At 39.2% G+C, this 72,089-nt stretch overlaps 1 protein-coding gene across 1 annotated transcript; it reads left to right on the forward strand.

The window, feature by feature from the left end:
• The first annotated feature begins 16,610 nt into the window (after nucleotides 1–16,610).
• Nucleotides 16,611–45,377, forward strand: LOC143684152 (vomeronasal type-2 receptor 1-like). The gene is made up of 6 exons (XM_077160852.1): nucleotides 16,611–16,858; nucleotides 30,934–31,225; nucleotides 33,414–34,286; nucleotides 38,354–38,581; nucleotides 42,281–42,404; nucleotides 43,992–45,377. Exons 1-6 carry the CDS (start codon nucleotides 16,611–16,613, stop codon nucleotides 44,975–44,977), a joined length of 2,751 nt encoding a protein of 916 aa, XP_077016967.1. The 3' UTR covers nucleotides 44,978–45,377.
• Nucleotides 45,378–72,089: the final 26,712 nt, after the last annotated feature.

A 72,089-nucleotide genomic window follows, 5' to 3' on the forward strand; every position in this document is an offset into this window, starting at 1 on the left:
TTTTCCCTCTTTCTCTTTGTATTCTTTAAATTACCCTTAGTGGTACTCTTCAATTCTGTGCCCTCTTCCAGACCTCTCTCTCCTGTCTTCTTTTTTCAGCTGCAGAACTCTTTTTAATATTTCTTGTAGGGCCATTTTATTGTTGACAAATTCTCTCAGGACTTCTTTGTCTGTGAAAACTTTAACCTCCCCCTCAGTTTTGAAGGACAATTTGTCTGGGTACAGAATTCTTGGCTGGAAGTCTTTCTCTTTCAGGATCTTGAATATGTCATACCACTGCCTTCTTACCTCCAGCATGCTGGTTGAGTAGTCTGAACTCAGTCTTATTTGGTTTCTTCTTGTATGTAGTAGAGTGTTTTTCTCTTGCCACTTTCAGGATTTTCTGCTTCTCTTTAACATTTGACGGATGATTAGTATGTGCCTTGGGGAAGGCCTATTTGAATTTATTCTGTTTGGAGTTCATTGGGCTTCTTTAACTTGTATATTTATGTCCTTTATGAATGTTGGGAAGTTTTCCCTCATTATATCCTCAACTACTCTCCCTAGCCCTTTACTCCTCTCTTCTCCTTCTGGGACACCAGTAATTCTTATATTTCTGTGCAAGTCAGCACTTTCTCAGAGCTGGGAAGTGTAGCTGAGGGCCACACACATGCACAGTTCTAAGACTGCTGTAAACTGAGGTTCCAAGAGCTGAATGCTGTGATCGAGGGCCTGTGCCCATGCGTGGGTCTAGGAGTGGGGTGGGGTGAGGCTGTGTGACACTATGGGCAGGGGAGAGGGGTTAGCCTAGGTGTGGAGGTTAGTGCCCACAGCCTTTATATGCTGGCAACAGCCTGTCGGGAACAGGGAGGGGGTGGTAGTGCTCAGGAGGGGTGCAAGAGAGGTGGGTTGGGCTGCACTTGGAGTGGGAGTGTGGAGCAGATATGTGCACTGAGGGCTGGTGCGGTCATGGTGCCTGGAGTGCAGGGAATGGAAGCGGGTGATGGGGTTTGGGTGCGTGGAGTGTGGGGTGATTCACTGGTCTCAGGGCTGTGCTGGTGAGAGTAGTGTGCCCAAGGAACATGGCCTGGCTCACTTCCTAATCCCCAGCTCCTGTTCGTGCTCTCCCACAGGCTCTGCACCTTGGCACCAAGCTCCAGTTTTCTGCCCCTCAGTTCTTCAGCCTCTGCAACCAGGGCTACCTTGCGTGGTGGAGAAGGCTCTCCCAGGTCAGATGCACTTCTGAATCGTGGCCTCAATCACCCTCCTGTCCCTTCTCTAACTTTTCCATGGATCAGGACTAATGTGATGAATAAGTGGTGAAAACCAAGTTGTCAGTCTCTCTTCAACTTGTCACAGGGCTTTTCAAGTTGTTCAATTGGGAGTTAATGTTTTGGGGGTTGATGTTTTTGGAAACAAAGGGAAGAAATATGGGCTCCTTGTGACTCTAACCTCAGCTCTTACTCTGCAATAAGCTGAACTGTTAGGTTTTGGTAAGTAGTGCTTGCTTTTCATGCCATGCTGGGGAGAGGCAGGGTATGGTACAGCGGGTGGGTCTTAGGTTGTCATAAAAGCTCAAGTATGAACTTCACCATTATGTAGCTATGTGATCTTAGATAAGTGTTCAAATTTCTGGGCCTGGTTTTCTTAAAATTATATGGATGTTTGTGCTTAGACTTGTTAAAAAAATTGAATGTGGTATTGTAGTGCTTAGCATATGTCAGAGGCTCATTAAGTATTGTCCTCTCCTGGGCACCTAAGAGAAACATAACAGAAGTAGAATACCTAGACCCAGTCCTCAGATGCTAAGAGTCTAGTTGGGGAGATGAGACACAGGCTATGTAAAACCATTAGAGAATGTATCTGAGAAAGACTTAGTGTGACCTAACTTATTCTGTCCCCTCATCACCACCAGTTCTGGAAGTGAAAACCTGACATTTCTTTAAAAACACATCCAAACTTATACTTGTGGTCCAGAAGCCTTTCTGTAAAATGACAACTCTTCTCCTTGAGGGAGTCAAATGCTTACATTTTAAATTAAGCTTAAGCACGTGCATGCACACACATACACACAAATATTACGCGACTTTCCATCAGGACATTCAGCTGAAAGTTGTGCAAATGTTTGATCCATCTGGTGACAGCTCATAGAACATGTTATTTTCAGTGTTTGCAAATAACTATCTAAACAGAAATCTGCTTGAAGAGATTCTACTTAATATGTATGCACTAAAAGAGCAATTTCCCTTGCCATATTAATATTTTAAAAATTGAAGATCTTTCTATGTTCACAATCTTATTTACTCCCTTTGAGGTGCAGGTCACAGCAGTAGAGCTTGAATGTGTCATTTGATAGTGCTGAGACAATACAAGTACTATCTCTGGTAGGGGACTCTTTCTTTTTATTAATAAAACCAATCAACATGCAATATGAAAATTCTTTTTTTATCACATAGTTGTATACTCATCATCATCATGATCATTTCTTAGATCATTTGCATCAATTCAGAAAAATAAATAAAAAGAAAACAGAAAAAAAATTCATACATATCATATTCCTTACCCCTCTCATTTATTGATCACTAGCATTTCAATCTACTAAATTTATTTTGACATTTGTTTCCTCTATTATTTATTTATTTTTAATCCATATGTTTTACTTGTCTGTCAATAAGGTAGATGAAAGGGGCATCAGATACAAGGTATTCACAATCACACAGTCACATTGTGAAAGATAAATCATTATACAATCATCTTCAAGAAACATGGCTACTGGAACACAGCTCTACATTTTTAGGCAGTTCCCTCCAGCCTCTCTGTTATGCCTTAACTAAAAAGGTGATATCTATTTAATATGTAAGAATAAACTACAGGATAACCTCTTGATTCTGTTTGGAATCTCTCAGCTATTGATGCTTTATTTTGTCTCATTTCTCTCTTCCCCCTTTTGGTCAAGGTTTTCTCAATCCCTTGGTGCTGAGTCCCAGCTCATTCTAGGAATCCCACATTGCCAGGAAAGTCCACATCCCTGGGAGTCATGTCACATGTAGAGAGGAGGAGTGCAGTGAGTTTGCTTGTTGTATGGCTGAGAGAGAGAGAGACCACATCTGAGCAACAGAAGAGGTTCTCTTGGGGGTGACTCTTAGGCCTAATTTTAAGTAGGCTTAGCCTATTCTTTGTGGGGTTAAGTTTCATATGGACAAACCCCAAGATTGGGGGGCTCAGCCTATTGTTTTGGTGGTCCCCACTGCTTGTGAGAATCTCAAGAATTCTCCACTTGGGGAAGTTCAATTTTCCCCCTTTCTCACTATTCCCCCAAGGGGATTTTGCAAATACTTTTTTATTCACTGTTCAAATCCTTCTGGGATTTATTGAGGCATCACTCTGGACAAACTTACAAAATCTCATGCCCTACTCAAGGTTCCATGTACTTATGGTGTTCAATTAAGCTGTCCACATAAGTTATAATAGGAAATGCACTAGTCAAAATATAAATTTTGTACCAAATAAACATTTTTCGCTTTAGTCTCACACATAAGTTAAAGTTTTAAAATATTAATTATCATTTGTTTTCAACACCCTGCATTATTGACATTGTTCTTCCTTATGCAAAATATTTTTAAATTTGTACATTTGTACATTTAGTCACTATCATTATATACTCTAGGTATTCCTAGATTATACCATCTCAGTCTTTATTGTCTACCTTTCCTTCTGATTTCATTTGTGCCCCCAGGCCTCCTCCCTCTATCATTCTCACATTCAGCTTCATTCAGTGTTCTAACATTATTGAGGTAGAGTTAGGTAGTATTGTGCTATCCATTTCTGAATTTTTACAATCAGTCCTGTTGTACAATCTGTATCCCTTCAGTTCCAATTACCCAATGCCTACCCTATTTCTATCCCCTGATGACCTCTGTTCTTAACTGAAATTATCCAAGTTCATTCATTAATGTTAGTTCATATCATTGAGACCATATGGTATTTGTCCTTTTGTTTCTGGCTAATCTCACTCAGCATAATGTCCTTAAGGTTCATCCATGTTGTTATATACTTCATAATTTTATTCTGTCTTACAGTTGCGTAATATTCCATCATATGTATATACCACAGCTAGTTTAGCCACTCATCTGTTGGTGGACATTTGGGCTGTTTCTATCTCTTGGCAATTGTAAATAATGCTGCTATAAATATTGATTTACAAATGTCCACTTATGTCTTTGCCCTCATGTCCTCTGAGTAGATACCTAGCAATGGTATTGTCGGGCCATATGGCAATTCTATACTTAGCTTCCTGAGGAACCGCCAAACTGCCTTCCACAGCGGTTGTACCATTTGACAGTCCCATCAACAGTGGATAAGTGTTCCTCTTTCTCCACATCCTCTCCAGCACTTGTTGTTTTCTGTTTTATTGATAATGGCTATTCTGGTGGGTATGAGATGATATCTCATTGTGGTTTTGATTTGCATTTCCCTAATAGCCAGGGAAGTTGAGCATCTTTTCATGTGCCTTTTGGCTATTTGTATTTCCTCTTTTGAGAATTATCTCTTCAAGTCTTTTGCCCATTTTGTGATTGGGTTGTCTATCTTTTTGTTGTTGAGTTGAACAATCTCTTTATATATTCTGGATACTAGATCTTTATCTGATATATTGTTTCCAAATATCATCTCCCATTGTATAGGCTATCTTTTTACTTTCTTGATGAAGTTCTTCGATGCACAGAAGTGTTTAATTTTGAGGAGTTCATTTCTTTCTTTCTTTCTTCAGTGCTGGCACTTTGGGTGCAAGGTCTAGGAAACTGCCTCCTATTATAAGATTTATGAGATATTTCCCTGCATTTTCTTCTAATGGCTTTATGGTCTTAGATCAAATGTTTAGGTCTTTGATCCATTTTGAGTTAATTTTTTGTATAGGGAGTAAGACATGGATTCTCTTTCATTCTTTTGTGTGTGGATATCCAGTTCTCTAGGCATCATTTATTGAAGAGACTGTTCTCTCCCAGGTGAGTTGGCTTGACTGCCTTATCAAAGATCAAATGTCCATAGACGAGAAGGTCTATATCTGAACAGTCTATTCTATTCTATTGGTCAGTATATCTATCTTTATGCCAGTACCATGCTATTTTGACCACTGTAGCTTTGTAATACACCCTAAAGTCAGGTAGCGTGAGACCTCCATTTTTCTTTCTCAGGATATTTTTAGCTATTTGAAGCTCTCTGCCCTTCCAGATAAATTTGGTTATTGGCTTTCTATTTCTGAAAAGTAAGTTTTTGGGATTTTAATTGGTATTGCATTGAATCTGTAAATCAATTTAGGTAGAATTGACATCTTAACTATATTTGGTCTTCCAATCCATGAACATAGTATGCCCTTCCATTTATTTAGGTCTTCTGTGATTTCGTTTAACAATTTCTAGTAGCTTTCTTTGTACAGGTCTTTTGTCTCTTTAGTTAAATTCATTCCTAAATATTTTATTCTTTTGGTTGCAATTGTAAATGGAATTTTTTTCATGATTTCCCCCTCAGATTTTTCATTACTAGTGTATAGAAACACCACGGATTTTTTAGTGTTGATCTTGTAACCTGCCACTTTGCTGTACTCATTCATTAGCACTTGTAGGTTTGCTGTGGTGTTTTCAGGGTTTTCAACATATAGTATCATATCATCTGCAAACAGTGAGAGTTTTACTTCTTGCTTTCCAAATTTGATGCCTTGTATTTCTTTTTCTTGTCTAATTGCTCTGGCTAAAGCTTCCAACACAGTGTTGAATAACAATGGTGGTAGTGGACATCCTTGTCTTGTTCCTGATCTTAGGGGGAAAGTTTTCAGCTTTTCCCCATTGAGGATGATGTTAGCTGTGAGTTTTTCATATATTCCCTTTATCATGTTGAGGAAGTTCCCTTCTAGTCCCATCCTTTGAAGTGCTTTCAACAAGGAAGGATGTTGAATTTTGTCAAATGCCTTTTCTGCATCAATTGAGATGATCATGTAGTTTTTCTGCTTTGATTTGTTGATATGGTGTATTACATTAATTAATTTTTGTATGTTGAACCATCCTTGTATACCTGTGATGAATCCTACTTGGTCATGGTGTATAATTCTTTTAATATGCTGCTGGATTCGATTTTCAAGAATTTTGTTGAGGATTTTTGCATCTATATTCATAAGAGAAATTGGTCTGTAGTTTTCTTTTTTTGTAATATCTTTGTCTGGCTTTGGTATGAGGGGGATGTTGGCTTCATAGAATGAGTTAGGTAGCTTTCCCTCCTCTTCAATATTTTTGAAGAGTTTGAGCAGGATTGGTACTAATTCTTTCTTGAATGTTTGGTAAAATTCTCATGTGAAAACATCTGGTCCTGGACTTTTCTTTTTAGGGAGCTTCTTAATGACTGATTCAATTTCTTTACTTTTGATTGGTTTGTTGAGGTTGTCTATTTCTTCTCGAGTCAATGTTGGTTGTTCATGCCTTTCTAGGAAGTTGTTCATTTCATCTACATTGTCGAGTTTATTGGCATAAAGTTGTTCATAGTACCCTCTCATTACTTTCTTTATTTCTGTGGGGTCAGTGGTTATGTCTCCTCTTCCATTTCTGATTTTATTTATTTGCATCCTCTCTCTTTTTTAATCCGTACCTCTTGGAATGTGGTGCTTGAAATGTGCTGAGATGGTGGCAGTCACATTTGGAGGACAAAGAACCTTTTGGAAGACAAGGTTTGACACGTTTTTCTTGTTAACTGCTATTAGTCCCAGGATAGAAATTGTCCCAAATGGAGAGAAATGTAAGAAAGACCACTCAGCACCTCCCCAGAGGGGACTTACTAGGGAAGTCAGTTTTTATAGGTCCAGAGCCTCAAGGAGGTGCGAGTGAGCCTCCAACATTAGTGACATGTGTGTAAAAGATTTTCACCTAAGGTCTTATCAGGTGTTCTAGTTTGCTAGCTGCCGGAATGCAATATACCAGAAATGAACGGCTTTTCAAAAGGGGAATTTAATAAGTTGCAAGTTAACAATTTTTAGGCCATGGAAATGTCCCAATTAAAGTAAGTCTATAGAAATGTCCAATCTGAGGCATCCAGGGAAAGATACCTTGGTTCAAGAAGGCCGATGAAGGCTAGCTTTCTCTTCTGGCTTCCTGTTTCATGAAGCTCCCTGGGAGGCAGTTTCCTTCTTCATCTCCAAAGGTCACTGGTTGGTGGATGCTCTGCTTCTCATGGCTATGTCATTCTTCTCTGCTCTCTCTAAATCTCTCTCATTCTCCAAAATGTTTCCTGTTTTATAAGATTCCAGTAAACTAATCAAGACCCACCCGAATGGGTGGAGACAGGTCTCCACCTAATCCAGTTTAACAACTACTCTTGATTGAGTCACATCTCCAGGGAGATGATCTAATTATAGTTTCAAATATACGTACTGAATAGGGGTTAGAAGAAATGGCTGCCTTTACAAAATGGGATTATGATTTAAAAACATGGCTTTTCTAGGGTACATACATCCTTTCAAAGCTGGATCAGGTTAGGTTAATCTATGCTCTTTTACAGAAAACCAGAATCTCACTTTCCAAGGGTCTTATTGTATTCTATCTGATGCAACATTGCCACCCAGTGTTGGGCAGCTTAGCACTGAACTCCTGCAAGGAGATCTAAGTAACGAGAGGTAGAATTTTATGGTTGTTGGAGGGAAAGAAAATAATGGGTAGCCTTTGTTTATTTAGTGATCATTTTTGCATATGAATTTAAATAACCTGACTGTCTGTTAATGGCTAAGGGACAAAGAAACACTTTATTTTCCCATATTAGCTTTGCACATCATGTACTCCAGCAACTATATCTTATTTAATATTCAAAACAAGCCTAGTATTGTCTCTGTTTTTTTACATATGAGGAAACTGAAGTAGAATAGTAAAATAACTTGCCCAAGGCCACACAGATAGTGAGTGGTAGAGCCAAACATCAAACCTTAGAGACAGAGCTTCATGCTTAACCACTGGAATTGTAAAGGAACGATATGTTTGAAATAATAATACACTTGCCTCTTGAAAATTAAAAAAATTCTTCTGCAGCTCTTCTATTATTAGAGCCAGATCAGAGCATTTTTGCCCCAAGGACAAAGAGAAATCCACCTGGAGCACAGAAGTTCACAGAGTTGGTAAGAAGGAGGCTATAGCATAGGAAGGGCTGCTTAAAGAAGGGAAAGGAAGGAGAATGTACTTCTGGTGCTGGGGGAAGGGGAGTTGAGAAAGAGAGGGGGCCAAATAAAAGCCAGCTGAAAGTGTTCTGGTTTTCCATGCCCGCAAGGTTGAATATGGGATGGAGGTGGTTAAACATCCAAAAAGGTTTTTTAGAGAGCATCCAGGCTGGGAAGAATGCAAGCCTTTAAGAGAATCCTTGCATTTGTTACAGCACTTTGTTCAGCATGGTGTCATTGAATTGGCTCAGTTCAAAAGTGGTGCTGGAGACAGATATTTCCATGAATGAGGCTAAAATAGTGTCCTTATTTCCCGTTGTCTGTATCATGAAACATTGGAGAATCACATGTACTTTCAGGCTGGATGGGGGTGGTGGAAAACATGGAAGCTGAGAAGACTGATAGACCAGAAGAAACCTGGAGTCATGGTAAGGAGATCACAGAGTGAAGGGACCTTCCGAATGGAGGCAGGACTAGAGATCTTCCGTCTTGTTAGTGGGTACCAACATGATGGCATCAACAATGATCAAATGAGGTGAGGCCAGCAAGGACCCAAAAATATGGCACATCTTCTCCAGAGATGCTTTCTCACCTTGTCATGGGAGTGGGTATATGCATTTGCCCTTGGTCTCAGAGTCTAAATCTAAAATACATTGAGCCTTTACTTTCAGAGAGTATTGAAAGTAGAAAGAGATTCTGTTGCCTTTATTTGGCAGAGGTGTTCCTTCCCAGAGCCCTCCCTACTCCTCCCCAATGGCCATCAGCAGATATGGGGCTAGAGAAAGCTGGAGAATGAGGAGGACAGTTATCCAAAATAAAGTTATATTTAATGCACTTTGAATCAGTATAAAATCTGATTCTGCCTCATAATGTTCTTGTATGACATTAATATTGGAAATCGTTTCTTGTAAGTTGAGCAGGAACCTACTCTAAGAATGAACTGGCCAGCATGACTCCTAGGTGATAGAAATCTTTTTGAGTAGTGAGTAGATGTGAGTCAACAATTTCTGTCCTCCTCACTGGAAATCCTGCATGGAGTGGGGAGCTACTGGTTATGCATTCCCCATTTTGTAATTTTTCTAAAAATATTTTTATTGTGGAATCTTCACACACATACATTCCATACATGGTGTACAATCAATGGCTCACAAGATCATCATATATTGTGTATTCATCACCATGATCATTTTTAGAACATTTGCATCACTCCAGAAAAAGAAATAAAAAGAAAAACTCATATATCCCATACACCTTACTGTTCCCTCTCACTGACCACTAGTATTTCCATCTACCCAATTTATTGTACCCATTATCCCCCTTATTATTTATTTATTTATCCATATTTTTTACACATCTGTCCATATCCTGGATAAAAGGAATATTGACACAAGGTTTTCACAATCACACAGTCACATTGCAAACGTTATATTTTTATACAAACTTCTTCAAGAATCAAGGCTACTGGAACACAGTTCAACAGTTTCAGGTACTCCCCTCCAGCCACCCCATTACACCATCAACTAAAAAGGGATATCTATATAATGTATAAGAATAACCTCCAGAATAACCTCTCGACTCTGTTTGAAATCTCTCAGCCACTGAGACTTTATTTGTCTCATTTCTCTCTTCACCCTTTTGGTTAAGAAGGCTTTCTCAATCCCTTGATGCTGGGTCCTGGCTCATCCTGGGAATTCTGTCCCTTGTTGCCAGGGAGAGTTACACCCTTGGGAGTCATGTTCCATGGAGGGGGGAAGGGCAGTGAGTTCACCTGCCAAGTTGGCTTAGAGAGAGAGGCCACATCTGAGCAACAAAAGAGATTCTCTAGGGGTGACTCTTAGGCCTAATTTTAAGTAAGTTTAGCCTATCCTTTGCAGAAATAAGTTTCATAGGGGCAAACCCCAAGATCGAGGGCTTGGCCTATTGATTTGATTGTCTCCACTGCTTGTGAGACTATCAGAAATTCTCCAAATGGGGAATATGAATATTTCCTCCTTTCTCCTCATTCCCCCAAGGGGACTTTGCAAATACTTCTTTATTCACAGCCCAAATTACTCTGGGATTTATCAGGGCATCACACTAACCTGGACAAACCAACAAAACCTCACATCCTATTCAAGATTTCAAGATGTACTTATGGTGTTCAACTAAACTGTCCATACAAGTTAAATTAGGAGCTGCACTACCCAAAATACAAATTTTGCACCAAATAATTATCTTTTCCTTTAGTCTCACACAGAAGTTGAAGTTTTAAAATATGGACCTTATCATCCTTTACCCTGTATTCTGATCTACCTTAGTCCTATCTGCATCAGCTTCATTCATATGTCTAGTCAAAGTCTGACCACTTTTTCAATAGTTCCTGTATGGAGTAGCGCTGACTTTCATAGCTTCAGAGCTCTACTTCTGAGTCTCAGGTGTCACATAAATACCTGAAGTTCCACATTTTTTTTCTTAAAGACAGCTGGGCAGCAAGATATCTGTACCTCCCATGAGCAGGCCACTGAATAGAAGTGTCACTCAAGCCACTACGGAGCTGTGTGACCTTGAGAGTATTGTTTAACTTTTAAGAGCCCGAGATTCTTCATCTAGGAAGTGAAGATAATAGTAAAATGATTTCTACTGCACATAATTTTTATCAGGATTAATGAGCAATGAGATAAGTATGCTATAGAAATAGAAGACACTGTTACTGTTATTTTTATCATTGCTGTTATTGTTATTAGTTTGTATATTTTGAACTCAGTTGAGGATGCTAAAGTGGATAAATAATCTAAGAATATGCAAAACCGTGCATGTGATTTTATGAACTACTGCATCATCATTCTCTTAAATCTAAGCTGTTTAATTCAATATTTTATTGCATGCTGTCTAATTTTATAATTGTTTCATGTAGTATTGAGTATTGTCAACTCTCACTATTCAAATGATCATTTGTAGGCAGGAATTGGGCTTTATATTCCATAAAATACCCTTTCTATAGTGGAGGTACTTATATGACATATATCGTATATACAAAAACTATAAAAACGGAAACTGGAGATTAGAAATACTGCTTTTCAACTGATTTACAAGAGTAAAAAGTTCTTGAAAACACTGCAGAACAAATAGTACAGGAAAGGTTGGATGCATATAAATTAGAAATTAAGAAAACAAACAATTCACTCAAGCTTCAAAAAATTCCAAATCCTTTTCCTTTATTATTTTATTGTTCTTTTCAGTGCTACACTTCTTTTATTGCTTTTTCCCCCTTGTTATTCTAAAAAAATGCAGTCTTAGGATCATTGCTGATAAAAATAATAAAACACAAGTCGAAAGAATAGTATAAAGAATAGCTATTATTCTGTCCACTTTGATAATGGTAGATAGCTTTTCCAGATCATTTTCTATGCATTTTTAAAAATAAAAATTTGATCAACCACCACTATTCTTTTGAAACCTGTCGGAAGTTATGTGACCAAGTCTATCCTGTGGACATTTAGATTGTTTCCAACTAACCACTGTTATTGGATATCGAGTTTTTTTTTTCCAACTAGCCCCTTTTCTTGATATTAGGTAATTTTCAACTCATAACTATTACATTAGATTCCTACTGTTGCTGTAATGAATGAGCTACCAACTTAGCTTAAAACAACACAAATTTATTCTCCTACAGTTCTGGAGGTCAGAAGTACCAAATCAGTTTCATCGAGCTTAAGTCAAAGTGTCACTAGAGTTGATTCTTCCTGGAAGCTCAGAGTGGAGAATCTGTTTCCTTGCTTTTTCCAGCTTCTACAGGTGTCAGGCATTCCAATCTCTGCTCCCATGGTCACGTTGTCTTCTCCTCTCCCGATAGTATCATCCCCTACCTCCCTCTTATAAGGACTCCTGTGATTCTATCACTGGGCCCACCCAAGAGAACATTTCCAAAGAATATTTCCAGCTCAAGATCCTTAACATGATTACATCTGCAAAATGCTTTTGCCTTCTAATATAACAAATTCCCAGATTCTGAAGATTAAGATATGGGGGGAGGGGCATTGTTCAGCCCATAACAACCATTTTAGACAGTATGAGCAGATAGAATAGTCTAGGGACAATGAAGGAAAATAACCTCTCTAAATCTAGAAAATTTTATGAAAAGTGATAAAAATGTTCAGTGACACATGAATTGTTGTAAAATTGCCCAAATTTCTAATACTGCCTAAAAGAGAGACCAGTGGTACTCATTTTCAACCCAAACATTATTTCTATTAGAAGTCTTGACCACTTTGTTTCCCATCAAATAACCTAAAGTCCATCATAGGAGTTCAAAGAGAGGCATGTAAGGTATTTGTGGAGGGCTCTGTATTTCAGGAAAAAGTGCATCTCAGAGGAAGTGAAAAGTGAGCTAAGATATGACAGAATGGAAGTGAAGCAGGTGACGGGGCATAAGGGGAAAAGCTCCAGACAGGGCGTGTGGTGTTTAAGTGAGTGAGAGAAACCTGGAGATAAGAGACAACACAGTGTGTTTGTAGGCAGGTTTATGTGGCTTGTATTTTTAATCTTCTTTTCTTTTCATGTAACAGATACAGGAAAGCCATAATGTCATTCTTACAAAATTCAAATCACAGGCAATAATTTTTAAATTATCAGAGATATACATTTACAAAAACTTGCATGTATTTTGTAAAGTAAAAGCAGCAATTTTAACACTTATATAATTAGGTGTATTGTGTTCATTTTTCAACTGTTTTGAGAAGGACAGCTCCACATAAAGAAAATGAAGTTGATTAATGTATGCATCCATCTGATGGCATGGCATGAGGATTACCTAGGATTCCAAATGATTATAAACCCAAGGTAATGGCCGAGAAGGATATACAAGCCAAGGAATATCTGACAAACTGTGCCCAACCACATAACTAATCCAGCCAATGAGTCTACCGTTATCCTTCAAATGCTCAGGCTTCTCAGAAGCATGAAGCAGGTTTCATCTGCAGTTGTTAAGAAGCAAAGCTTTCCCTGGAAACCATGTAAGAGCCTTTAAATACTTTGTTAGTCTTTGCTAATAAGATGGCTTTCAGAGCCTTTAGGGGCTCAGGCTCAGGTGTTTTCATTTGCTTGAAGGCAGCAGCAAGTCTGGACAGAATGTGTTATTATTATATGAAGGAAGGGAGCCTACCCTTCAACAGGTCCTTAGAGACCAGTAAGGATAAAACAAGTGTAGGGGAGAGTGGTGAAGACAGACAACTCCCGAACATATAGCTAGGAGTCTTGGTGTAGACACATGGATTAAAAACCCAAGGGTTGGTACTGGCATTCATCTAATATCTTTCACCTTCATTAGATGTTCTTGAAGTCAGAGCCCTGTGGAAACTAGACTGAAAGTATTATTGAAGAAGTAATTTTACCTTGATAGTTAATAATTTTCAACAGCAAATTATTAAGCTTTCACTGAAATTGACCCTGACAAGGCTCACTCAGAATCAGAATGTTACCAACTCAGAATGTTTCCAGACTTTTAGAGTCTGGAAAGGGCCATTTAGTCCCAAGATCCTTATTCTCTGGTGAGGAACTGGAGACCCAAAGAGAGGAAGAGATGGTCAGACAGTGAAGAAGCTATACCTGGGATCCAGCCTATTGGACTGTGTCCCTGTCCCTTCCCTGGTTCCTGTCCCTTCCCTCTATACACAAGGCATCAGAGGGGACCTGGGCTTTTAGCCTCTGTCTCCAGCACTCAGCCACATGAACTCACGTTTCTTCATTTGTAAAGTGACCAATCACAAAACTAGTCATGTAGGGTGGAATGAGGGTGAAAGGAGATGTTGAGCCTCAACCCCCATTCATTTAGTAAACACCCTCTGCATAAGAGCAATGATGTTGTTTTTCCTATTCTCTGTCTCATCACTGATAAATTTTATTGCAATTGGAGGATGAAGTCCCTGCAGCCTTGTAAAAGGTACTATAATTCTGGGTTACCACTAGATACCAGATCCTGCTCCCCAAATCAAAAGCCTCATCAATACTGAATCTAGTTTGCAACCTGGAGGAAGCATAATGAATGCAGAAACAATTTGTCAATTGGAAATGTTGTGAAAATGCTAGTTTTTGTTAACATTAATTTAATTTTAAAAATCTGTTTTAATGATTTCATGTGAGCCTTAGCAGAGTTCTTGCCCAAGGGATTAAGACAGATCAGCGTTGGTGATAAACACACCTTTGTGCAAGAGTAGCCCTTGGCAACCAAAGGGCAATTGCTTAGAAACATCTGCCTTCTGGTAAGAAAGGGAGAGCAAAAAATGAGTGAGCCATAGTTCCAAATAGTTCCTGAAAAATCTGTGGATTAAACCATTGCAGCTCCAGAGAAAGTTCCTCAGGTTGTTGATGAAGTGTGATTTGTCCCCTAGAAGTGCCATTTTCTTTGAATGAAGTCAAACTCTGACGCATATCTGGTGAGAGATTCCTCTGGGATTCAGTATTTTTTCTTTAAGTCTTGTCAGCTCTCCCTGAAAGCGTGAGAGTGGAACCAGCCACACTTCAGAAAAGGAAGGCTACTTGGACCCTTGAAAGGCTGAGGAATCTCAGTCAGAGGCCCGGGGTGTGCCATCTGCTGGGTCACCTGTGAAGCTGTGGCCCACTGTGGGAAGGTGGGAGGCGTGAACCTGTGGTTTCACCAGTGAAATAGTAATGGGAGAAAGACTCTCTGGTGGAATTCCTCTGGCAAGTGGAGATTACACTAACCAACAAGTGGGTGGTTCTCCTTCAATGGGGATGAGGTGAAGGAAATGAACTTTGTGTGAAAGGGGAGATGCAGACCTAGTGCCTGATCATGTCAGTGACATCTGGGGAAGTGGGAAAGGGGAGGTGTGTTACAGGTGAAAGAGTTTGTGAAAGGGGCTGTAAAAAAGAAGGGGGATTTTTTTTTTACAGTAATATTTTTTCTGTTCATTAAAGAATTGCAAGACTATTGTAGAACATGTAGGCAAATATCGAAAAGAAGAAAATTAAAATCGTACATCATCCACCACCAAAAAGTCACTAGAAGTTCTGTGTGTGTGTGTGGCTCTAGACTGCAAATAAACATGGAGACATGAAAATAGATTATAAAATGGTTGGAGAAGTAATTCTTTCTCCACCCTACCCCCGACCCAATCCCTTTGATTTCCAGTTTACAGTGATTTCTTGTAATCCTTTTAATGCAAATATATGGATAAAAGTGAACTATAATATATTCATACATTTTATAAATTTTGAATGCAATTGCATATGCTGCTTTCTTACCTGTTATCTTCACTTAAAGCATATTTGAGCTTTCCTCTTTCAGCTGTTTTCTAAAACACAAATGGCTCCCTAGTATTCTATCATATGCATAGACCACAATTGATTGGATAAATTGCCTATTGCATGCATTTAGTTTAGTCTATTTTTTTACTATTATGAATAAAACTGTACACAATATCCTCATACATCAAGTTTGTATGAATCCCTATTGCTTCCTTGGGATAAATACCTAGAAGTAAAATCAAAGGCTGCATACATTTTTCACACTTCTGATTCATACTGCTGGATTGTGTTCTGAAAAAAATCTATAAATCTATGCTCCAGTGGAAGATGTTTGAGGAAGGGCAAAGATAGCGACAAGTAGACTGGGGACCGACTTGGAGAAAGAGATTAGGGGATACCTCCAAGCAGAATCTTCCAAGAAAGGCAGGAGAGAGGGGATACTCAGGGGAGAGAAGCCTGAGCTGGTGACAAAGTTGGCAAAGTGAGCTGAGGCTGACATCTCAACTTGAGGTGGAGGTTAAAGAAAATGCTATATACAAAAGTGTTTGTCAACTCTTAATGGGCATTACAACACTCTCTAAGGCAGCTTATTGTCCTCCTGGTCACTGATGGGGAAACTGAAGTGCAGAGATTGAATTGACTTGCCCATGCACACACTAATAAAAATGGCAGGACACGATTCAAAGACACCTACTTCAAACCCCATGATTTTCCACTACACTTTTCTTAAATCCTTAAGAAAAGAGCTTGGCTTGATGTCACCTTTTTTATACATTGTGATGAAGTGGACTGTCCTTCTTCACCTTTGGGACAAATGCAGCTCCTGCAGGATGGCTGAAGTGAGAGTGAACAAAGCTAATGTATAATAAACATGACAGGGCCAATATCTACAAAATGAAATGAAAATTGTTTTAAACCCCAAACCCAGTATTATGTCACTATATATTATTGCTGAGCACAAAAGAGATTTTAATGAGATTCTTTTCAAAAGGATTGCTCAGCTCCTAGTCCAGATCCATAAACTGTAAGTGGGTGTGAGGCTCTGTGATTGATTGAGGCATGACAATTATGTAAGCAAGTAGCAGCAAGCTGGGTCCGCTGGGACGGGACTTCCAGAAACTCACTGTAACGCCGTATTAAGGTGCATCGTAAAGGCTTGTAGAATTTTAATTCTGGTCATTCACCTCAAACTCACCTTATTAAAATGGCCAGGAGGAAGAAATGCTTGGTTCTAGGCTTGCTTGCATTTTTACTGGCTGACCTGGGCATTGAAAGCCAAAAAGAGAAAGAGGAAGAAGAACAGACCTGTCGGTTGCTGGGCAAGTTTGATTTGAATGGATATGTAGATGCTACAAACCATTCACTTGTTATTGGAGGGATGTTTCCTATCCACACCAGGATCATCCCAGCAAATGAGTCTATTTTGGAGCCAGTATCAGCGAAATGTGAAGGGTAAGGCATTCTCTTTTGTCTTCTTTTTACTGCAAAGGCTGGTAGTCCGAGTTGGGGGTGGAAGGTTGGAGAGAGGCGTGCTGGGGTGGGGGGCAGGGTGGGGGTCTGGGCCTGGAGCATGAGACTGACCTTGACAACAACACTATTTGACCCCAGGATAGGTACTTCCTGTTTCTGAGCCTCAGTCTCTTCATGGTTGGCATTATAGGAGTGCTTAGAAGGAGGAAAGGTCTAGCTCCAAGCAGGTCGCTGCCCACCACTGTGTCTCCGAAAGAAGAGAAGTGGATATTGTATGACATAGAACGTTGCTCCTCGGATGTGGTCTGTGCACCAAGAAACATCAGGACAGCAACAGCGTCCCCCGAGAGCGTATCAGAAAGGTAGAGCCTAGGGCTTCACCTCAGACCCAGAGAATCAGAATCTGCATTTTGATAAGACCCCTGGGCACATTATGGTTTGCAGAGCACTGGGTCAGAATTATTCAGTGTTGCAGCTTTCTTGTGGATTGTCTACTGAAATGAAAACCTGTGTATGTTTATTTCTGAGCAAATATTCATGGCAAGATCCCTTCAGCTGCTGGAAAGTTTCTCTCTCTCCAAACCTCCCACCCTCAGATTGTCATAGGATATTCTGAATTTGCTCACAATTCATTGTAAGACTGGCAAACATGGGTTAGATTTCTGGGCATGGAACTCATGCACACATGCACACACACTCACTTTAGATGGAAAAGAATACTAGAAAACAACTCTCCATTATTCTATTACCATAACATAGCAGTCTTTTCATTTTCTTATATTTCTTCTATAATTTTTGAATACTTGTGACCATAGCAGGGGCACAATTTTATTTTGGACAGCTTTGCTCCACATTATATAGTAAGCATTTCCAAGATGCTGCATGGTGATTGTAATTATAAACACATGTCATAAAAATTTCAACAACTTCTTATATAATTCAATCTTTTCTTAAAGTCCTTTCCTTTGGTCCTATTTCATGTTACACATTTGAAATGTTAAGGGGATGGATAATCTGTAATGTATTTGGTGAATGGAAAGGATTATACTCAGCCCTTGCTCATTCTTTCCTGGACTTCCAACTCTTTCCTGTTCTAGCAGTGAAGCAAAGGGAAGTGGAGTGAAAAGAATTTTCTCTAAGCTGCATTACTGTAGAATCAGTTCACAGAAGTTTTCACATTTTTAGAGTCTTTAATAACAGAAAATGAAAACTTAGAGTTTGTCATAATATAGTGCACTGGTATTTCCTGTTGAATCACTTTAATTTGTCAATTCATTCTTCACCCTTTGTCGGAACTGTCATGGCTATTTTGCTAACAAGATTGAATAGAAAAGCCAATACACATATTTTATTTGATAGAAATCCATCCTTCCCATTAAAAAAATAATTTGGCGTATCTGCCGTGGCTGGAACAGTCGTGAGAAGTAAGTACCTTCCATTCTTAAGGTAATTTACCGTGTCATTGATATTTGGGATTTGTGTAGTCAGTGCAATCAGGATTGGCGTAACTAAGGCTTGGGTTGACATTATTTGACCTCTATATACATGAAAGAAAAGACAGTGTGCCTTTTTGAAAAGAAGTTAATAAGGGATACAGGACAGAGTTAACCAAAACACATATGAAAAATATGTAGTAGTTAAAAGAACTGCAGACTTGGAAAACAGGCACACTCCCCTATTTCTGAGCTGTGGCTTATTAATAAGTTCATAATTTTGTAATGAATAAAATTTGCCTAAGTGATCAAATACTTCCCCATATTAGCAGGCACACATGTTTGAGTATAAATCTAGGCATATTTTTCTTGCATCATCAAAACGTCAAGGCAGGGCTTCCATGCCAATTCTACTGGCTACAAGAATATGTCTCCTAGTTTTTGCCTAGGAGAATTTTCTCCATCAGCTAACCTGTTCCAAGAGGTTAGCTGGAACCTCTCAAAGCAAAGTGATTAAGCATTTCCCATTCCAGTTCTGAGAACAACTTAGCCTTTGGACGGACGGTGGTGTGGATGTGACAGGATCGGACTATAAAGTCCAGAGCCCTCTAACTCCTGGGTGGGATAGAGCAGTCTGCCCTGCGGGGGGGCGGAACATGCGTCTCCCCTCACAGCCCTTCATCTTCCTCCAGAACGAAGCACATGCTGGAGGATGGCGGCCTTCCCTGATGGCAGAGGACAGCCTTGGGGTGGAGGGTAGAATGACTGGTCTGCTAAAAGATACATCCATGTCCTAACTCCTTGAACCTGCGAAGGTCGCTTTATTTGAAAAAGGGGTCTGTGAAGACATACTGAAGTTAAGGATCTCTAGAAGAAATGATCCTCAATTACCATGGGGGTCCTAAATCCAATGACTGGTGTCCTTTTAAGAGAAAGGCAGGAGATTTGAGACACACAAGAGAAGGTGCTGTGAAGATGGAGGCAGAGATTAGAGTTAGGCAGCCGCAAACCAAGGAGAATGCGGAGCCACTAGAGGCTGAAAAGGCAGGGAAGGATTCTTCCTTAAGGCCTTTAGAGCAGAGCAGCCCTGCTGGCACCCTGAGTTCAGGCCTCTGGTCTCTAGAGCTATGAGAAAATAAATTAAATGCAAGAAATATTTTAAATTAAAATATTTAAATCAAACACTTCATTTAAATATAATAATTAAAATAAATTATATTTAATAATTAAATGAATTTTAAATAATCAAATATATAAATTTAAATACGTACATTTAAATAAATTCAAAGAAAAAAATAAATATTTAAAACAAAATTCCGTTGTTTTAACTCATCCGTTTGTGGTTATTTGTTTTGGCAGGACCTGGAAATGAATGTGCTTGGGAGAAAGGGATGCAAGGGGGAGCTCTTGCCTTTTCTTCTATGGATGGGAAATTTGGGTTTTAAAACATTGCAATTGTAGTCACTGTCCAGACAGAATTTTGATAAAACTGGGATTTTAAAGTATTTGTAATTCAATTATAGACAGCACACTGAACAATTATAACTTATAAGATACAATAAATGCACAGCATTGTTCTTTGTCTCCTTCTGTCTTTAATTAATTAAGCATTAATTTAGTGAGGAATTTTTTTTTCTCTGTCCTGAGGTGAAGACACCAGCAGGCAGACTTTTTGGCTTTAACGCTCACCTTTGTGTAACAGACTAGCCTAGCTCACAAGGTCACCCCCACTTCCCCCCTCCCCAGTCCTGTCAGAGGATCCCTGGTCCTTGGTAATAATCAAAATTATGAATTTATAATGAAATCTTCTCCCCACTCCTGGTCCCAGGCCTCTTGCAGGTGGCCACCTTTTGCCAAAAGAGGGGGGTGTGGGCTGATTCATCTCTGCTTTTCTTCCCCTCCTCTCCCAGCCTGCTCATGGCCCTTTTCGCCCCGCCTGGATTGGGGTGTCAAGAGGGAGGAGCAGAAGAGGGTGGAGGAAGCTCTCACTTGGCTGGTGCTGTCGGGAGAGACTTCATGTTCCCTGCACTGACAGGTGTTGAAGCTGCCTGTTTCTTGGGGGAAGTTCCATTAAGTTCTTCAGAGCCTTCCCTGTGGGTCCCTTCAATCTGAACTCTCGTGGCAAAGCAAGGCTCTCCTTTGACCACCTGTGCTGCCTCTCCACCCAACTTCTCATTTTCCTGCAGTCTACCCCACCTCCCAACCGCTCTGTTGGGTGTTCTTAATGTCTGTTTGATGCAAATCCATGACTGAGTTTTCTGCCACGGGATCTATCTTTAGACTTCGGGTTCACAGATTTGTTTTTCATTTTCTTTTTTGAAGTACAGGTATACCTTGTTTTATTGTGCTTTGCAGATATTGTGCTTTTTTACAGATGGAAGGTTTGTGGCAACCCTGCAGTGAGCAAGTTTATCAGTTCCATTTTCCCAGCAACACGTGCTCACTTTGTGTCTCTGTGTCATATTTCCTTAAGGTGCATATATTGTTTATAGACATAATGCTATTGCACATTTAATAGACTACAAAATAGTGTAAACATAGCCTTTCAATACATCAGGAAACCAAAATGTTTGTGGCTTGCTTTATTGCAATATTCGCTTTATTGCAGTGGTCTGGAACTGAACCAGCAATGTCTCTGAAAGAAACAGGAGGGTGCCAGGAGGGAGAGGAACCAAGCGGGAGGTGCTGCTTAAACAAGGGAAGTCCTTCCTCCCCACCGCCCTGCAGTAGTGTTCTCGACAGGGCAATGATTAGACTGAGACTGAAGGGTAGAAAGGACTGGGTCAGGTGTGTACCAGGAGGAGGGAACAGTGGGGGCAAAAGCCCAGATGTGGGACAGAGCTTGGAACAGTGAAGAGCAGCAGGAAGTCCATTGTGGACGGAGGGTAGTGAGGGCGCAAAGGGACAGGAGGTGAGGTTAGAGAGGTCGGCAGGGGCCAGTGTAGAGTCTCGAAGGCTGTGGGTATACAGGTTTGGGGAATTAAAAAAATGCTTTTTATTGTAAAATATAACACATATACAAAGCAAAGAAAGAAAAAAGCAATAGTTTTTAAAGCACTCTTTAACAAGTAGTTACAGTATAGATGCTAGAGTTTGTCATGTGCTACTATTCCACCATCTCAGATTTTTCCTTCTAGCTGCTCCTAAACATTGGAGGCTAGAAGGAATATTGATAGAGTGATTCAGCAGCCATACTCATTTGCCAAATCCTATTCTCTCTGTTACACCTCCTCCTTTGTCTTTGATCCTTCTCCCAATCTATAGGGATCTGTAGGCAATGCCTGTTCTGATTCTTTCATGTTGAGAAGGGGTGCCAACACTAAAGGATAAGGGGATGTAATTAACTGATAATCTTGGAAGGACTGGTCCCTCTGGGTTTCAGGACTCAACTGACTTTGGAAACCTCCTGGAATTATAGGTTCTGGGAAAGCAAACTTAGTGCACCAAACCTTTATAGAGTGTCAGTTGGAGTCCTAGATGTTCTCAAGCGTTAACAGGAGTGATTCTGGTTGGGGTTTAGCAAAGCATGGCCATTAGCACTATCTAAGTGAAGCCTGCATAAGAGTCACCTCCAGAATAGCTTCTCAACTCCACTTGATCTCTCTTAGCCACTGATGTCTTATTTTATTACACTTCTTTTCCTCCTCTTGGCCTGGAAGGCATTGTCGATACCACAGTGCCAGGACTTGACTCATCCTCGGAAGCCATGCCCCATGACTCCAGAGACACCTTCACCCTTGAATTCCATGTTCCATGCAGTGGGGGGAGGGCAATGACTTGCAGAGTCGGGCAGAGAGAGAGAGAGAGAGAGAGGCTACAGCTAGGTAACAAAGAGGCTTCCTGGAAGCAACTCCCAGGCCTCTCTATGGGCAGTCCTAGCTTCTCCCCTACAAAAACAAGTTTCCTCAGGGCAAGCCTCAAAATCAAGGGCCTGGCCCATTTTCCTTGGAGTCTCCAGTGGTTGAGAGGGTATCCGGTGCTTCCCTGATGGGAAAGTTCAATAGTTCCATATAAACATGTAGATATATATATTTTCCCTTTGGACCCTCAAGGGACTTCATGTACACCTCCCAACTATCAGTCTACCATGGTCTGAGACGTGTCCTGGCATTCACACTAGCTACACAGAACTACAAGGTCTCGTTCCCAATGGGTGCACAGATTTTGAACTACCAAAGGAGGTTTTTCTGTTCCTTTCAAATTTTGCTATGAGTCCCTCTCTCTTTCCTGCTCCCTTACCCAAAACCACAGCCACTTGCCTCTAGATTCCTCAGGTCAGGCACTGACTAGTCACATGTCCCTATAACTGCAGGATAACCCTGCGGCTAGCCCCAAAATAATTCCTCCGTGTGAATTATTCGAAGCACTCTCTTTCTCAAGATACTTTACTGTCATCTTCCAGAAAATGATCATAGTTATCAATTTAGTTTCATTAAAATATGAATTCTGTTCATTAGCTCATTCTAGTGCACAACCTGCATGATTGTAGTTTTAGGTCTCCAAGAGACAACTGCCACCTCTCCAAATGGTCTCCTGGGAGCTTCTCCCACTAAGTTAGTGAACAGAAAGCAGCATCCTACAACCTTCCTTTGGGAGCGTAGTGGGACGTACAAAACAGGGGCAATTATCTTCAAAGAAATTTGTTCACAAATGGTCCCATATCTCCAGTCTCTTGTGCCTTTTAAGAATCCTTTGTATAGGGTAGAGTCATCTAACCAATCCTTGGTAACCTTCTTTGACATTTCTGCATTTTGCTATGGATTCTAAATTAGGAGTTTCTTGTCTATTGCACTTAGTGCCTCAGTGGAAATATCTAATTTGATGTCTGATTTGACCTGCCCACAATTCCATAGTTTCTACCTCACCCCACTAAAGTTCTTCCCTTACCAAATTGTGGGGAAATGTTTTTGAGATTGAATAGGGGACAGCAATGATTAAAATTCCTCTAAAAGAAAGTGCCAATGATGAATACCAGTTTCTTCTTTACTAAACTTAAAGGTCGACATAGATGGGGTCTGTATTAATCAGGGTGAGTAGAAAACTGTTGCTCCAATAGACATGCCCCCAAACCTGAGAAGCTTAGCATAGAAAATGTTTATTTCTCACTTGTGCCAGGTCAGTGTGCATCTGTAAGGGTTATTCTTCCTTTATTAACTCAGGAATCCTGCATCTTTCCCTTGTATGATGTTGCCATCTCAGCATGTAACTTCTATCACTGTAGCAGGGGAAGGGAATGTGTGGAGGGGCACTCAAATTTAATTTTTCTACAAGTGCAAGTTCCCCCCTAACTCTATGAGGTTGGGAAAGGCAGTTCTCTTGGGTATTGAGGAAGGAGTGGTGAGTAAGGTACAGGTGATCACTAACAGCATCGGAGCCTCTCAGTTGCCTTTTTGGCGGGGGCGGGGGGTGCATGGTCCAGGAGTCCAAACTGGGTCTCCTGCATGAAGGTGAGAATTCTATCACCAAACATCTGTGCACCCTATCTAAATTGCCTTTTATCCTAAAAATTTAACAGTTCATTTGCAAGTGAGAGGGGCAGTCATACCTCAGGATAAATTATTTTTCACCTATTTTACTCTCTCTGAGGGAATGGAAATCTGGTGAAGGTGGATGATGAAAGGAAGAAGAGGAAACGTTGAAGTAAGAGACATTAGAAGGGGAGCTTGTGTGAATGAACTGCTGTAATGAAAGGCTGATGAGCCCGGAGGATGGTATAAGGCGCTGAGGCATTTGGGATGACAGAAGGGAGTGGTGAGTGTAAAGATCTGGGAAAGACAATGATAAAACTTCATTAGATGAAACCAAAGACAAGCTTTACCTTCTTCAGAAATTTGTTGAGTTGACTTTGTTTTCTATTATGTTTTGAGAGACAACATATGAAAATGTTCTCTTGAAAAATGTAATGAGGAAGGAAGTGGAAGACTACCAGTTTTTTTCCATAGGATGGTGGGAGAGGAATGAGTACAGCTTCAGTACCTGCCCAGGAAGGGGTATCTGAGGGCACATTTATAAAACAGAGAAAAGGTCAACAGGGAGGCCAGAATGAGGAGGGATCCTACTGGAAAGGGCATGAGCTCCAGAGCCTGCCACAGAAGCACAGATTATCTGATTTTAACATTTCCATAACATCTTGTGAAAAATACAAATTTATTTATTTCCTGTATTTGTTGTCTGTGGTTTTTTTTGGGGGGGGGGGGCTCTGGTCATTAAAGGAAAAAAGCAAAATTTGGGCTTGAAAATTTTCTTTGAGTGAAGGTCTTGGGAAGAGAGTTAATGTTTCTTGAGTGCTAATGTATAGAAGACATCTCTTTATTTAATCCTAACGACAGCTAATTGAAGATGTTATGTACATATTTCAGATGAGGAAACTGAGTCTCAGAGAGGTTAAGTGGCTTGCACTAGGTCACATGGTAAGCATAAGGCAGATTTAAGGTTTTACTTCAGGTCTCTGAATTAGCCAAGGGGATCCCCCCTCCCCGATTTTATGAATATTTTACAAACCGAAAAAATGGTCCTTGAAAACATAAATTTACATAAACAATAAGGCATTGCAGAACCTTTAATATACTATAGGCATTGTGAATATCTAAGAAGGGAGAAAATATGTGGCAATTTCCAACTTTATTTGTCAACAGAACTTTATTTCTTTTCATGTCTATCTATAATACCTCATGGAACTAGTTTTCCGAGGAATAGAGTTGGAGAATTCTGCACTGCCCCACACTGCCTCAGGCATGGGATGTTGGTATAAGCTTGGCTACACCATTAAAGTAATGCATATGTGCTATTCAGAAGAGATAGGTAGGTACAGGATTAAAACTAAGCATCCTTACAAGAGAAGGGAGTTCTAGAGGGTGTCAGGAATAGGACATGGAGAGTGCCATCATCAGGATGCTGCCACAGTGGAAGAAGTAGAGGGAATGGATAGATAAGACAGTGGTTGGACTAAGTCTAGATCATCAGGGATGAGTTGAGCTAAGGAGCTTTCAGTTCTAAAATTTCTATTTTTAATATAGCTCTATTTTTTTGGCTGAGACTATTATTTTTCCAATTGTTTCAAGAAGGTTTGCCCTCTCTGCGTGGAACATGGTTATAATGTCTGCTTTAAAGTCTTTTTCTGAAGATTCCAATATCTGAGTCACATTGAGTTTGAGGCCTTTTCCCTTGAGAGTTGTTTAATAGATTTTCCTTCATGTAGTTACATAATTTTTATTCTATTCTGGATATTTTGAGTATTATGTTATAAACTTTTGGATCTTGTAAAATCTTCTGGAGAATGTTCATTTGTTTGCTTTAACAAGGATTCAACCTGGCTAGGTCAGATGGCAAGTCCTGACTTTCCCTCTGTGCTCGTTCCAGTGGCAGTTTAGTTTTCAAACCTTCTGCTCTGCTATTCTGGTTGGGTCTACACGCATGCCACTCTCGGACCAGGTGGGATCTGAGCAGTGATTTACACCACAGTCCAGTTCTCAAAGCCTTTCTAAGTTGGTTCTGGTTACTTCCACATGTCTGAAACTAACAACTCAGGAGGGAGCCCAGAACTTCATCCCCAGATTTACAGGATCCCTTTCTCCAATTCTCTCTTCTCCATACTTTTCTCCACGGTCTCTGGCTCCACATAGTCTCCTCTCCTGGTGCTCTGGCTGGAAAATCCAAGACTTCAGCCTCTCCATGTTGTTGTAGTGAGTGGGCCTGTCTCAAGGCAAAGTGACCCAGGAAAAGAGCACATGAGGCTGCTGATGCCCTTCCTTCTGCCACAGGAGTGCAGCTGTGTTAATGGGACTCAACTGGGGATAGAGCCAGCAAAATAGCTCCATCCTTCAGGGGATCTGGTTCCTGGACTTTTGGGTAAAAAGAGGTTTTTTCCTGGAGCTTTTTAAGTTTATTTCCATTTGTAGTTCCAGGACTTGTGCTGCTCCCAAGTCTAAGCTGGGAGATTTGAGAGGCAAAACAAGCAACAAGTAAACAGCAATAACTGATACAAAAGCTCTTGGTAAGTCATCACCTTTTAGGTCATTCTTTTGAGTTCTGATTTCCTTACCTAGTCCCTCTGCTCTCATTTAATTTTCAGAGTTATCTGATAGTTGCTTTCTGTGTTCTGTCAGATTTTAATTATAATCAGTGGGAGATTGTTTTGGTTTGCTAAAGCTTCTGGGATGCAATATATCAGAAATGGATTGGCTTTTACAAAGGGGATTTATTGTGTTACAAATGTAAATGTAACTTAAGTGTAATTTTACAAGTTATAATTCTAAGGCTATGGAGATGTCCAAAATAAGGCATCAACAAGAGGATAACTTCTTTTAAGAAAGGCCAATTATGTCCAGGCTCCTCTGTCTCATGGGAAGTCAGTGGCAACTTCTGCTGGCTCTTCTTTCCTGGGTTGGTTTCAAAATGACTCTCTCAGCTCCTATGGTTCCTTCTGGCTTCTCTTGGGCCATTTTCTTTCTTCAAGAATTTGTGCTTTTCTCTAAGGTGTCTCTTACTTAAAGGACTCCAGTAAGCAGAGTAAGAGACACCTGAAATGGGAAAGTTAGCACCCAATAATATGTCTGCCCACAAGATTGTATTACAAGGACATGGCTTTTATGGGGGCACAAAATAGTTTCAAACCAGCACATTCCACCCTTTGGACCCCCAAAAGACATATTCTTTCAATATATAAAATTTATTCCATCACAATATCACAAAAGCCTTAAACCATTTCAGTAATAATACAAATACAATACCAAGTAAAAACAGTACAAAGTCTCATCAAAATTAGCTATGGACATGGTCTTTTCTAAGACAAAATTCCTCTCTGGCTGTGGACCTGTGAAACTCAGAACAAGTTATCTGATGCCAATATACACAGGAGGGACAGTCATAGGATAAATATTCCAATTTCCATAGGGAGAAACTGGGAAGAAAACAGGGGTCACCAGACCCAAACAATTCCTAAATTCTGAATTGTTTTACTCCATTAGATTTCAAAGTCTGAGAGTCCTTTATAAAATGATGTTTTATCCTGGGGACTTGAGAGAGTGGCAGTTTTGCCCTTCCAAAGGGGTTATTCAGTGGCTCTGCTTTCTACAAACACTGGGGCGAGGGTTGTAACATTGGGGAGCATTGGGGAGATCACTTTGTTCTCGGCCCCACCCTCCTCAAGCATCTGAGAAGCACCTGGACTATCTGCCATCTCTGAAGCATACACTCAATTCCTTCAGAACAGTGGGGTGGTGCCCAGCCACTCCACAGTGTCTGGGGAATGTGCTCCACCATCTCTGAGGCATGAGGCTGACATATTCTTTCCACTGCCCCCAGGGAAAACTCATGCTCTCCTCATGCATTGGTGAGTCTGGTCTCCTCGCGCAAGATTTTTTGGCTCCAGACCTTAGCCTCCATGATTCTATCTTTGAAGTAATTTTTCATTCAATCTGTCCATTTTTTTTTGTCTGTTTTAGTCCAGATTGGCAGTGGTTCTGTTCACACAGTTCTTGCAAAAATTTGTTGGCTTGGCATGCAACCTAAAAGTGTCCCACCCAATCATAGGTCTGCCCCCACAAGACCAGATAATAAGAACATGGCTTTTCTGGGGTATGTAACAGTTTCAAACAGGCACAAAGATATAATATGGTATGTGATTATTTCACCTTAGCTTTAACCAGATATCTGATGGGACTTTGCAAGCATTTCTTAGTGCCTTCTGACTTTCAGTGCTGCTGCTAAAAAGTCTAATGACGTCCTAATTCTTGATATTTTGTATGAAACTTATTTAATCTGGTCCAGGGCACCCAAAGCCAGTTTCATTTTCTGAATGTGGATCAGTAATGCAAGGCACCACTGTGAGTACTCTGCTTGTCTCAGCCTTATTTGACTAAAACCCAAACTGCTCACCTGTATGGCATTAAAGGCTAACGCTTACCTAGAACATTCATCTACCTTTAGTTAATTGCATTAATAACATTGCATATTTAAAATTTTTTAATGTAGTTATTTCAAAATTAGAATTATTTAATTCATTTTCACTCACATCTGTCAAAAGTTTCCTCCTACATACATCTAACCCCAGTGTTCTTCAGCCCTCTTACCACCTGTCCATGTAATGCAACTTTTCCTTCCAGTGTGAGTCCTTATAGGAGGCTTGATCCATATGATTTCCAGGGTCAGACTGGGTCTGATCTGATAATTTCATCTTAGCATTGCTGACCTTTAACTATAACTAGAAATTCCAGTTGGGTTGGGAGAATTCTTATTCTGAAATTCACAGTTTCAACAAAATACAAATTTTTGTTGTCAATAAGTCAAGAGGAAGATTTTTCTATTGTGTTGAAAATGTTTCTCATAGCAGAGAAAGATAATAAAATGGAATGAGGAAAAGTGTGCTTTACTACTTGGTTTGACTGATGTAAATGAAGGTAAGGTTTAGAAAAAGTGGGGGGAAATACACATTGTAAGATGATGCTGTAAATATTAAAATGGAAGTCAATGAATGAAAGAAAAATAATCTTAAATTCCATCCTTCCAATAATCATTTTGTGCTTATTTTTAAAAATTCCCTGTTAATCCCAAGTAGTAGCTACTCAAGTCCTGATTGCATTGATTAGTCCAGATGTTCATATATATTTAATAACAGTATGGGAATATCTTTTCATCTGGTTTATTTTGCTGAATTCTATGTACATGCTGCTGTGTAATTTCTATGATTATAGTTTTTAATGACTGAAAATATCCCCATCAAGTCAATGTATTATAACTTATTATTGCTGGGAATGTAATTTGTTTCCAGTTTTTCAATATTATAAATAATTTGGCAATGAATAATATTGGGCATATAGTGTTTTCCTTTGGAAAATCCCTTTTCTGTTTTAATCCAGACTGGCAGTGATTCTGTTCATATAGATCTTTCAAAAAAACGGTTGGCTTGGCATGCAGCCTACAAGCGTCCCACCCAAAAATAGGTCTGCCCCCACAGGATCGGATAATGAGAACATGGCTTTCTGGGGTACACAGCAGTTTCAAACAGGGGCAAAGATAAAAGGTGGTGTGTGATTATTCCATTTTAGTTTTAACCAGATGCCTGAGGAAGATAAATTCCTTCAGATAAATTCTCAGAGGTGGAATTGCTGGTTCAGAGTGAGTGAAGACATTTCTAACTTTTGAAATGTATTGCTATATTATTTTTAAATATTAAATATTGCTGTATTTATTCCAATACATGTATGGCAATTTCTATTACTACCAAGGTAAATTCAGAAACCACGTATCTTGGGATAACAAAGTTCTTCCTGTTCTGATACCTTCTGGTTCTTTAGTCTCACATTTCACTGCCTCACACCCACTCTCATTTTATCCTTCAAACATACTTCTTTTCCATCCCTTGAATGCCTCATGTTCCCTTCTGGCCACACTGTTCCTTCTGCCTGCAGCCCTCTTACTCTGTTCTTAGGCCATCATTCAAGCCTCAGCTGGAATGTTAATAGCTCTAGGATTAGGGGCTCCTCCTTTGTACCCCCTATGTCTACCCTTACAGGGTACTTAGCATTTTTAATTGTTTTGCTGTAGTTGCTTGACTACACTTCTGTTTCCTCCTCTAGACAGTGCTATGTCTATCTCACTCACAGTTGTAATTTTAGTGCCTGGCATCAGTGGGACTGAATAACTACATGTTATGTGAAAAAAAAAATAAAGTGAAAAACTCAAAGAGAGACGGAGGAAAAATCCAATGTGCCAATAGGATCTTTGCTATTAGAAATTTAATTCAACAAATACTTATTAAGTCTAAAGCATGGATTTAGATGCTGTAGCTGCAGAATATGTTAAGAAAAAGACTTAGGGTCCTTACTTTCAAATGGATGAAAGTTTGGTTAAAACTGAGAAGAAAGAAAGAGATTTGGGAGTTGAGTCTTTATTTTTCACTAAAGAAATTTTTAAACAATGCAGTGATGAACTCCAAGAGAAATACTTTCGCTTTTTAGTGGGAATGAGAATGGGAAGGAAGAGGTTTCTTGTTAATGGTTATATGGACAATGGTAGGAAGGGGGATATTTGTTACATTTTTAAAATTCTATCAACATTAGCAATGAAATGGTAATGGTAGCAAAACAATGTAATCAGAGTCACAGTATAGGTAAATTTTATTCATTCCTATCATAAGCATTTTCATGTGTCTACATAATTTTTATAATTTTTACTAATGTCCATAAGAAAACAAGAGAAATCAATAGAAAGGAGAGGAGGGAAAAGGAGACTCTTGACATCAGGGACTTCCAACGAATAGGAAAAAGTATACTGAGGAATTATAAGGTGCCCCATGTGGTAGAGAGAATTGTGGGTGTAAGAATATTTTGGGGAAACAAGCTCATCAGCAGTTTTTGGAGATTATACCATTATATGAAAGATACATAAAGCAAGAAGACTTTCAAAAAGGTGTTTCCCATCCCAAACCAATCAACAATGGATACCATTGATACCTGAGCTGATCAAGTATTCCATGTCATTTATGATACATTAACGTGCTCCACACACGCGAGTGCTTGCAATGTTCTGGCAAAATGTTCTCATCACCACCCCAACTAAATGCTGCTTCTGCCCCCAAATATCCACCCACTGACTGAGGCCTTACAAAGCGTATTTCCTTTTCAGATTTAACTTCCGGGGATTCCGTTGGATGAAAGCCATGATGCACACAATCAAGGAGATTAACGAGAGGAAGGACATCTTGCCCAACGTCACTCTGGGCTATCAGATCTTCGATAATTGCTACACCATCTCCAAATCGATGGAAGCGGCTTTGGTGTTCCTTACAGGGCAGGAGGAAAACAAGCCCAATTTCAGAAACAGTACTGGAGCATATCTGGCAGGAATCATTGGAGCAGGTGGCTCGTCCTTGTCAGTTGCTGCTTCAAGACTTCTAGGGTTGTATTATATACCTCAGGTATCGCAGACTTTGGGGCTGTACTAACTTATAGAGAAACACAAACTTTGTAGAAACTGCAGCAGATATTAAGGTACTTAGGTGAGGATGGAGTAAGTTGCAGAGACAAACAGGGATGGTGGTGAGGAAGCTGTTCCCAACTGCTTTGTTCAGCCAGGCTTTAGCAATGCCTACTTGGGGGACAATTTGAGACTCTACCACATGCCTTAGGACCCTGCTCTAAGTTTTAGCTTGAGGTTGTGACCCAGTGATTGACGTGAGGCAGTTCCATTGGGCACCGTATCCCATAGCAACGTATGAGGCACAGAGTAAGCTGATCAACAAATACTTCTGATTGCATAAGGGACTCTTTGTTTCTGGCCTTTATTAATGGTTATTATTCATGTCCCCTTGTAGTTCACATACTACCAAGCTGAAATGGGCCTGGTAATTTAATAAGCTAGCTAAAGTTTTAGAATGCTGAATTTACAGATTATTTTAAATTTATTTTAAATCCAGAGACAGTGACACTTTCCACATAAGTATAGATGTTAGGAGAAATGGATTATTAAGTAAATATAACTGATTATAATTATGATTATTTCTATAAGCGTCAATAGTGAACTCTTATCAGTGTGAATGATCAAGCTTATTTATGTTACTGAAGAAAAGGGAGAACTTGAAATAACTGTAAAAAGTAGCAGTTATACTGTTTCTTATAAAGCTGAAAATACAAATAGAGGGGGAACAGGAAAATACTGGGAAACAGAACCAAGATGAAGGGTTGGCCAGGGCAGTTTACACCTGAGATGTGAGCTTCCCACAGCTCAAAGTGCTGCTGTTGTGAGTCTATCTTACTCTGAATACCACCCATGGGGCAGGCACAGCCTAGATACCTCTAGTTAGACTATTTCATTTAACCATCACAGTGATTCTGCAGAGAAGGTAAAATAAACCTATGCGATAGACACTATCACATTTATTATCTCACTTAATACACCAAACAGCCATAAAATATAGGTATCATTACCTGATTTCATTCTTGGGGAAACTGAGGTTCAGAAGGTTTCGGTAACTTGTCCAAGGCCTACACTAATGAATTATGTAGCCAGAAGTGGAAATCAAATGTCTCTACTACATAAACTAGATTCTTTCTAACATATGGTCTCCATGATGTTGCTACTTAGGCAGTTCTAAAGAAGGATTTAAACTTTAACCAGTGGGAATAAGAACAGGGGTAGAGAAAGGAGAAAATAGGATTATTCTGGCATTTATGAAGGAATTGAGGTCATGGAGCTATGGAATTATAATGTAGGTTGCAGGTGATGTATTTGTAACATAGGATGGGAATGGGATGGGATGGGAGACAATGTTATGTATGTTCTAAATGATAGAGTCACCAGGCTGAGGGTAAGCTACAGCAGAAAACTGTATAAGACTGCCGGGAATTCATAGTGCTCATTGCTTCACTTCCACTCTCACTGATAGAATATACATGCAAGGATCACTGGCCAAATGAAAAAAATATATATATAGTACCTCCTCACCCATCTAGGCGAGTGCCTATAAAAAGAAGAGTTCTGGTAACTTTGTTGGAGAACATGGCTTAGGCCTGAGGTTGAAGTGGGACAACCTACCACCTTTCTGAATCTATGTCTATATACACAAAAGTCCTGGCAGAGAGAAACAAGAGAAAAGGACAGAAAAAGGGAAAGTGTGTGTAGGGCAGAACTAGGGATGGATGGGGTGAAGGAAGGAGGGAAGAGAGAGGATAGAATCTAAGGTTATTCAGTCCATCATCTACATGGACGCGAAGTTGGATCTGAGAAAGAGCTTGGAAGACTTGACTCACTCACCCAGTCTCAGGGGAACATAAAAGAGAGCCCCCATGACTTGCCTGTCAATGTTGTGGCCCCATTTATGAAAAGGAACGTGTTGAATATCATCATCTTAGTAATTAGTTCCTCCAATTCCCTTGGAGGCAGAGTGGGCAAATGGGTGGATAGAGAGGCCCAAAGTGTTCCCTCCAACAATCCCCACCCTCCAAGTAGGGAGTGAATTAGAAGCCCCTTTGTGTATGGACTGAGGTGGGAGTGGAGGGAGAAGAACTATTAAGTTCCCTCTCTCTCTGATAAAAATATTCAGGGATTGTGTAATATAAGTTTTGGCTATTGCTTTGTAATAACTGCATGAATATCTTCAATTGTAGGTGGGCTATGCCTCTACCAGTTCATTTCTTAGTGACAAATACCAGTTTCCATCATACCTTCGCACTGTAGCCAGTGATAAGATGCAGTCGAAAGCCATGGTAAACCTTATCCAACATTTCCATTGGGTCTGGATAGGCACTGTAGCAGCTGATGATGATTATGGAAAATATGGAGTAAAAGTTTTTAAAGAAGAATTGGAGAATGCCAATCTCTGTGTTGCATTCTCTGAAATCATCCCCAAAGTCTATTCCAACGAGAAAATGCAAAAAGTTGTTAATGCTATAAAGAACTCCACTGCCAGAGTCATTGTGCTTTATGCATCTGATATTGACCTAAGTCCTTTTGTGCTGGAGGTGGTTTATCATAATCTAACTGATAGAACATGGATAGCGAGTGAAGCCTGGATCACCTCAGCCCTCATTGCAAAGCCTGAATATTTCCCATATTTTGGTGGAAGTATTGGATTTGCAATACCTAGAGGTGATATACCAGGATTTAAGGAATTTCTTTATGATATACATCCTAGTAAGGATCCAAATGATGTCCTGACCATTGAATTCTGGCAAACTGCTTTTAATTGTACATGGCCCAACAGTAGTGTTCCATACAATGTGGACCATAGAGAGAATATGACAGGTAAAGAGGACAGATTGTATGCCATGTCTGATAAATTCTGTACTGGAGAAGAGAAATTGGAGGATCTTAAAAATACCTACCTGGATGTATCGCAGCTAAGAATTACAAACAATGTCAAACATGCTGTGTATACCCTGGCTTTAGCTCTGAATAATCTAATTAATTGTGAAGAAGGACGAGGGCCATTTATTCCAGGATATACCTGTGCATATTTACCTGACTTTGAGCCCTGGCAGGTAAGTGTTCTTTTTTTTTACTTCTTTTTTTTGGGGGGGGGGGGGGTGTGTGTGTGCATAGTCCAGGAATCGAACCCGGTCTCCCACATGAAATGTGGGCATCCTAACCACTAAACTACCCGTGCACCCTTTTTTCACTTCTTGATATAGTTTGACAGCTAAAAGAATTTAGAAGATGTTTCTTTGTCTTTGTACTTAATGAAGATGATTTTATCACATGCACACCTAAAAGAATGGCTTGCTTCTGTGGTTGCATTTTAAATTCCCATTTACTAACAGAGTTACTATTAGGTTTGTTGTGAATGATGGAAAACCCAAAACAGCAGTGGCTTAAATAAGATAGATTTTTTTTCCTTCATATCAATGAAGTTCAGAGATAAGCATTCTAGGATTGAAAGAGTGGCTTAGGAACGGACCCAGGTTCCTTCAATCTTGTCATTTCATCATCCTCAATATGTGGGTTCATTTGGGCTTCCACCACCATGTCCACATTTTAACAAGCAGGAAGGAGAAGGGGCAAAATTTGGTACACCTCTCTATTTAAAGATATTTCCTAAAAATTATATGCAATTATTTTTCCATCCCATTAGCCATAATTTAGTATATGGGTACATCTAAATGTAAGGAAAATTTGGAGATGTAGTCTTTTTGAAGGAGGGCCATCCATGGGTATAAATGCCAGGAGATGAGAGCTATTAGGGGCCATACTGGGCCCCTTATCTCCTATTTCAGGTTCAGTGTCCCAGCAATTCATCGTGTTAGCCCCAATAGTCTCACCAAGATGCACACCAAATCAGAGTGCTCCCTACTTATATCCTCCTACCTATAAAGGTCAAATCATGATCTCCCCTGGTCTGGCCTTATCATCCAGAGGCCTAGTCACCGTCTCTGATTTTATCACTCCTTCCATGACCCTCACCACTTAATGCTCCAGCAACGCCAAATTGCTTGTCACTTCCAAAAACCCCCATAGTGCCTGGGAAGTCCTCCCATTGCCTGTTTTTATTTTTAAGATTTTTTTTCAGAGGAGTTATAGTTGTACAGAAAAATCATGCACAAAATACAGATTTCCCATATACCATTCTTTATTAATGCCTGGCATATTTGTTACAATTAATGAAAGAATGTTTTTATAACTCTGCTATTCACTATAGTCCATCAGTACAACAGTGTTCATTGTTTGTGTTGTACGGTCCTATGTTTTTGTTTGTTTGTTTTTGGTATGCTGTATATTGAGGGCCACGTTTCATTTTTTTTTCCATGTGACTATCCCATTATTGCAGCACTATTTGTTGAGTTTCTTTTTTTTGGGTGGTGGGGGGAGTTCACAGGTCAGGAATCGAACCCAGGTCTCCTTCATGACAGGCGAGAATTCTCCCACTGAACTACCCTGGTACTTCCCAATCCTATGTTTTTTAAACATTTTTATTTTAGTAACATTTAAGCAATCTAAAATTTCCCTTTTTAACCACATTCAAATATATACTCAGTGTTGTTAATTATATTCACACTGTTCTAAACATAATTTTACAGAGGGAAAAAATAGTGACATCACTGTTAACTAAGCAATCAAAGTTAACACACAAATAATGAGACACAATGACATCATGGACAACTACCATCCATTACCCATTATGATCAACCCAAGTAGAACTCTATACAATATAATATATAATTTTATATAATTAATTTCCCATTTCCTTCTTCTCTCTGGCCACTAGTAATCTATATTCTAGTTTCTGACTCTATGAATTTGCTTATTTAAATTATTTCATATCAATGATATAAAAAATATCTGTCCTTTTGTGTCTGGCGTATTCACTCAACATGTCTTTAGAGTTTACACATGTTGATTCATTTATCAGAACACCATTCCTTTTTATAGCTTCATAGTAGTCCATTGCATGTACATATCACATTTTATTTATTCAGTCATCGGTTGATGGAAACTTGGGTTGCTTCCATCTTTTGGAAATTGTGAAAAAATGCTGCTATGAACATCAGTCTGCAAATGCCTGTCTGAGTCCCCACTTTCAATTCTTTGGGGTGTATACTTAGAAGAAGGAATGCTGGGTCATGTAGTTATTCTATACTTAACTTTTTGAGGAACTGCTAAACTATCTTCCACAGCAATGACACCATTTTACGTTTCCATCAACAATGAAGGATTGTTTCTATTTTTCCACATCCTCTTCAATGCTTGTAATTTTCCATTTTTTTTTAGTAGTAGCCATTCTAGAGGGTGTGAAATGGTATTTCATTGTGGTTTTGATTTGCATTTCCCTAATAGCTAATTATGTTGCACATTCTTTCATGTGTTTTTTGACCATTTGTGGTTTTTTTGGAGAAATGTCTATTCAAAAAATGTTGCCCATTTTAAAAAATAGGTTGTTTGTCCTTTAATTGTTGAGTTGTAGGATTTCTTTATATATTTTGGATATGAAACCCTTATTGGATATGTGGCTTCCAAATAATATCTTCCATGAGTAGGTTGTCTTTTTACTTTCATGATAAAGTCAGTTGGTACACACAAGTTTTTAATTTTGATAAGGTCCCATTTATCTATTTTTTCTTTTGTTGTATATGTTTTAGACGTAAAGTCTAAGAAATGATTGCTTAACTCAAGGAACTGAAGGTGCTTCCTTATGCTTTCTTCTAGGAATTTTATAGATCTGGTTTTTACATTTAGTCTTTGATCCACTTTGAGTTGATTTTTGTCTATACTATGAGATAAGGATCCCCTTCATTCTTTTGCACATGGATATCTGGTTCTGCCAGCACCATTTGTTGAAGCGACTACTCTTTCCCCATTGAGAGGACTTGGCACCTTTGTCAAAATCGGTTGGCCATAAATGTGAAGGTTGATTTCTGAACTCTTAATTCTATTTCACTGGTCTAAATGTCTGTCCTTATGCTAGTACTACTTCCATTGCATCTTTATTTTTATTTTCATTTTCAAATTGATCCCCACATTGCATTTAGTTTTGTATCTCCTTAGTTCTCTTTCAATCCGCAAAAGAGATTTTTTCACTTGTTTTTCATGACCTTAAACCTTTTGATAACTGGCCAACTGTATTTTTTTTTTTTTACCAGCTAATTTTAGAAGTTTTTTCAGTTTTGGTTTGTGTAAGGTTTTCTCACAACTGGATTGGGCTATATACGTTGTTTTTTTTTTTTTTTTAGGAATACCACAGAAGGGATGTGTGTCTTTATCAGTGCACCCTTATCAATATGTCCATGATATCATTGTGTCTCATTATTAGTGTGTTAACTTTGATTGCTTAGTTAGCAGTGTTGCCACTATGATTTCCATCTGTAAAATTACTATATATTTTTTCAATGAATAATTATCTTGTAGGGAGGTATTTTGTAGCTCTGCAAATGTTCTGTTTCTTATCACACTTTTGTCCACAGATTTTAGCATTCATCAATAATTCCTGTCTGAACAATTATTACTGTTTGAAAAATTATGATTTTCTGCGTCCCTCATTCCTTCGACATTTATTCATTATTGTTCTAGTTCTTGTCCATTTCTATATGCTTTCCTCGGTATCTCACTTGGAGTGAGAGCAGCATACAGTAACAGAGGGAGAGGGAACCATGAAAGGCAGGTGACCTGGAGTGGCCCACCTAGTGGTGGGTGGTGATTATAATAATACTTAGCGTTGTATAATAACTTAAACCAAAGGCGTTCAGTTGTATTACCTTAATCCCTGTGACAGAAGTAGAATAGGAATAATTTTCCACCTTTTACAAGCCAGGAAATTGGTACTCTATTACGTTATATGATTTGCCTAAGGTCATAGTTACAGAGCCAAAATATGACTTTCGATCATGAGACACCATAATTGAGGCCCTGTCCAATAGGTGGTATGGCCTCTCTGGTTTGTAGAAAGTTAGGTACCTCCTTTGTTCACCTATTATTTATTTTTTATCCATATTTTTTACTCATCTGTCCATACCCTAGACAAAAGGAGTATCAGACACATGGCAAAACCCTGTTTTTTAGACAATAAGATTTTTACAAATTGCTTTTTACCCTTGTTGTTTCTATTCTTATTTTCTAGTTAATGTACTATCTGAAGACAGTTAAGTTTACGACCCACAATGGAATGAGAATAGAAATTGATGAAAATGGAGATATCGAAGGATACTATGATCTTCTAAACTGGCAACTAAATGATGATGGTGAGATTGCTTTTGTGAAGGTTGGAGAATTTAGATTTTCAAAGTATAAACATGAACTCGTGATGAAAAGGAATGCAACAATGTTTTGGAACACAGAAACATCAGAGGTTGGTTACTCTGCCTTCTTATTTGTTTATGTAAACAGAGAATTTCATTTTTATAATGAATGTTTCAGGACTGACAAAATATCAAACACCCAAAGTTGGCCATTCCAAGTAAATTTTCCCAAATATAGTATAAATCTTTTTGTAAGATTCAGATCTTTTGTCTTTAGAACATTTTGTCAGATTATAGTTTAAAATATTAGATTGTTTCTTTTGTTTTGGTTTTCTTCAAGTTCTCCAAGTATGTTATTTGTATCTCCTTTATCTGTCTTCCATTTCACCTACTTTCTCTAACCTATTTTGCCTTTTTCTTTGTCTTTATCATTCTCCTGGTTGTTTTCCTGCCTTTATTTGATACCCCTTATTAAATTTTCAATTAAATACATATTTTTTGAATTCCTTCTAATTTTTATCTTGTTTCTGAAATGGTTTTGACTTTTCTTTAGTTTCTTTCCTGAGTACAATTAATTTTTGTTTTGTTTCTTCAGATTTTTATCCATTTCTCTTCATAGTTTCTAAGTTTCTTATACAAGAAACTTAAAAATATTTATTCAAGCACTTATTTAAGTACTTGTCTATGATTACTCATTTGTGTTTGAAGTGCTGTGCATCAATATACTTCTGCTTAATTTTATTGAAAGTAAATTTCACTGATTTTCAATTTTCTTCTTGTAGTAGACTTGTATGGAGGCACACATCTATGTTTGGTCATTTTTATGGACAAATGTGAGATTTTGGGTGGCTTACAGGATTTCTATTTCAAAACCACCTTTCATGACGGAAAAGTTCCATTTATTTAATGGTTGTCTTTTTGTAGTGGGGGAGAAGGCTGATGTGTGTCTTCTGATCTTTTTGTTCTCATTTCTGCAGGATCCTTAGTTTTTCTTTCTTTTTCCTCCTACCACATTCCAAAAATCACTTTTCTCTTGTTCTGTACCCTCTGGTCCCACTGAGGTGGTACCTTTCTGAAAATGTCATTTGATTCCCACTTTCAAATTCTTTCTCTATGGCCAGTGCTGAATCTACAGGATTTTGGACCTGCTTTCACTTAGAATGGGACTAAGTGAAAACAAATCATGCTGGTACAGGATTTTAGAATGAAAGACAAGGAAATTAAGATTTCTGAATTCCCACTTTCTTCCAGATACATATGAGATTTTTTTTTTTAAATCTGTGGGTCTATCATTTTCTGCTTTCCATAGGTAGAAATAAGCATAGATTTATACACACTCACCTGAAGCATACACACTCACCTGAAGTATACACACCTCCCCACCTCTGACATACATAGATGGACACTTGTTCCTACATTTCTTAGTTCATCCTTAAGCAGCACTTGAACATATTATGGAAGGATATAAAAATAAAAGCTTATTAGTCTTTGCTACACAACCCAGAGTCCTTTGCTACATTTTAATTCTGTGACCTAGACCTTCTCTGTCCAATAGAAATCCTCTAGTTACATGTAGCTTTTAAAAATTAAATTAATTAAAGTTAAATAAAATTAAAATTCACTTTCTAAGTCACATTAGCCACATTTCAAGTGCTCAATAATCTATGACTAGGGGCTACCCTGTTGGACAGCACAGATATAGAACATTTCCATCACTGAAGAAAGTTCTGTTAGAACTTAAAGGATGACAGTGTTAGGGAGAAAAAGATAAGCAAGAAATGAGAGGTGGAGGACCAGGGACTTGGTGGTGATTATATTATAATTCTACATAGTATGGTCAGGGAAGGTCTGGCTGGGGTGATATTTGGGCAAAACTTAGACAAATGAAATGAATCAATGTATTATCTAGCCATATTTCAAATGCTCAATAGTCATGTGTGCAACAAAATGATCCATGGCAGCTAAGGAAGTTAGCTTGGACCAAGGTAAACATGGTGGAGGTGGTAAGAAGTAGTTAGATTCTGGATACATTATAGGGGAAGTTGATGGGTTTGCAGAGATTGGATTTGGAAGTGGCCTGCATGAAACAATTAGTGGATAATATAAGGCATGGTTTAAGGCATAGTAGTAAGCCAAATCTGGGGGTTGGTGAGCAAATGGGCCTGAGTGAAAGAGAGAGTACACATAGGCACACAAGAGAAAATAAGGTTGGAGAGATTATGGGTGAGAATGATGGTGTCATTAGCAGACTTGGAGAATTTGGGAGGGTAAATAGAGTTGCTAGGGATGGTTTAAGACATGTTGAATTTGCAATGATGGTGGAATCTCAAAGTAGGGATATGTTAGATGTTTAGAAAATGATTAGATGTCAGTGGGAAAGGTAGGTAAAAGAGATCAAGATCTGTGAGTTCTATAGGAGTCCTGGTTAAAGACAAGAGAATGAATGAACTATTTCATATATAGAGAGAAAAGCAGAGGACCAAGGACCAAATCTAAGAATATGCCCACAGCAATGAGCAACGTGGAGGAAATAGAAGCAATACAATAAATAGAAGGAACTAGTGGAAACCAGGGAATCAGCATTTCAAGGAGGGTTAATTAAAGTATCAGATACTGAAAAGAGATAAAGGAGAAGAAAAACTATCAAACAAGGCAAGAAGAGGTGAGTGGGTAGGAAGATAGATCATAAGGGAAGGGATACTGAGAAATGGAGCAAAAAGGCATCAACCCATTGTTCATTACAGTTTTTTAAAGAAAGGTATATGGAGGTATATGGAGAGCTCTTTCCAGAAGACTGGGTCAAGAATGAGTAACTCTGGTTCATTCAGTCATGATTTTATCACTTATCTTTCAGACTGAGAATGCTTTGTTGTCACTCCTGCTTGTAGTGGTGATTCCTCAAAGTACATTTAATTTATAATTTAATAAACGTGCAACTTATAAGAAGTCTATCCACTACATATAACAATGTATTTTTCTATAATGTTACATACTATAACCTAGCTCAGAGATTTCTAATATTTCCCATAATATTGCACACAGATTTACCCTGGAAAACAACATATAAAAATTCTAATTTCCAAAATGAATATAAACATGATTATTCACTTTCCAAAATGAATCTTTGTTTTATGGAAAAATGCATTTTCTCTCCCTTTCTAAAAGGAAACTCTTCAGTACATTAGGACATAAACCAATTTACAAATGTTGGATTTAAACTGGATTTCAAGATGCACATCCATGTATAATGTAAAGGGAGGCTTGTGTTCATCACTGAGCTCCCTAAGCGCTTTTAGAAAGAAAACATTCCAATGCTATGTCTTGTCCACTTTTCCTTTTCATTCCCCTTTTTTCTTCCCACTGAAAAAACCTTTCATTTTTCTTTTCTATTGAGCCTCATGATACATCTTTAAGACTCTATTGGGATGACCTTGCTGAGAAGAATTCTTTTACAGGATACTGAGAAGATTTGGGGCCAGGAACCTCAACCACCAGGAACAGACTTGCCACACTGTCCCCTTGTCAGAGATCCCTGGACGTTGAAGCTGGTTTGGGTTTTGCGGGTTACAAAGAACTAGCTTTAGGATTGGCTTTACATTTATAGAAATATCCATGAGATTGAGTTTTAGCAAAATGCCCCTCTAGGTTCTCCAGTTGTTATTATTCTTTGTCCATTATCCTTGTCCAGGTATCCTGGGTTTCCTAGGATATTACAAAGCTTTCATGGCAATGCAGACTGGAAGTTTCTTAGCTTCATGAGTGATGGAGACAAAGGGCGTTGCCATATGTGTTGTTTTTGTCTTTGCTAGCTTCCTCATTCAGTGTGTACTGATCTGTGTATTCCTGGGACCCGGAAGGGGGTTCGTCAGGGGGAACCAACATGCTGCTTTGACTGCATCCCATGTGCAGATGGACATGTATCCCGGACACCAGGTACAGATGACCCTTTGTCATCTATACTGAAATGTATTTAGGTTAAGCATGTGTTGACAAAGATCCTTGGGAATCTTCTTTATAAACAGGTACAAACAATTTATAATACATCAAACTATTGGGTGTTCTGTGCACTATTTTAATTCTAAAGCTGCTACAGATGGGAAGAAAATTTACAACCATGAAATGAATAGAAGAAAATACAAAACAAAATATGTGAAATGCAAAATATGAATAAATGAATTCATGAAAAGTATTTAAAATTGTTTTGATTTTTGAAATAGATTAAATACTAGGTATGTTCACACATGGGAAAAGGTGAACTACAGTTGTATCTTCTACTGAGTTATCTCCATTTGGAACTAGAAGATGTGGAGTTAAATGAAGATTAAATCATTACAGTCTGCTTTTTTGCCCCTAAAGATAATTTGCTTTAAGATCATAATTTCTCAAAGTTTTCAGGGCCAATATATTTGCAATAGCTGCTCTATGAATTCTTCACTATAACCTGCTAAATTGCTGTGATTTATTACCAGAATTTTTACAAGGCTTGGTGTGCTTAGCTTTGTAAAGCATGTTGGAACAGGTTTATTTACAAAATTACAGAGTCCACATATTTTAATTTGTGTAGGGATAAAAACCTTCTGCTAAAGATGACACAAATATCTTTCCCCAAATGGTCCTCAAAAGCAATTCCTCTAAAAGATAATTTTAAAAATGTGAATTTCCCACAAATCAAAAATAAGAACAATGTAATTTGAACAATTCCTTGGATCTCACATGGTCTAGTTTCTGCATACAGTTACATCTAGAGAAGACAGTCCAGCAGTCAAAAGTAACTAGAAAATAACTCCCGTCCTTACCTGCATCTTTCAAAGAACAGCAAAATAATCCATTTTATAATCTACTCCAAGCTTATCTTAAATAACATTTTTTTTATATGTCCCAATATTCTTCCTTGGCTCCTCCTCCCAGCGAAATGCCCAATATTCTCTCTCAACCTCAGTCAACAGAGTTGTTGTTTTGTTTCCCTTCTTTCTCTCTACACAGTCTCAAATCTGCATATTCTCTGAGGAGAAACAACTCTCCTTAGAGGGCGGGGAAAGGAAAAGCTGAGCTGGCTAGGTAAAGTTTTCCCTAGTAGGTGGGGGTGGTGATGAAGACTGAAATGCTCATATTTTAATCAACCTTGTTCCTGTGAAAATCCTATTGATTGGTTCACTTTAGTAGCTTCAATTTTCTCATATATAGGAAATCATTTGTAGATTATTCTGGGTTTTATGAGAATACCAACCTCCCCTCACAATTAGATAATGAGGAGAGAAAGAAAGAAGCATCTTATGGAAATGACCCATTCAGGAAAGGCTGAAACCAAGATGGCAGACTGAATAGACAAAATGGAAAATAATTCTTAATCTGTAATATTATTTGAACACTCTAAGGCCATCTTATCACTTCTTTTGAGATAATATGGTATGAAGGGATTTTCAGCGTCCTTATTCTAGGCCTTTGATTGCTCTGGGCTACTCACAGCTCAAGGAGAAATCTGATTTCCTTCCAGTCAATTCTCTGTTCTTTGTTCAATAGGTCAAAGGGAGTGTGATCAATGTGGTGAAGACTATTGGTCAAATGCACAGAAGAGTGAGTGTGTGCTGAAAGAGGTGGAATTCCTTGCTTATGATGAGGCCTTGGGATTCACGCTTGTCATCCTCTCCATCTTCGGGGCACTTATGGTTTTGGCAGTCACAGCTGTGTATGTGATATACAGGCACACTCCCCTTGTGAACGCCAATTACCGGGAACTGAGCTTTCTCATTCAGGTTTCTCTTGTCATCACACTGCTGTCTTCCATGCTTTTCATTGGGAAGCCATACAACTGGTCCTGCATGGCCCGTCAAGTCACTCTAGCTTTGGGCTTTTCACTTTGCCTCTCTTGCATTCTTGGAAAGACTACTTCACTGTTTTTAGCCTACAGAATTTCTAAATCCAAAACCCGACTTATCTCCATCCATCCCCTCTTTCGGAAAATCATTGTGCTGATCTCCGTTCTAGTTGAGATTGGCACATGCATAGCATACTTGGTATGGGAACCCCCAAGAGTGTACAAGAATGTGGAATCACAAAATGTAAAGATCATTCTGGAATGCAATGAAGGTTCCATAGAATTTTTATGCTTTATATTCGGGGTTGATGTCTTTCTGGCCTTGCTATGCTTCCTTACGACCTTTGTGGCCCGCAAGTTGCCAGATAATTACTATGAAGGAAAATGCATCACCTTTGGGATGGTGGCCTTTTTCATCATCTGGATCTCTTTTGTCCCTGCTTACTTGAGCACTAAAGGCAAGTTCAAAGTGGCTGTAGAAATATTTGCCATCTTGGCATCCAGCTATGGCTTGTTGGGCTGCATATTTGCTCCCAAGTGCTTCATTATTCTGCTGAGGCCAAAAAGGAACACAAATGAAACTGTTGGTGGAAGAGTCCCTGTTACAGACAAGAGCATCCAGTTAACCTCAGCCTCTATGAGCAGTGAGCTGAACAATACCACAGTGTCAAACATTGCCCCAGAGGACTAGGGCTGTGAGTTGCACTTGTTCTCCAAGCTGGGAGGTTGACATAACTTGACATTGCCTTTCATGTGGCCCCTGCAACAGCTGTCAGATGCTCTGGGGTCAAATAGAGGAATCAGATTCTGACAGTGTAGTCTTAGCCTGATAGACGAAATCCCATACTGTAAGATACCAATTAGCGTAAATTGGAATATTTAAAAAATATTGTAGGTGTTAACCATTTCATTCAAACTTTTTCATAATGCTTTGGTTTAAGGCATATGTACTAGAAGATGTCATAGGCACATGTGATCTTAAATGCTGAATAAATACATTTGGCCCCCGACTGTGTTTTTGTTCTGATATCTTGGCCTGACTTAGAAATTTAGATTAAACAGAGTAATGTAACAGGGAGCAAAAGAGACATATTGTTCTTTATCCTGTTGATGTTTCCCTGGAAAAGACAAATTCTCTCTGATTGAGGCAAAAATTACAGCTCACAAACTTTCGTTCTGAGCAGGAGGTTTGGTAAGAAAGATTTATGTTGCCAGGGACACGGTGGCATTCAGAGAAGATTGAAAGACCTGATATGTCAGCAAAACTCAATTCTTCCTTGAACTCATAATGGGAATAGACAAGTCTCTTCCAGAGGGTAGGCTTGGCCTACTTGTTCCAGATTTTCCTAGGGTAGAAGAAGTAGGAAAGTATATGAGTTTAAAAACTTTGCTCTGCTTCCAAGATAAAAATGGAAGGATTTAAGATGCCATCAAAGTAATTATTGAGCTAATTATATAGTGAATACCAAATGGCATAAAAGTAAATCTTTACTAGAGCAGGTACAGAAAGCAAGATATTTTTAGGGTAAATTGAATAATACATATTTGCCCTCTGATTGCCCAGAACTAACTAGAATTTAATTCTCATAATGGAAATGTTAAAAAAAATATTTTCAGTTTTCTTCTGGATATGAAACTCTTAAAATGACCTGTATATTTATGTGCATGTGAATTAAGTGTATGCTAAAACAGACTATGTAGAATAACTGATAAATCAAAAACCCATACTTGACTCTAGAAATCCGACAGGATGAGAAAGAGCTCTTTCTTCAGAAGAGTTAAATCATTTTTGTGAATATCAGTTAAATGAACTGGAGAGTTGGACGGGTTTGTGGCAGCAGGAAGCAATACCGTGATGGCCAACTCAGCAGGACAGGTCTGTAAGGAACTTATTTACTGATTTTCAAAGAATGATCATTTCAGACTAGACAAATGGGATGAGCTTCCTCTAATTTATATAGGACATCGACATCAAGTACCAGCAACACTCAAAAGAAAATGATGAGGGCCAATGGTATCCCAATATTTTCTGGGGAAGCATCTATTTACCCATCCACCTCCTGACATCTCTAAAGAACTTTTCACCTCCATCTTTAGAATTATTAGCAGAAAGTCTGCATCACAGTGTGAGAATCAGGGAGGTTTCCTTCTTTGTCCTGTTGTTCAACCCAGTGAAGGACTTTGGAAAAAAGAGGATGGTTTCTCAAAGTATGGATTGATAGGAAAATGAGAATCTGTAACTCAGTTATTTGCTCAGCTATACTTATACCTTGAATATACTCAATGATCTGTTTTGAGATTAAAATAAAAGCTGACTCACATGTCTACTGACTTGTTCTACTTTTATATCCAAAATATTTCAACCCAAGCATAATTCATTTCTTTTCTGAGATATTGGTTATTGAACATATGGTCTCTGAAAAGATAATTACAGACAGAGTCCATCTGTAATTATCAAAGAGTTCACTGTCTTCTTTTATAACACATGCTTCAGTAATGTTGTCTCATTGCCTTCTATGCCTTGCAATAATTTTTTTTCTACTTAGCAACAATAGGTTTGGGAAACTAAAGAAAATAAATATTATTCAAAACCAAGATATCAACTGAACTTGCCTGTTCAATTTTAACAATACTTGTACAACTTTGCAATTTTAAAATACAACTTTTATCTAAAATAGTCTGACATTATCACTTGATTTGGTACACACTCATTGTTATAGAAACTGACCTATGGCAGTTAAAGTGAATAATATATGACTGTCAGAGGATGGCTATCTAATTTTTAGTATTGTTTTATACTTTGTAATTAATTACTTATCAAGTACTGAAATATTTCTCATAGTACTGAAATATATTTTCTCTTTGGATGAATGGGTCACTTGAAAATCATTTCTAGTGAAAAATAAATGGCTGGAATCTCTTTAAGCACATGTTGCCTTGTAAGAAAATCTCACATGGAAATCACTAGTGATGTTCCCTGCTGTGGAGAAGCACGTGCTGGGCCTTGGGGAGCTGCTTAGAATTAATTTCAGGGGATTGCATCAAAACAATTGCTGGCTTGGGGAGCATAAAGTCTAATTGCTTGAATTAGAAAAAAAATGGCAAGCTATCACTTCACTCTGGTCAGCCCTGAGCAAAAGATTGAGATCTTTTGATTGCCAAAATGTTTATCAGTCTTCTCAAATCCACACATAAAATTAATTCCTTTGGGTTAAGGCAAAGAATATTCCTGCAGGAAAGCAAGAATCCTTTATCAAAAAGGGTAAGATATTCCAATCTCCTTAAACACAGTTAAATTCCAGTGACTCTACACTGTCGGTGGCATGTGTCCAGCTGCTTCACCTAACATTCAAGATCCTACAAACTCTTTCCCATCTTCTAATTTTAGTCACTTGTGGTCTGCCACTTTCTTGCCCATTACCCTATAACTCAAACCAACTGAAATCCTGGAATTCCTGGAATCCACTTTCTTTTTTCCTGCTTCTGTGTTTTCACACTTATTCCTAATTCTCTAGTAGAACTTGGTCCATCCATTCATCCGTCCGTCCATCCATTCATCCATCCATCCATCCATCCATCCATCCATCCATCCATCCATCCATCCATCACTGAAGGCTTAGTGTGCAGCAGACTGAGTTACGCCTACAAGGTACAACGATAAGTCATTGTCCCTTATCTCTAGGTATTCAGTATCTTTTGGGGTGATAAGTATAAACTGACAATTACTCTATGATATGATAACTTATGACAGAGATCACTGCAGGACTCTGGGAGCATAGAGGAAGGGCAAGGTAAGTTAGGGTCAAGGAAAGCTTCTTGGGTGATGTGACAGTTGAATTGATTTCTGAACAATAAAGAATTAGCTATATGAAAGAAAGATGAACTAATACATGCATGCCACTTAGCTTAGTGTTTGGAGTATAGTAGGTGAGTGTCAGCTTCCTTTCCCTTTTTTTTCTGCAGTCCTGTAGGACTTCATTTGTGCCTCTTTTATATCACTGGCCATCCTCTGCCTTATACTAGGGTTATCTGAGTCCATGTCCTGCTTCTTGCATGACATTATAATTTATTTCATGATGGGAACTTGCTTTCGGTATCTTTCTAGTCTTACCTAGAATGTACCTCAACTGAAAGTGCAAAGACAATAGAGGCAAAAGGGAAGGTTTAAATCCATTTGATCAAAGTAAGTCCTTCTGATTTTAACCTGTGTCATTGTGAAATTTATGGTACAGCTGGACATGAATGAGAAAAACAAAGGTTTTATATTCATTAAGATAATGTCATTTTACTATCACAATCATGGCCAGTAATCTTTGCTAATGGGTGAAGCAATAGCAAAGATAACTTGAAATTACATATAATTGTCATATGACTGATTTTATCTGTAAATATTCCAGGACTATTACATGTTATGTGGCTGCTCATATTGCCATCAAATGCACCATCACTCAAAATACTGCCTTTGGAATTTAGAACATAGTATTTTAGCAGTTCATCACCTTAACCAATCGGCCACCTCATCCTGTAGAACATATTATTTTAAATATCCTCAATTGTGAAAATCTTTTTCAGAAAACATTGTGGGTTTTTCATTTATTAAACTTGAAAGAAAAATGTAAGAGGAAAAGGACATATGCAAAAGGTTGAGTAGAATAAAAATCAGAGTAAAACAAAAAAATGCAATATTAATAAACACTTTGGAAAAGTATTTGCAGAATATACTGAAGCTGAAAAATATATGCCATTTGACCAAGCAAATTCACTCCCAGGAATATAATATACTTAACAAAAATATATCTGTATGTTTAACAAAAGAAATGAATTCTAGTTGATTTGCAGCAGCGCTAATGTAACTGCCCAATTAAGAAATAACCCATATGCCCACCAAGAGTAGAATGGGCGAATTAATTGAGACATAATTACACCATAATTACATAATACTGGACAGTAATGAGAATGAATAATTTACAACTATATGCAACAATATGGATGAATCTCACAAACATAATGCTGAGTGAGGGAAGTCAGACATACAGAAGAATGCACAATATATTTTTCTCAGTTATATGAAGTACAAATATATGCATAATGAATTTTTGCTGCTAGTCATCAGGTTAGTTGTTTCACTTGGGGTAGGTGGGTAGTGATGGAAAAGAGCACAAAGAGGGCCTCTTGGGGCTTGGTCATTTCTATTTCTTGATTGGGGTGCTGGCTGCATGGACATTTTCAATCTGTGAAAATGTAACAAGTTGTACACTGTACGCTTATGAAATATGCACGTAGTATTATTTGCTAAATGGGAGGTAGTTAAAAATTTCAACAAAAGTTCTTAAAATGCGATGATCTGTAGTAGACTGCAGACTATCCTAGCTTCCCGTGAGGCTTTGGGGAAGTCACTCAATTATTCTGGGTCATGTCCGAAAATAAGGCGGTTGAGATAGTGAATGCTTAAGATTGATTCCAGCGCTTAAGAGCGAGCATCTCCACCCTCTAGGCTGCTCTATGGAGAAAACACTCTGGGGAGTAAGGCTGAAGGTTGGGAGACCAGTTTGGAAGTGATTATGGTCATCTAGGCAAGAGATTTTGATGGCTTAGAGCAGGAGTAGCACTCTCAACAATTTTGGACTAGTTAGATGTTGTCACATCAGAATTTCTGATCTAATTTGGGCATTTGACACTTGAACACATTTGAAGTATGTGTTCAAAAGAAACAGGGGCACATTAGAAAGTTACCATTTAAGCATCTAATATCATTTCCCACAATAATTGCTGTGCATTGTACTGGCTGTCACTGCCTTTTGAAATTCTGACTCACAAGGGAGTTATTTAAGCTGACCAAACCACCTGAGTGGAAAATGATTTTCTTGAAGTGGTTCCGAGAACTGACTAAAGTTGAAAATAAGAATGAAATATTCCCTGCTTCCTTTTTTTCCCATTTTAATGTTTAGATATCTACCGATAAAAACTTGTGTCAATAAATACAGTCACCTTTATTTTGTATAGTGATCCTCATAAGAAGTGTCACCAGATATGTGCTAGGTGCTGTGAAGAGAATTAAAATGGACCTGAGATGCAGACGATGTTCTTATTCTATTAAAAAAAAAAGGTAGGTTGACACAAACCATTTCTTAGTGCAAAAGTGGAACATAAAGACACAATCTCTTTGAATCAATGTCGTGAGTTGAATTATGTCCCCCCAAAAGATATGTACAAGTCCTAACCTGTGCTACCTGTGAATGTGCCTTTTTTGCAAATAATGTCTTGAAATGACATTGTCCTGACTTTAGGGTCGGCCCTAAATTCAGTGTCTGGTGTCTCTATAAGGGAAAGGAGAGGGAGGTTTGATAGAGAGGAGCAGGCCATGTGCAGACTTTGGAACGAGTTACTACAAAGGTACATCATGGGAACACAGGCTCAGGCACAGCAGAAACTTTCCGCAAATGACTGCTTTATTACTCACACAGCACAACAGGTCCAAAAGAGTAGGGGAAGTGATCTCATCATGGCGGGTTCCCCAGGGGAGCCAACTGCTTGGGTCGGAGTTAGTGGATAGCAGCTCTGCATGCCCCACTTCATGTCACCGGGAGAGAAACTCTGTGCATGAGGGTGAAATATTTACTCAGCCCAGGGGGAATGGGCTATTAAATAGACAATTTATGCCCTGATAAGCACCTAGGGCTGCTTATTCCAAGTATCCAGAAGTAAGGTCTTCTCAGGCCTTTTCATTAGACCTAGCTTCTCCCCTAGGTTGTGGAATGGACACAGACTGGAACATTGTTGTGCAATAGCAGTGGAGACTGGGGTTGACCAGGGCTGGGACACGGCCACTGAGTGTTTGTCTGTGACTTCTCCAGCAAAGACAGGTGCAGAGATGGGAGGGATGCTACCATAAGCCAAGGAATGCTGGAGCCTCCAGAAGCTGTAAGAGGCAAAGAAAGATTCTCCCTGAGAGCCTCTGGAGTGAGTATGGCCCTACCAAAATCTTGATTTCAGAATTCTGGCCTCCAGAACTGTGAGAGCGTAAATTTCTGTTATTTTAAAACCTCCAAGGTTGTGGTATTTTGTTATGGCAGCCCTAGAAAATGAATGCAATCATGCACAGATATGACAGTATTGCAAAGGATGTAAGGTTGCAGCCTAATCAGCGTGTTTTATTTTAGTCCCTCCCAAAGACCGTAGTTGATGTCTGCATTTTCTTTGAAGCCCCTTTCCATCCTTCACGGCACCCCACTTTTTGGACTGGAGTTTATTGATATATATGTCAAGCATAAGGGTTTCTAAGGCAGAGTATAAGTGATTTATTACTTATTTATTAGGTTTATTTTTGACCTTTGCTTTATCAACTTCTGTTTAAAACAAACCTTCCTTCAGTGTTGAGTAGACTGACAGTGGTCTCAGAGAGGCCTGGACTGGGAAGGCAAAACCACAGTGATATACTTCAAAGCTCTAGACTTAGAACTGGCTAGAATTAGCAGTGCAAAATGACTAAAAGCAAAGACTTTGGAGTTATAAAAACATGGTATGGGATCAAAAGGGAACTTTTCCACCATGTAACCCCAGGTAACGTATTTCACCTCTCTAAAGACAAAGCCGGCACCTAGTAAAAATTCACTACTAATATTATTTGCTGTTTACCTCTTATGTTTGTTTAGTTCTAGCCCTCAGGATTAGGCATTTTAAACCCCATTCAGTGGGCAGTGAGTCCTCCATTTACTGTGGTGACCAGGGACGCCTCTGGGCCACATATTCCTAAAATCAGAAGCTAGGAAGTCATTTTCGACATTTCCTTTTCTTTCAGCTGTGAACCTGCCCCATCCTCCCCATTCCCCATACCATCATTTGTACACAAACACCACCCACCAATTATCCACCAAATTCCTGCCAATTCCAACCTCGAAATGGCTCTCAGATCTCTCCTTTCTGCTTTATTCACTCAATCCTTCAGCAACGCTGGCCTCAGTACCTCCCCCCTCCCTTAACCCTGCTTTTCTCTATTTATGCTTATCTCTATCCAACATATTACTTATTTATTTCTCCCTCTCTCATATTTACTGCTATATCCCCAGTCCCAAGGACAGTGCTTGATGAATATTGCATGTACTCAAAAAGCATCTGCTGAACGATTGAATGAAGAGCGAATAAAAGAATGAAAGAATAAATTCCCGAGCCACTAACCTCTTTTAGGTCCAAATCACATGCATTTGGATTGCTGCAGCCATCTCGTAACTGGTCGACCTTTCTCCAGGCTTGCTTCATGCCATTTATTTTCTGTACTACACCGAGTCACCTTTCCAAGGTGCAAATCTAATATAGTTACTCCCTGGCTTAAAATCTCTAGCAAAACTTTGTATATTGATTGGCTTTATTAATAAAACTAAAAACAAAACCCAAAAAAACCTTAAGGGCCCCTCAGCATTCGGTGCTTGTTTCCTGTTAATCAGTTGAGGTTCTTTCTTCCCTTCCTGGGTGTTGTGTTTCGATGTTCGTCGTAGAGCAAGGATGAGACCAGCGAGATGGATGCATAAAAGGAGTACAGAGGGCTACTGCGCGCTCAGGCAAATAGCAGCCTCACTGTTAACTCCATGACCTTTTATTTTAGTTTCTTAAACAAACAACAGCTGTGAGTATGAGCACAAAAACAAGCGAGCCTTGGGACTTGTTTTGTTACATTCTTTAAGCAAGATAGCCAGCCTTATTTACAGCCCAGTATGCAGAACTCCCTATTCTCAAGCAGTTCAAGGAATTGTTTGCAGTTCCTTCACCTGAGGCACCTGCTTGCAGGCCATCCTCAGGTCAGGTTTGTCCTACTCTTAATTCCTTAACCCTTCACCTGGGGTGGCTCCCCTTCTCTTCAAGGAGACTATAATTCTCTGAATTCGTCTTCTCTGAGGACAGATGTCTCTTTCTGCCTGGAATATTCCTCCCTTCTCCGTCCCACTTTTGAAAGTGGATCTTCCTCCAATCCTTGAAGACTCAGGTAACATATCGCTTTCTTCTTGGAAGCTTCCAAATTGTTTCTCTCTATTAAGGTGATATCAGCCATCTTCCTTGGTGCTGCCATAGCATCCAATGTCTACTTTTATTGTAGCACTTCCATCTTGTGCTACAAGTGCTTTGGAATGGGGCACTTCGAGGTGAGGGTGCCCTGTATTTCTTGTTCCTAGCAGAATACCTGACATAAAATAGGGGCACAGGAAATGCTTTTTAAATATAACTATACAGTATCAGGTGGCTTGATGAATTGGGAGGCTGGTGATTTTGAGTTAGTGTAATCAAGATATAGAGGGAAGTAAACATAATAAGTCACATTGTAAAGTTTTGTTCATTTCTTTTGTATGCTGGATGGTAGGGGTCACATTTCATTCTTTTTCCATGTGACTATCCCATATTGCAGCACCATGTGTTGAAAATTTTTTTTTGTGGGAGGGAGTTGGGGGGGGAAGTGCATGGGCCAGGAATAGAACCTAGGTCTCTCACATGGCAGGTGAGAATTCTATCACTGAATTCCCCTTGCACTCCCTAAATTTTTACTCATTTTTAAGGTTCCTAAGAAGTATTGACATCACATTATATTTTAGTCCATGACTGTGGCCATATTGGACCTTCCCTAAAAATATGGTCTTGCTAAAGAGTACTTTAAGCACCATTACAAAGTTTGAGATGACTTAAATAGTCACTAGCCTGTGGAAAAAGTCCTATTGGTACATTCACTCATCAAGATTAACACGCATGTTGTCAGCTTAGAGTCTCCCGTCTATTGGGCCAAGTAAAGCTGGCTGAACATAAACCTCTACACACCACTGAGATCAAAATGTTTGCCTACCTACTAAAGTTCAAGGCTCACAGCCACATTTCCTAGCTCTACTGGAAACCTCTTCACATGAATATTTTGCCATCTCCAAATTCCACACATTTGTTCAATTTTTCAGTATGGGAATTTTCAATTCCCAGCTAAACAAATCTTGCACCTATTGAGAAAGCATCAGACAAATTATATCCTTCTTTTCTTTCTGGATTCATAACAGACTAAGGCATAAGTCAAAGAGTTGCAAATGGGAGCCTAAAATGCCATCTTTATTAAATAAACACTGAATCAGAGATACAATTTATGATGAGAGGCAAATGCAATTCCTCAATCTGATCTCAAGAATTAAGTAGACTTACCTATCCAGTCCCAGGCTGTCCTAGATTGGGGAAGGATAGTGAACTGCCCACATAAGACTTGGGTTATGGGGAAGCAAAGGAAAACTCCCACACCCTCTGGGCTGCTCACTCTCAAAGAAAAAAGATAGATAGGCTCGCCTGAGCATGCTCAACTCTATCATTGTACTTCTTCTGGGGAGGAGACAGTAAAGCAGAGATGCCAGTGGTGTAATACTAATTGAGCTTCCTCAGTAGGGATGAGCGTGGAGTATGGAGGAGGCATTCCCACCTAGAACCATGCACATAATAGAGGCTCAAAAAGTTTTTGTTATGTAATCAACAAAAATTATGTATATTAGGAGGTGTTACTGTTCCACATTAGTATTTGTATTAGTTAGGGTTCTCTACGGAAGCAGAATGAACAAGGAACAAACGCAAATATAAAATTTATAAAAGTGTCTCACGTGATCGTGGGAACACAGAGTCCAAAATCCGCAGGGCAGGCTGTGAAGCCAATGATTCCTATGGAGGGTCTGGATGAACTCCACAGGAGAGGCTCGCCAGCTGAAGCAGGAAGAGAACCTGTCTCTTCTGAATCCTCCTTAAAAGGCTTCCAGTGATTAGATTGAGCATCACTCATTGCAGAAGACACTCCCCTTGGTTGCTTACAAATGGAATCAGCTGTGGATGCAGCTGACGTGATCATGATCTAATTCTATGAAATGTCCTTATCGCAAAAGACAGGCCAGCACTTGCCCAACCAGACAAACAGGTACCACCACTTGGCCAAGCTGACACATGAACCCGACCATGACAGTATTTTTGTTCCTTTTGAGATCCTGCGATTGCCTCTTAGTCCTGGCATATGTGTGGATAAAGATAAGGTAATTTTGTAGTCTTACAGAGAAGACCCGATGAATCATTTATGGATGGCTCACCATGAACTCTAATGATGGATACATAAAATATCTGCCATCTTTCTTGCCTTTTTATTTTTTTCCTAGACTATATATATATTTTTTGCATGGGCAGGCACCGGGAATAGAATCTGGGTCTCTGGCATGGCAGGTGAGAACTCTGCCTGCTGAGCCACCATGGCCTGCCCCCAGCCTATATTTTAATACCAACTAAAAAAAGTACCTAAGCATGGAAAATAAAACCAACAGTGCCCTTTTATTCATTGTCTTTTTGTGCACTCTTGATTTTCTAGTTCCAAGGAAGTGAAATCACCTTAAGAACAAGTTCACTCAATTTGTTTTCCAACTGTAGCCTCTATCCAGACTTCTAACTTAAAGGCTGGTAATGGATACATAGCTTTGACCTTAATGCATTAATGTTGCATTTTAAAAGCAGGGTGATATGGGTCCATGTGATGTTTCTTGGATTTGAAAGCTTGATCATTTAATAATGTCATGATCCCTATCACTGAACAGTATCAGATGACCTGCTGAACTGGAATGCTGGTGTGGGGTCAGTGTAACCAAGATACAGGGGAACTGGTGAGAAGAGCTGACCTTTCAGAAAGACTTAGGGGCTACGATATAAAAATGTGCCAGCTGACAGATATATCCACCCAGTGCTTCCAAGCAAAGAACGAAGGTAAGAAAGGACAAAAGAAAGAACCACTGAGTTTCTCTGCCCATTTCTGGTAGGAGGCCATTTCCCTGGCAGAACGTGAGAAAAAATGTGGGTTGGACCAGGTGATGTAAGAGCAAGTGTTAGATTCCACTGGCCACTGAATATTTGCTAATTTCTTATTGTGGCCTATCAGTGAAGTTCAATGGCAGCGAAGGTAAGAGGAAAAAGGAGAGGTGAAGAAAGCCTGTGGAAGAATGAAGACATGAGCCTAGTCTTGAGGGGTTATATTCTAGTCAAGGAAACAGATGCACAGTCATTTGAAAAATGTTCACGATTTGGTCGGTATAAAAAGCCAGTTTAAGGACACATAAATTACCTTGGTCATATCATTTATCATCTCTGAGATTTTCTTCTTTTCCGTATTTCAGTTTCCTCATCTGTCATAAGGGAAGCCTGACGGTGCCCAACTTGGAAGGGTGGGAGAGATTATATGAGATAATGCATAGAAGGTGCTTCGCACAGAGGCTGGACCTCTGTGAATGTTGGCTTTTAAAAATAATAGCTACTAAATACTAGACGTGTGTCATTAAATCACCATAAAGTCATGTGCCTAGATCATGTTTTCTGTGGTTTCTATAAACAGTTTTATTGGGTTAACATTTGATGTTATGGCATTGTGCACATTTTTTTTTTGGCATGGGCAGGCACCAGAAATCAAAACTGGCTCTCCTGCATGGCAGGTGAGAATTCTGCCACTGAGCCACCGTTGCACTGCCCTGTGTACATTTTTGACAGGAGAAATGCATATTTTCCTCAAAACCATTCCACTATCCATTATATAACTTCTTTGTAAACAGTTGAATGATGATTCCTTCCCTGACTCCAAAATGAAATGAGAAGACTATATGAAAAGGAAATTCACAAAATAAGAAAAACAAACAGCTAGTGTATATAGGAAATAATAAATATGTTTAGCATCATTAATAAAAAGAAATAAAAATTAAACAACAGTGTGACAGTTATTGTCACATGTCCTATTGTAAAGATCAAAATGTCAACTCCCAGGATGAAAATGCAGAAATGGGCTTTCTCGTACTGGTGTGAGTGAAAATTTGTTCACATATTCTGGAAAGAAATTTGTATCAGAAATGTATCAAATGTTCTAGGGTTTATCTAATCCAATAATTTCATAGGTAGAAGTTTATCCTTTGGAAATAGTCCTGGATGTGTGGAAGTATTTATCTGTGGCATTGTTCTTATTTTCTACTTTCTCCCCCCAAAACCTCATTAAACTACAACAGCAAGAGGCTCGTTAAATAAATTATGGTATAGAAATATAGTAAAATGCAATTCAGCTATTTTAAGAGATATTTAATGGCTAGGGGAAATGTTTCTTGATGTAATGCTACACACAGAAAATAAAGGATCATTGAGGTTTTTATTAAAAGTTTGCAATGAAAAATGACATTCACAATTATAATTCCAATTACATAGGAAAATGTTCATGATATATCATGTAAAGAAAAAATAGGTTACAAAATAATATTACAGTAAAAAGTACAAGTTATAATTTTATATAAAAAGCATATTTCTGGCCGATACAGAAATACACATCAGATGTTAACAGTAATTATTGCTGGAAGCTGAATTATGTATGATTTCAATTTTACCATTTGTGTTTTATTAAATAATCAATTTTTCATTTAAAATAAAAAATTTTTTTTCAATGACATAAATGATAAAATATATATTGTATTAAAATAAATGTTTTAGTGTATGTCTCATGCAATATTTGGGACGTACTTACACCAAAAAATATTCATTGATTATCTGAAATTCAAATTTAACTGGGTCTATTAGTCAGGGTTCTCTAGAGAAACAGAACCAATAGGAGAGATCTGTAAATATGAGATTTATAAAGGGGTCTCATGCAACCGTGGGAATGGAAGAGTCCAAAATCCATAGGGCAGGCTGTGAAGCTGGTGGCTCCAATGAAGAGTCTGGACAAACTCCACAGGAGTCTCGCTGGCTAAAGAGGCAGCGAAAGAGTCTCTCTGCTTCCTTAAAAGCTTTCAGCTGATTGAATTATCTCATTGTGGGAGGCGTGCCTTAATTGAGCTCAGATGTAATCAGCACAAATTCAATCAAACTGCCTGATGATTCAGTCAACCAGCCATTGCAGCAATGGTCAGGCTAGTGCTTGTCTGACCAGACGACTGGGCACCATTACCTGACCAAGCTGACGCTAGAACCTAACCATCACAAACAGTTTGGCTATAGTTGTGAGAATACACTCTTGGCTCAGTTCCAGACACTGTAATCTAAGATGTACTGGGAACTGTGCCTTTGTTGGAAATCCTTGGTGAAATTCTCTCCTGTCACTTGGTCATTGAGGAGACCTCTGCTCTTAACCCAGCCATAAAGCAGCTCTCTTCTCATGCCTCCAAAATAAAACATAGGACTATGAAAAAATGGCTTGGAAATGTTTTTCAATCCCAACCATAATAAAAGAAATGAGTTTTTAAATACAACGGGATCACTTTTGCCACACAGCATATTATCAAAGATAAAAAAATTTGCTAAAGTAAAGTAAGAAATAGAATATCACATATATTGCTGGTGGGGTGTAAATTGATACAATGGTTATGGAGAAGGATTTGGCCATATTTTCAAAAATTAAAATTTATGATTTTAACAAAGAAATTTTACTTTTAGGATTTTAACATAAATATTTACTTGCTATATTAGTTAGGGTCCTCTAGATAAATAGAATCAACAGGGAACACTTGCAAACATAAAATTTATAAAAGTGTCTCATGTGACCACAGGAACACAGAGTCCAAATCCACAGGGCAGGCTGTGAAGCTGACAACTCCGATGGAGGGTCTGCATGAACTCCACAGGAGAGGCTCACCAGCCGAAGCAGGAATGGGGCCTGTCTCCTCTGAGTCCTCCTTAAAAGGCTTCCTGTGATTAGATTTAGCATCACTAATTGTAGAAGACATTCCCCTTTGGCTGATTACAAATGGAATCAGCTGTGGATGCAGCTGACGTGATCATGACCTAATCCTATGAAATGTCCTCATTGCAACAGACAGGCCAGGACTTGCACAAGCAGCCTGTGTGCACAGCTACCATAACTCGGCCGAGTTGATACATGTCCCTAACCATGAACTTGTAGATGTGCAAACTGACTTATGTATAAGAATAGTCATTGGGGCATCATTTATGACAGTGAAAGAATTGTAAACAACCCAAATACCCATCATATCTGAATAATTTATAGCACATCCATACAGTGGAATATTATGTAGCAATAAAAATAAAGTAGAGCCATATGATCTCCATAATAGAACTGAAAGAGTCAAAATACAGAATAGTCTATGTTTACATAATCATAACAACAACAACACATAAGGGAAATGTTTCTGAAAGAACAAATTAAGAAATGGAAAGTGGTATCTGCTGGTATCTTTTTGGAGCGGATATACCTTTAAGGGTATCTCTTTGGAGGATAAGGTGGGATGGAGATTTAATTATTATAATATACTTTTTTTTCCGTTTGTCTTTTGTACCAATGCATATACTAGCAATAGTAATAATAATAATATCCAAGTCCCCAAAACATTTCTGAGTAGTGGAAATTTTATTGCAGATTTTATAGGGAGATGAATTAGTCTTTGCATAACTCTTGGCAAAACTTAAGAAATATCCTCCATATCCATTTTGGTTCTCCTCTCAAAGTTGCTCTTAGCTATCATTTTCCAAATCTCTTTCCCAGTCCCTTTCTCACTGTCTCTTTTTGGCCTCCTAAATTTTTAAATCTCCTCCTTTCTCCTGACATGGCATTTGATTATATCTACTGCAATTAAAAAAAAAAAACAGTCCAGGATAAACTTATAGAAAAATGTTTTCTTGGGGGCAAAATAAAAGAAATCACACAGGTATGCTCTGTTTTGAGTCATTAAAGGCATTAATTCAAAAGTAGTATTCTTCCCAAATTTGCAAAGGAAGACAGAAGCCAAGTCAGCTTGCTATGTGATCACTGTGTCAAAGAATTAGTTTCTGCAGAATATATTTGAGTCAGTTATTAAACTGTTGTTTTTAAGATCCAAATCACCTTTGTATGCTTTGCTTTGTGACGTGAGGACAGGAACTGTGCTAACTGCATTTCCACTTTGTCAGATGACCTTGTTAGACTCCGTCAGTAGGGAGCACTCGAAGAAGCCTGGAAAGTTGGAGAAGGGAGAAGGACGTACTGCTTTCTGCATGCTTTTTCGAGTCTGAGCATGCCATTGCAGCAAAACTTCTTTACACTGACAGCAGCAATTCATTCCCATAGTTAGCAAATTAGTAGCAGTGGAATCCAGATTGTGACTTTAAATACCATCTATATACCAACAACTCCCAAATCAATATCTCTAGTTCAGATTGCTCCCCCAATTCCAGGCATATATTCCCAACTACCTGTTTGACATTTCCACTTGGATGTATAAAAAAAGCATCTAAAATTTTCAGGTCCAGGACAATAGTCTTGATTTCCATTCTCTCAAATTTCTTGCCCACCATCTTTCCATCTCAGGGATTTTGTCCAGTTGCTCAAGTCAAAAACTCATTTGCCATTTAATTCCTCAAATTCTTCTGCATTGCATAACCAATCCATAGAAGGTTCTGTCCTCCCAAATGCATCCCAGATCCAACTTCTCTCCATTTCACTGGTACCCAAGTTCAAGCCACCATGATCTCTAGTTTGGACCACTCTAGGAGCCTCCTACTGGTACCTCAGTTCCGGTAGTGTTTTGGTATAATCCAATCCCCATGCAGAAGCCCCAGGGCTCTTGCTCTAATACTGTACTTCTGCTCCTTGAAATTGTCCAGTGGCTTCCTGCCCTCAGAATCAACCCAAACTTCTCTCCACAGTCCCAGAGCCCTCATGACCCGGCCTCCTTCTGAGATAATTTTCTAGTTTTCTTTTTGTCCCTTGAACTTGCCAAATTTCTTTTTACTTCTATGTCTTATTTGTCCTTCCTGCTACCTGGGGTGCTTTTCCTCTAACTTTTTCTATGGAAAAAACTAATCTTTCAGGTCAAATGTCACCCCCTTCCTTAAGAGTTGCCTTCCTTAACACCTTATTTTAAATCACCATACTGCCTCATCTAAGTGTTCTCCAGCACGCCACCTGCTATTTTCTTCACAGCACTTGTCCTCTCAGAAATTATCTTGTTTAATTATGTATATTCTTATTTATTTATTGCCTGTCTTTCCCCTACTGGGAGGTGAGCCACAGAGGGCAGTGTCTTATCCATCAAGTCAACTATTGTAGCTCCAGCATCTGGGACAAAATTTGGCACATCAAAATACCTAATAAATATTTGGTGAATAAATTAATACATCTAGACAGATCAGAAATCCAATGAATTTCAAATGTCAAAAGAAATTTCTTCCCAAATCTAGGCACCATCTTAAGCATTTGCATTACTCTTACTAAAATAGGCATTCATATTTTCATTTTTTAGATGAGGAAATTGAGGCTCAAAAGGCTTAAGTAGCTCAAATAACTTACCTACTTTTACCATCTTTACCAGAATTGGGGTTCAAACTCTGGGCCTATCTGATTCCTAAAGCTGGACCCTTTCTAAAATTAGGATGCTTTAAGGATCAATAAGAAGAGCTATTGTCAAATAAATTCTGAAGTTATAGAACGTAAAAAGTAGGGATGTATAACGATGAGGAGCAAACATTTATTAGAAATAGAATATATGTAATGAAAACTCGTGGGAATGGCAGGTAAAAAATGTTTTATAAACTCGTAAGAATGATCAGCCATCTCCAGTGTGGAGTCAGGAGACTTGAGTTCTATTTCTAGCTCTAAGGCTAATTAGCTTTATGACCTTGGGTGAGTTCAGAACTTCTCTCATCTGTAAGATGAGGGAGCAGGTCTCTGGGACTTCTGGTGAGCACACCATCTAACTGTGTAATTGAGCAGTTCTACATATGACATAAAAATGAACTAGCTTATCCCATGCAGACAGTGTGAATCATCCAAGTTTAAGTCAAGCAACAAAACAATGAAAGCACAGGTCCACTATTCTTCCACTAAAATATGTTTGTATCACTAGACAAGAAAATCTATTCTTATTATTTAAGATCTTATTTAAAATCTTATTATTTAAGATTTGTGCCCTAAAAAGAAATTTGTGAAAACATTAAACAATGTAACATTTTTTTTTAAAAGTTCGAGTTAGCTAGCTTGAGGCCAGAATAATTCCATAAGGTCTTTGTTGTTTAGAAACTGTTTCTTCTTCACACTGAAAAATCAAATGAAAGATTCTGTTTTCTTTTCTGTTGGTTGCATCATGGGAGGGCCCAGGGGGATGTTTATTCAATTAGATGGATGAAGCAAGGCTTACTGTTTATTTGTCCTGAATTATTTCTAAATGGAAGCATTAATATACCCTGATTAAAGTCTCTTCTCTGTGGCTTAGTAACTCGCTATTATTTAGGGGTGGAGGGATACATCAGAAAGTTAAAAAAAAAAAAAAGACAATCAACTAATTAATTGATTGCATCACAAATTAAATTTTATGAAACCTCTGTCCAGAGCTTGAGCATTTGGAGGACCTTGGCATTCTCACAGTAGGGATCACTGAAACCTGTGCCCATAGTAGTAGACAGGTGATGAAGATGCTATCTCCCTTCCCCCAAGGGTGCCACTTCTCTTTCCAGCTTCCAGAGGAGAACATGGAAGAGACGAGGACAGAATGTTTACAGAAAGAGCCCTGGACTGGAACCTGGCAGTCCTGAGTTCTAGTTCTGCCTTTGAAAGGGATTTGCTATTATTTTGGGTAGGTGACCATCTTTTCTGGGCCGAGGTAGTCAAAGGATTGGAGCAGACTCTCTATGAGACATTTATTGGGGTTCTCTAGTCTGTGATTTTATCACTGAATTTTTGGTCGAGGGGAGACTAGAGGAAGTAAGGTTGGTTGAAGGGGGTACCTCAACGGAGGACTATGATGAGTAAGGAACACTTGCAGCTGAGAGAGCATACTAACACAGCACATTGGATGGAGGAGTCCACCTGATGGATCTGCCTGGCTCTCCACCAGCAGACAGGCCCATGGCGTGGGACTGCCATCCCTTGGCTTTGTGGCCCACACAGGTCAGACTCTCTAGGATGATTCTAACCGAGACTTAACTAAGCTTTACCACAAGAGTCAGGAGAGGATTTTAACCTGATGCAGGCTCTCTGACTAAATCGGCTTTGTGCAGCTTGTCATCGGAGTAGCAGAACAAGAGCCAGTTCTCCCAAGAGGAGAAGAACTATTTGTTCAAGTAGTTATATTTAATAACGTGGAACCTCCTGGGACAGACTGATACAAGAAGATGTTATTTATTCTCCCTTCACAACCCAAAGTGTCACATTCTTCTAGGTCAAAGCTGCCTCTTGTTCACCTGATTTGAATGCAGATAACATCTATTTTAGTAACCTCCAAGAATCCTATCTCTCTAGGACAGAAAGGGAGAGAAAAAAGGACAACATATATAATTCCTTAGGTTGCATTTTTCCAAATTGCATATTTCTGGGGGTCTTGATGTAGTAAAACTAAGTGTCCAGATTCATTTTGGACTTTCAGCCCATTTGTGTTACGTTAGTTATGTTGGAGAGTCCTGAGGCTGGAAGACCCTTCAGAGACTAATCTATGCTGTGCCGGGGAAGTGGCTCTCTGAAAACACAAGACCAGATTTATAGCATGTCTTGATTTCGGTGGTGTAAATACTTTCATTGTGGCAAATCTCAAGGAATCCAGGGGATGTCCCTGGGTGGTGGAGTTGGGAATTCATGCACAGTATTGGCGCTCCTGCACCGGTAGAAGCCGCTTCCTGCCCAACCGTGAACATTTCAAATGAATAGATATGCACTTACTGAGGAGCCTGGAGATGATGCAACTTTATTAGTTAATGCTGTCTAAAGGGTTGATATGATTTAGGGAGTTGGCAGCTTCTAGAGAGAGGACTACAGGAAAATAAAGAATCTCAATATAATTGAAATGAAAGCTGCAGACTGAAGCCAGTCTGAATTTCTGAGCATAAATCTGGTGAATACCATCTTAGAAGAGAAACAGATGTCAGTATACATATTGTATATGTGTGTTTCATATGTGATGAAAATGGTATTCCAGTCAACAGGAAAGGAGGTATAGTGGTCATGAATTTTTTGCCCAAGGTGAGTTCAGGTAGGCAAACATGTCATTTTTTAATATGAGCCAAAGTAATGTGGCTCAGATGTTCTCTACCCAGCCACCCTTTTCTCTGAGAATGCATACTTAATCTGCCTAATTAAAGGTAATTCAACCACTTTTGGCATAAACTCAGTCCCTTAGGGTTTTCTTTCTTCTCCTTCCCTCCCCACTGGCCCATCTAGTTCCTCTGGAGAATCTGGCAAGGCTGTAGGTAGCATTGGGGACTGGGTCTCGGAGTTCATCCCCCAACCTGCTGGCCTCCTCGAAGCAGTAGCTTGCCTCACAGGTCCTGGTGGTTGGCTTCTCTGTCTACTGCAGCTTCTCCCCAAGCCCCTCTTTGAGGTAGCTGTGTCCTGTACTCTTAGCCACAATGATCCTTCCATGCTGAGTGAGGCTCTCCCCCTCCTTCTTGGGCCGATCTCAGCTGCAGCTAGAACCCTCATCACTTGAGACTCAGTGTAGCCTCCATTTTTGGTCCTCTGCTTGGGCTGCTAGTCCCTTAGCCTCAGCCATGACTGGCTGCTCTGAGCTGCAGTGAACCCTCAGCAGTAGAGGTGGCTTTTGATTCTCGACTAATTTTGGCACCTCTCTGAGGGACCATGGAAAGTATCCAAATCTCATTTTCACTCCACCAGGAGCCATTTGCAGAGTGTGCTGCTCCTAACTGGATGGTGCTGCCATTTCTATTGTAATGTGGCTGCCCCAGGTGGCCCTGGGCACTGCACAGCTGAATCTTTGGAGAGTTTGCCCTTTACAAACTAATCTGGAGCTTCCATCTAGATGTTCTTGTGGTTGGCTTCCAGCTTCTCCTAGTCTGGAGAGGATTCTCTTTTCTCCCTCTCCTGTTATATGCTCTTTGATTCATGGTTTAAAATCTGTACTCTGAATCTTCCAGGCTTCTGCACTTTGGAACTCAAAGCTTTTAGTTTTTACATCGTGCAGCTTTTGAACAATCAAAAGGATTATTCTTTTTGCTGTTTCTATTATGATTTTGAAAAACCTATTTTGTTACTCCAAGCCCATAATTTGAATATTTTCTTTGTTTTGCTGGTTTATTTGTCAGTTTGGGGGATCCTCCCTTCCTTGGTACAATGAGACAATGAGAATTTTAGGTGGTTTTAAACAATAAAATGATAACTTTTTCACTTCTGTTAATCCTCCCAACACTCTGCGGTAGGTATCATTATGGTCATTTCCAGGTGACCACTAGAAAGCAGACTCTGTTACGTAACTTGACTAAGGACAGATACAACTCTTAGGTGGCAATGGTGGTAGAAAAGTGATTTAAATCTAGATCTTGTGAAAAATCCCAAGCTCTTTCCACTGTACCACCCAACTTCTCTTCTGCATTCAAGAAATTCAGTAGTCATGACAACAAAACAGAAATGTGAAACAAATTTTTTTCACAACATTTTTCAAATTTCAAGCCCTGTTTTAATCGTTGAGAATGTGGTGCCATCTGGAAGTGGCATCCCATTTTTAAACTGAGACATGGTGATTCATGATTTCCTGACCCATATGTATTGTTTACTAGTTTTAATCTTCCTTCTTCCCAATCTGCTCCCTACCAGCAAGGAGACAGATGGCTGAAAAATTGTGACATCCAAGCTGCTGCATTGTATAACTCCACGGGGCACCAATTATATCATAGTTTGTGTGAATGGCACCTTCTGGAATTGTGCAGCGCCCAGCCTGAGCAACCATGCATGACCCTGGCAACACTGGGATGTATCCTGCCTTTCACTGTGGTACTCAGCTCAGGCAGTGTTAGTCCTATGGTGGTCTGCACAGGAATCTGAATCCTTGCATCTTGAATCCTTCCTTACCTACTACTATCATAGCCCCTTCACTGGGTCCTGTTTGGTGCAGAGAATACTCCAAGCAAACAAATGCTGTGCTACTAGCTAAATTACATTTCCCCCTAACTCAGTGGTTCTTGACCAGGGGCATGCTGACAATGTCTGGAGACACTTTTGGTTGTCACAACTGGGTTTCTAGTGCTAATGATATCTTGATGGTAGAGACTAAGGATGCTACTTAACATTTTAAAGTGTATAGAGAGCTCCCCTTCACCCCCCAACAAAGAATGAAATGGCTCAAAATGTCAGTAGTATGGAGCCCTAATCAATCCCTTCTTGTTAAGTTGGACTGTTCCATCAGTGAACCCTGAGGATTTTCTTAGCTTTTTCATTCAGGCCTTTAACAGAAGCAGGCTAGGAGGCTCCTATCTCCTAAGTCCATGCCTTGTAGTTTCCTGTTGAGAATTTTCCATTCCCCCATAAGAAAAAGAAGCAAGAGTCCTTCCTACAGAGAACTTTCCTAAGCCGTTCACACATTGCCTTTTTCTAAGTTTTAGTGCAGCAAGAGGTGTAAAATATTGCTTAAGGGTGGAGGAAGCACATGGTTGGAATTGCCTAGAGGACAAAAGAGTAGAAGGCATGGGCCTTGAATGCCCCTGAGAATTCTTCTATCTTCATTCCTGAAGAACCCTTACAGGTGAAGACTTAAGAATACATCCCTCTGACCAAATAGAGCAGCTAGCCTGAAGGAGGTCATTGACATTTCTTTGAATTGTCTCATTTTATCTTAGAGATAAATGTGAATTTCTGTGCTATGCTGTAATATACCTGTTAATTTTTTTAATTTTCAAAGCACACTTCAATAAGCAGCTATAGAACAGTTCCCAGTGTTTGTTACCCATGTTAATTGTTATAAAATTGTTTTAAATTATCAGATACTTACCTCATTTTGTTTCTCCAAGTATTTGACTAAAATAGAAACTCCACAAATAGCCAGGTATTTACCCTGTTGCTTTGCTAACTCCCCTCCAACATTAAAGAGAGAAATACCGTGATTACTTTGGGTTGGGCCAGGATGAGAAATGTTGAACTGTCCTGTGGTATCCAGCCACACCTGAATAAAAACAATGGTCCATCATAGCAGCCAAACTCAGGAAGGGGTTGAATAGCAATAGTGGACACATCATGAGTGACACAGGGGTTATGAATATGCTTCAAAAGGAGAAGGATGAAGAGGAGATAGCTGTAATCTTGGGACTAGAGTTATATGGAGAATGTGATAGTGTTTCAGCCAGAAAGTCAGACTATCCCTTGCTGGGTAAGAGCAACAGATAGGTTTCTGTATGAGAATTTCAGTAGGAGATGTCAGGACACTGGCCTGAGTGGAGGGTGTCCCTGAATTGTCTGTCAGCCCCAAAAGGGATATGGCCAAGTTTATCAAGTGGCTCTAACACCATTGGCTCTGGTGGGCTCCATTGAGATCCTGACCTGAACTGACAGTGGAAAAAGCAGTGTTGTTTGTGCTAGATATTACCAGGTCATAAAAAAAAAAAGATTTTTATGGGGTCCTCATAGAGGTGCCCTTGAAAAGGTAGTACATACTAAGAAAATATTACAATGATAGACTTTCTCAGGGACTGAGAATATGGGTGCATATGGAGAGCCTTCAAGTTTCCACTTTTGAGAAGTATGCATTTTTGAGGGTCTAAATCTATTGGCTCCTTGCCTTCTGGATTGGTTTAAAGCAAATCACAGGGATGGTAGAAAGTGGAGCAACATGCTCTAAAAGAGAGGAGATGAAAGGTTTTCTGATTAATAATAAGATCAGGGGAGTTTTAAAGTTAAGCATGGAACAGAGGTGGAACATCTCATAATGAACATGATGTGGTTCAAGCACTCGTGCTGGTAAGAGCTTCTTGTCTCCTGATACCATGAATGGCCTTCCAGCCACAGAAATAGCCTGAGGGTCCCTATAATTCTCCATTTTGCTACAGTTAATGGAGGAAACAGGAGAAAACTGAGGGAACAGACAACTATAAGGAAGAGGAAGGGTGGCTGGAACTTCATCTTAGACTTAAGCTCAAGACTGATGGCTGAGGCTGACATAGCCATAGAGAGGCAGGCAGGCCAAAATGTTGATCTGGGCAGTGGGAACTTAAAACCTCTTAGCTGAGATCTGAGGATATTTCATCCTTTGCTGGGTGTTGGAAGAACCAAGTGATGGTAAGCTGCAACTTTTGAGGAATGACTTTCCAATGTTGGAAAACATGCACAAGTGCTAAAGGTAGTTGGAAAATGGGTTTGGGGTCCCAGGCAGGCACTAACTAGTCTCTTATGATACCAGGCCCCTCCCATGGTCACTTTAGACCATTCCCCAGCATTTGATTGCCCACCATTTCTGTCCCCCTTTTCCTGTATCCTCCTGCCTCTCTGCCCTCAGACCAGCGGGATAGCAAATAAATCACTCAATGTCTAGTCAAGAAAATAGAGTCCTCATCAGGAAATTAAATAGAGGGAATTTAGTGTGGGGAACTAGTTACAAAGTTTTTGGAAGCACTGCATGGCCAAAATGGGAGATAATGAGGTAGCACAGAAATTAGCAACAAAAGGAAGCTACCATTCTTAGGGCTGAAGTGACAAATAGAGAAAGTGGTACTCCTAGGGCTCAGAAAGTAGGACCACTGGTGGGAGCTGAAAGCAAGGGACTGCTCTGAGGAACCTGAGAAAACAAATGGCACTGCTGTCTGATAGGAGCTAGAACGATAGGCTGAGGCAATTGCTGCTGGAGATGTTGCCTGAACAGAGAAGGGGGTAGTATTCTAGTTTCTCCCTTCCTCCTGTCTCAGTACCCTCCCCCACCAGACTTGAAACCTCAGGCTCTCATTAGCTGAACCCAGATGGAAATCAGTAGGCAAGGGAGTCTGAGAAATATAGTGTGCAGATGAAAGACTGAGCAGAACAGGGGAATGGTAGGGGAATGGAACTGAAAGAAATAGAAAAATGATTAGCATATAGGCGAAGATGTCAGTACAGACAGAGGTAAGGTACTGGGCATGAGTTCCAAGATGCTTTAGTGCTTTCAATTAGTCTATGCATAGACCCTTACAAGACCTTACAAAATTACTTTCTGCTCTCTGAGTGTCTCTAAATTTTGAATTCCTGAGGTTAATGGTAGGATCTGAGGAATCCTGATCCTGGCTGATGTGAAGAGTGCTCATGTGGAAGGTCCAGGCTAAGGCTGTGTATTAAAGAGGACTGACTGGTTTCCATTATATCTGCTCCACAGATAGGGCCTTGTGCTAGAGTGTGCATCAGACAGAAGCCAGGAGGCTCAGACAGGTACTTCTGACATGCTCTAGCCAACAGATGTTCATAGAACGGACCTGAGAAATGAACTGATTTTGATGATTTCTCTGGGCCTGAAGAATGGAAGGCAGACTGAAATAGAAGCTACTAGGCAGGCATGATGAATGAAGCTTGTGCAAAAAGAGGTAGCACTGAATAGAGTTACAAGACTCTGCTCCGTTTGGGGTACTACAAAGGAGAATTGTTCTATCAGAAATCAATGATTTAAGACAATATTAAGAACTTCATAATGACATCCCAGGCTCTGGAGTGAGACAGATCTGGGTTTTAATTCTAACTTTGCCACCTTTGGCTTTGCAACTTCGAGAAAATTATCTAGTGTTCTATAATTTCAGTCTCTCCTGTAAAATGGGGATAATGGCAATACCTCTTAAAATTGTGATGAAATGAGAAGATGCATGTAAAATCCTTGTCTCTGTGCTTGGCATATAGTAACACTGTTATGTTTTACTGAGTGCTTACTGTATGGCAAGCAATAATTATGTCAATTTTTATAGCAATATTTATAACAGCAATTATTATTCTGGGTTATATTATACATGCAAGCCCATGGCTAGAGTGGGTCTTTTAGAATAGACCCATTATCTAAAGGAGGTTCTTGGATCTTCTGGGAGGTAAAAATGGCCATTAAGTGCCCTCAAAGTCCAGGGCACAGCATGAGAGCACATGGGTCTTTGAGTGTCAGTCTATAGGTAAGCTGCAAAGATGCAAGTTGTTGTACATCTTCACACTGCAGCAACAGTGTTTAGGAAGAGATTTTTCAAACACATTGCATTGTCCCAGTTGCTACACAAACCCTCTAAAGCCATTGTTGCTACCTGCCTATGCTGCAAACTCTCATCTGGAGGCCAGTGTTGGACACAACAGGGCAGTTCAACATTATAATAGTATCCTACCCAGCATGGTAAATAGTCTGGTTTTTTGAAGTCGAAGGATCTGGGGACCTTCGGCATAATGAGCTCTGAGCCTCAGTTTTTCTCATTTGTTAAATAGGAATTATAATTGTCCGCACCTTGCTTAATGAGCGCTTTTGTGAAAGTGCTTGGTGATGGTAAGCATTTGCATGTGATGGTATGATCATTTTAAATGTACTATCATATGTCTTCTTGTGGAAATATTTCTGCCTCCACAAGAAGATAGGAAGGCTTCTTAAAATATAGAAAAATAATAAGCATATCATTGGGATGTGAAGAGATGTTTTGCTCTGAAATTTAGGTGCAAGTCTGATTCTGCTGAAAAGCTTTTGCCTGGAAGAACCTGGCTTGCCCAGTACACTAGTCTTTATGTAATGGTGCTCCTCACCCTTCCCCCCAGGACTGTGCCACTAAGCTGTCCTGACTGTGGTGATGTCAGTTAAGAAAGAGCTTCCTGTGAACCACAAGTTTGGCATGCTCCCCAGGACTGCAGGCTTTGTGGGCTGTATTTTATAATGACTTTTAAGACACGTGCTTCTCAAATCTTCTCTCACTCTGACATCTGGGTTAGAGACTGACACTTTGATGACATGTGCTGGGTGGGCTCACTTTGTCAGGTAAGAAGGCACTTCTACTCAAATCCAGATACCTAGCTCTATTTTCCAAAAGCATGTGCTTGGCTTGTGTGCAGGAGACTAGATGGTCTTCACAATCAAAGATTGAAAATCTGTGTGGTTTTACTGGTTTCTCTCCCCTGAGAAAAGTGAAAGAGGAAATGAATTCAGACTTAAGTTAACTTTTAAATCAGTCTGTCCTTATTATAGTGAAGGGTAGTGGGGGAATTGTGTTCACAGAATACCAATCTAAAATGGGTCTCTGACAGAACACCAAACACTTACTGCCCTATAGAGTAAAATTCCCTTGGTTCTCATAAATGGATGGGCTTCTCTATTGGAATACCTATTCCTCTTTTAAATACTGAGGATACGAATTAGTCTTGCACACTTTAATCAGTATATGTTCTTTGAATTCAGTGGTTACATAGAACATTGTTTCATTTTACCAAGTTTCAGCCTAGAGCTGAAATCACGAAGTCAATGAGAAGTCATATCAGCCTTCAGTTCAGTTCTCATTAAGCTCTAGTTTGGAATGAATCAAAGGAGCTTATCTGAAATTATAAATGACTATGAATACATTATGCATTAGAGATAAAAACAAGCCAGCTCTTTGGAAAAGAGTAAAGGATAATTTAGTCAAGCATTATATTAAAGTATCAATGAAGAGATTAAAAATGATTGTGCTTCTCATTTTCCTTTGAAATTTTTTTCAGGTTTTGTGATCTGTAAATGTATTTTTTCAGCTTTCAATGGTCAGGATTAAAGGAATTACTTTCTATATAGTTTCTTCTGATTTCTTGATGGATCTTTCTTTGGATCTCACTCTAGGAATTCTTGTCAAAGGATAATTTGACGCTATCAAAATAGAACATCAGCAGTGACAGCAGTTCTATTTATTCATCCCAAACTACTGAAAATTCATATGGATTCGGAGCAGCTCTGGTAAGTTTGGCTTACTAAATCCTAACTCTAATTCTGGTTCCAAAAATTTGAAGTGTGCAAGAATTATTTCTTACTTACTTACTTATTTACTTATTTATTTAGCAGCCTGACCTCTGAGAAGTATCCACATCAAGTTTCCCAGAATAGACAAGAGCAACTTCCTGGCTACTAGAGGGCATCTCCCGACTCCATCTTACTTGGGTC

This window comes from Tamandua tetradactyla, chromosome 5, assembly GCF_023851605.1.
Source record: "Tamandua tetradactyla isolate mTamTet1 chromosome 5, mTamTet1.pri, whole genome shotgun sequence".
Taxonomy (NCBI): domain Eukaryota; kingdom Metazoa; phylum Chordata; class Mammalia; order Pilosa; family Myrmecophagidae; genus Tamandua; species Tamandua tetradactyla.

Bases quoted from the DNA above. Each gene is read 5' to 3' on its own strand.
- LOC143684152 (XM_077160852.1), top strand. From the start codon at position 16,611: ATGGCCAGGAGGAAGAAATGCTTGGTTCTAGGCTTGCTTGCATTTTTA. The intron at 31,226-33,413 runs GTATCGCAGACT...CTTCAATTGTAG, and splicing joins GGTTGTATTATATACCTCAG to GTGGGCTATGCCTCTACCAG. The intron at 38,582-42,280 runs GTTGGTTACTCT...TGTCTTTGCTAG, and splicing joins GGAACACAGAAACATCAGAG to CTTCCTCATTCAGTGTGTAC.